The sequence below is a fragment of the Papaver somniferum genome, chromosome 7 (assembly GCF_003573695.1).
Source record: "Papaver somniferum cultivar HN1 chromosome 7, ASM357369v1, whole genome shotgun sequence".
NCBI lineage: Eukaryota > Viridiplantae > Streptophyta > Magnoliopsida > Ranunculales > Papaveraceae > Papaver > Papaver somniferum.
Genome location: NC_039364.1, coordinates 18159149 through 18222154, shown reverse-complemented (window position 1 = coordinate 18222154; position 63006 = coordinate 18159149). Strand labels below are relative to the sequence as shown.

Sequence of the window (63006 nt, the reverse complement as noted above, 5' to 3'; positions counted from 1 at the left end):
TCAATATTGTATTGGGAAATGACAGATTTATGATGAAACCAAAATTGGTTTCATCAAATTCTGACAGTTTTGGTTGGTGAAAACAGTAAACTAATGATGAAACCAAATTTGGTTTCATCATAAACTTGCCTATTTTCTGTCATGAAACCAAAGATTTTAATGATGAAAATTAAGTTTATGATGAAACCAAATTTTGGTTTCACCTGATTTTTGTCTAGTTTATTCGGTCTGACTTGGAAGACGGCATGTTTGGTTTCATCATTGAAGTTATGTTGGTGAAATGACAATATGTGGTTTCGATTGTATGTACAATGGTGGTTTTGATTATATGTGTGTATGAATTGGGAGAATGTGTATAGAAGGGTCTGGTACTGGTACTCCAGGTATTGATGAAGAAGTTTTGTTGGTAGTGGTGACTTAACTGAAGTTATGGAAGTGATAAAGAATGGATAAACTGAGTAAGGGTGGTGCTAATGCAATGAGAGTTGTAATTGAGCTTCAGGTGTTGCATAAAGTACTGGTATGGGTTACAATTAAAGAGGTGTATGTCTGCATTGTTAAAAGTGTAATGAATTGGCTGAAGTTGATGAAACCTAATTAGGTTTCATCGTATTTTTTTCATTTTGTTGAATATTAATATCTGTGAAGCCAATTTTTGATGGTGGGATACAGGTGGATTATTTTTTGTTGAAACTGGTTGTAGTTGAGGGGGGTAATGGTAGTGGTGGTTGCGGTGCTGGTGGTTGTGGCAACGATGGGTGTGGTGCAGTTGACGGTGGTGGTAGGTTTCATCTTATTGTGGATTGTTTTTTGTTGAAAGTAGTCATAGTTAAGGAGGTAATGGTAGTGGTGGTTGTGGTGATTATGGTTGTGGTGGCGATGGGGGCGGTGCAGTTGACGGTGGTGGAAGGTTTCATCTTATTGTGTTTCATTTTTTCTTCTTCTTCTTTCTCCTTTCTTTTATGATGAAACCAAAATTTGGTTTCATCTTATTTTGGTGAAACCAAATTTTGGTTTCATCATTTTTCTGGTGGTGGCGCGGTGGTGGTCGGTGGAGCCGGCGAAGGTGGTCGGTGGCGGCGGCAACGACGAGCGGTGGTGGTGTTGCTGGTGGTCGGTTGTTGTTCGTGGTGATAATATAATAAAATTTAAAGGTTGGGTTGATTTTTATTTTTGTTGGGGTGATTTAAATAATGAAAGGGTAATGTAGACAGTTTATGTTAAATGGGGTTTTTGTGAACATTTTGTTTTGGTGGAGTTTTTGTGCATGTATGTGACACCTTTGGGGTTATAACTCGCGGACCGTTTGTGAAAAACCTATAAAAGAAGTACCTAGTACAATAAAAAGGGAACTCTCTTTCATACTATTTTAGGAAAAGATGTAGTCATCATTGTGACCAGGACATGTATAACCTATATCATCTTTACCTTTCAACAACTTACTTACTGCAACAAACACACTGTGAGACCAAGACTAGTGATGAAGTTAAAAATATTTAGGATATACGTTAATCACGATAGTGCAAAAAACCTAAAGATATATTGTTAGACATGATCCAAGCTAAGCATTCGTTCGACATAAAGAGCTTGTTACACTTTACCATTTACCTCGCAAAGAGTGGCCTATTAGTTTGAACGTAAAAGTAAAACACCATAGGAGATAATAATGGAATCGAAATTGAATGTGCCTTTCGAAATTAAATATTTAGGAGATATCATTAATTACTTTCGTTCAGGAGAAAATAGTAGTTTTATTTTTTTCAATCTTGCCTAAAATATGCCAAAGTAAAAAAAGTAAAACCAAAATAAAATGAAGATATCATTTTTCCTCGAATGGAAGGAGTATATAACTTGTTCACCGGTTTCTTCAGATAGCAAAACTGCATCAACTCAGCATCTAACAAGAACCAAATATGCTTCAAAAAGAAAAAAACTAGAACCAAATATAAAACCTATTTACATATGATAGGACTAGTGATCAATACCAAAATTTTCACTAGTGGAAAAACATCACCCATGACGTTCTCTCGATTACTCAAAATTGCAAAAACCAAAACACACTTGACAAACAGATTAGGGAGGTTTCTAGAGATCGAGCTGTACAAGTAAGTGACCACACGCCATAACAACACACGCTGACAGCCAAAGGAAAGGAAAAAAGAAAACAGTTGGAAGTTCATTAACTACTCTTTCTTTCTTGATTTCCTCCTCATATTCCCAAGAAAGTCAAATGAGAACTCATTTCATACTAATAATTACAACTACAACGTGGATAAGTAGCTGCAGAGAGTTTTTGTATGTAGTAATAATATTTTTTGTGTTTAGGTAGTTGGGAGGTCTTCATCTCCTTCTAGCAACAACCACCTCCCACCTATCTATCAACTAGTACTACTTCCCTCACATAATTTGAATGCTCTCTTCCTTTTAAATACCAACTCACTCACACCTCTTCCAAATAACACACATTTCTTTTTTCATTTCTCAAGCAACTTACACTTTCTCGCTCTCTCCTAAAACAACAAGAAGAAAAAATGTCTCCAGCAGCTGTAATACCTGCTTCAATTCATGAAGAAGAAGAAGAATCGAAAAGGGTATGTGTGATGGATGCATCAGGAAGACTAGGTTCAAGCTTGGTTGAAAGTTTACTTCAAAGGAATTATATTGTTCATGCTGCCGTCTCTACCTATGGTAATTAGCTAACTAACCACCTTAATTTGGTTTTCATCTCAGAAAAATTTCTAAATTTTTGATGTTTCTTTTTTTTTTTTTGTGCACAGGTAATTTGCAGCCATTAAAAGGACTAGCTAGTTGTCTAAACAATAAGAAATTGAAGATATTTGAAACGGATCCTTTTGATTATGAAAGTATTATCAACGCTTTGAAAGATTGTTCTGCTTTGTTCTACACTTTCGAAACTCCTCAAGAACAACCCATCTTCGATGTATGTACTACTTAATTTTCTGTCTGTACCCTTTTCAATTGCTAAATTAATTAGATGTCTGATGATCTTCATTTTGATTTCTTGCTTTTTTTTTCAGGAGTTTATGCCTGAAATTGAGGTTAGAGCTGCTCATAACGTATTAGAAGCTTGTGCCCAGACAGATACGATGGAGAAGGTTATATTCACATCATCTGTAACAGCAGTTATTTGGGGAGAAGACCATAAATCCACCACCGCCGACGAAGAACTCTCTGAAAGGAATTGGAGTGATGTCAATTTCTGTAAGAAATTCAAGGTATAAATTGAATATGAAATCAATCATTTCTTCTATTTAACTCTAGACTTAGTTTGTATATTCAGAAATGAATCATAGTAATGTATGTGCCCCATGGTTAAATTGTTGTTACAGTTATGGCATGGACTGTCAAAGACATTAGCAGAGAAAACAGCCTGGGCATTGGCAGTGGACAGAGGAGTAAACATGGTGAGCATCAATGCAGGACTGTTAGTAGGACCAGAGATTTCAATGAAGACGTCTTATTTAAAAGGTGCAGCTGAGATGTACGAAGATGGTGTTTTAGTAACAGTAGACCTGAAATTCTTAGTGGATGCTCATATCTGTGTATCCGAAGATATTTCGTCTTACGGACGATACTTATGCTTTAATCACGTGGTTAATCGACCTGATGATGCCGTTGAGTTTGCGAAAATGTTAACTCCGTCAACGGAGACGACAACTTTATCAGCAGCTACAAGGTTAGTGGTGGTGTCATTGCATGACCAAATGCAATGAACTTAAATTTGGGTTTTATCTTTAACAGTACAGGATCATTAAAGATTTGATGCCTCCTCCACTACTACACTGTTGCTTACACTCAACCTTAAAATCTTTCTTGTGTTTAACAGCTATGAAGATTTGGGGATCTTTGAGCAAAGGATTGGTAACAAGAAGATGAACAAATTGATGGTGGATTACAAGAATTGATGATATGTTGATAGAATAGTAGCCTCACAGATTTCAAGTATACTTTCTTTTGTCTACAGATAAAACAGAAGAAAAAAAAAGTCATGATGCTAATGGGGGTACCAATTTTGCTTGGGATGTACCAATTTCTTCCATGAATGTTTTGTCTTATATGAAAATTTGGTACACCCCCTAAGCATTTTGGTACCCCTATTAGCAGCTTTGAGAAAGGTACATGTCAATACTGTTTTAAATTCTTAGGAAACGGCAAATGCAAGAGAGAATAGGTAACAATGTCCGATTGTAATTGTACTCATAATCGGTGTAATATAAAGCCAGAGATGTAATTCTTCCCCAGAAGATATGAAATTGGAAATTTCTAATTGTAGAGGTCACAACTCACAAGTTTAAGCTATATATATATCCTGCAACCGAAGTACCAGTGAGGTAAATACCTTAATAATGCGCTTAACGTATAGATGCATCATCTCTGAAAAATAGCCGGCGCTTTATAGTAACCACAGGGTATAACGTCTAGATGCAAAAGTACCAAAGGGACAAATAAATTGCAATGTACACACTTGATGGTGTCATGTCAACCTGCAGAAAGATACAGCTGAGAAGATCACACGAGGAGATTGTGCTTTAAATTCCGAAAGATGATAAGTCAAGAGCTTTTAATTGAGATTGAAAACTGCACTAGTAGTATAATGTTTGGCTGAAATTTAAGACCATTGTTAAAAAAACATAACTAAAACAAAATTTGTAGACCCAATTTGGTTGATATGCAAATTAATGATTTCTAACTAACCCAACAGAGACTAAACAACCAACTAAAATTGGAGATACAAGTGGTTACTAATAGGGTCGATGAAGTCGTTTTCTCAATCAAGACTATTTCCTGTGTTCCCACTCTAGCTAATGGATGCGAAATACAGTCATTTACATAATTAAAGACTAACCGTAACATCGAGTTAAAAAGCTGTGAAGGAAAGATAGCAGTGCATTAGAAGATATTCAGATAAAAATTTCAAGGTGACCTGAGCCTTCAAGTGACTTTGTTCTGATTCTCCATTGGGTTGACGAAATGGACTTGCATTTGAGAACTTCTCCTTTACATGGTCAGTTCCTTGGAATCTGGAAGGTAAATGAAAAGTATGAACCAAGCACAAGAGCAGAAAAATATGATGTTTATAATATTTGTTGCATATTATCAAGTGAATTCACATATATGTTTTCAAGATGGTGCCACTCTTAGGAAGTCGGTATGGCTGCTAGGTTCCACTTTCTGCTCAACCAAACCAACAAATTAATAAATACCAGAACCATTTAACCAGAAACTCATAAAAATATGGATCACAGTGATAAACATAGACGAAAAATATTTACGTAATGAAAACTTAAAAGATGTTATTATTTGAAAAGAAAAGAAAATAAAGGGAGACAAACTTACAATAGATTCCATTGGTCTCTTCAGCAGGGAGGAAATGACAGTAACACTTGTTGTCATTTGATTCACAAACTTCAAAACATAAGATCTCGCACAACCTCCATAAGAATCTTGCAACGACCTCAACCATGGCGTCCATAGAAATAGAGTGTAATAGCAAAGTCAGCAATACATTTGATAATGTATATTAAACCATGTATATTAATAACACCCTGCGCCATTAAAACAAGTTAATCTAACAAGACACAGAATCACAAACACATGGACACTTGAAATGAACAAAGGATTAATGCCCGACACATTACATTTCATTTTGAAATGTCCTTATCTCCTCCAAACTCTCTAGCACAAAATTTCATGTGATGCTCCATATCATATGAAAGTGTTAGAAACCCACAATGTTTTGCATGAGCGATAAGTCTTGCTCAATCTATCTTTGTCAAGATATCTCATTCTGTCTACTGCCCTACAGATAAAGAGAGGCAGATAAAAAACCCGCAGATATGCCTGCATGAGATTCAGTTGGCAACTATCCTCTTTCAGAAACGGAGCTGCCACTGCTGAAACCATCAAATGAATGAATTTGAACATTACATAAGAAATTACAGGCAAAAAATACAAACCAAAGATGCAGAAATATGAAAAAGTGTATACATGTTAAGTTCTAACTGAAATCCAACATAGAACAGTGCACCAGAAGCTCAAGTGAAGAGACTACAGCTGGGCATCTTAGACTCATGATATACTACTTGTAGTGTCAGCTGAAGAACCAAGAACAATGCTGATGGCCATAAAATATCAAACTGTACAAGATAACCCTGTCTATGTACCATATCAAGCTTCTCAAATTTGTCTGAAAGAAATTTCCATCACCGACAACGACATCCCTAATCACAGCAGTAGCCTGGAACCTTACATTGCCAACACTTTTTTTTCAACAAGAATTTCAAAACCTGGATAACAGAATTTCATACTATGTTGCTTTTCAAAAAGTATAATATACCGTGCTACCATTAACGACAGGAGTAACTGGATTAAGGCAAGAAAGATTAATAAGAACTTGAGAGAAATAAATATCCATAATCAAAAATATCAAGCACATACATGCCCCACAAGGTCTTCAGATTTTTACTGTTATCCTCAACGAATAACAAGTTATCAGAAAAACAGCTGAAGATTTTTTAGTTCACCTGCTGGGAGTGTGCTTATTAACAAGGATACAACAGAATCACTTGGTGCAAATTTTCTTTCACGCATCTTGCGAAGAAACAGTAAGGCCTTCTCAGTGTCCTTCCCTTCAAGAAAACCCTTGATGATGGTATCATATGTTCTAGAATCTGGTGAACAACCTTTCTCTTCCATTTGGATGATTAATTTGTTAGCCTCCAAGAACATCCTGTGATGAAAGAGTCCAGCTATCATTGTGGTATATGTTACGAAATCAGGAACTAATCCTTTTTCTGGAATCTCACTAAATAGTTTTCTTGCATCATCCAACCGGCCAGCCTGACACAAACCATGAATAAGGATACTATACATTTCAACATTAGGTAAGATATCAGTACCCTCCATGGATTCGAGCAATTCCATTGCATCCACAATTTTTCCATTCTTGCAGAGACCATCCAAAATTGTATAGTATGTGACTTCATTTGGAGATACACCAAAAGATTGCATCTCATTAAGAAACCTCTGAGCAGTCTTCATTCTTCCATCCCGGTATAGTCCCCTTAATAGTATAGTGTAAGTAACTATTGTGGGTTCCAATCCATTTTTTTTCATTTTCTTGAAAAGCTGCATAGCTTCATCCAACTTACGGTTCTTGCAATACCCATCAATTAATGTACTGCAACTGATAACATCGGGTTTAAGGCCCCTATCTACCATCGAGTCAAACAGTTTCACCGCATCTTGCAAAAGACCTGCCAAACACAGACCATCGAGCATTGAGTTATAAGTAATCCGATCAGGTTTTATATTTACCCTGTCCATTAATTTGAATAGTCCCCAAGCATCTCCCGTTTTCCCATCTTTACAATGTGAATCTATCAATATACTAAAAGTAACCGTAACGGGTGAAATTCCTCGATGCATCATTTCATCAAAATATCTTCTTGCTTCTTCTTGTTGTCCATGTAGGCAATGACCATGAATCATACAAGTATATGCTGTTACGTCTGCTGAGATTCCTCTACTAACCATGTCGTCAAAGAGTCTCTTTGCCTCATTTAACTGGCCTGAATTGCATAGTCCGTCAATCAAAGAATTGTAAACAACTAGATCGGCAACAATATTTATATCTCTGTGCATTTGAGAGAAGACAACCAAAGCTTCATCAACTAAACCTCCTTTACAAAGTGCATCAATTATCACACAATATGAAACAACATCTGGTCTGCAATTCCATTTAGACATGTTATTTTTTAACTGAAGAGCAAGACCCACTTGATCAGTTGAACAAAACCCATGTATAAGAGTATTACATGTAAACTCATTAGGTTGAATACCTGTTTGAGACATTTTAGCAAACACTTTGAGTGCAAAATCAATCTTTCCTTGAAGGCACAACCCTTTAATCAGTGTAGTGAACGTGATAACATCAGGCTGATGACCTCTCTTTAATATCTCTCCAAGCAAACAAAACCCGTAAAATACTTTACCTAGTTGACAACAGCAATTAATCAAAATGCTGAATGTATAGATATCGGGTTTTACTCCAACCAAACTCATCTTCTTATACAACATAATGACATCTGAATAGCACTTGATCTTCGATAATGAACCCAATACATGATTAAATGTATCATTATAAGGTAATGGCCTTTCCTAAATCAATTGATCAAAGTATCTCAAGCCATCATCAAGCTTCTTAATCCTTCCAGACTTGCACTCATCCAGCACATAACTCTCGAGCTGTGATATTCTTCTGCTCTTGTTACCTCCTGAACCATAATAATCTCTCGCAAATGATTGATGATAACTAGATATAACTCTGGTAGCATTAAGCTTTAATCTATGAACCAGACTCATTCTTGAGCGCTTCTTGTTTATCAGATTCAGCTTTTGAATGAAAAAGAGAGCTGAAAACAGACATTATACTTTGCACTACTGAAGTGTAAGCCAAGTGTGAGACTAGATTGTACGTAAAGTGTAAGAATGGATTTGATTGTTGGGAAAATAAATGGGCCTCTCAATTTTTTCAGCAGCATAGCAGCTGCAGCATACCATTGGTGCCAACGAGTAGGGTGTACATGAAGCAACAATTCTCAGCGTCTAATTGGCCGACTGTTAAGGAGGCCTTCTATATGGTCACTTAAAACTGCATTTGTCTGTTGTAAAAAAATAAATAAAATTGGATTTGATTTCATGAAATTCAAATCCACATGATTGAACGAATTGATCATGAAATTCATTCGTATACAATCAAACAAACATATTCCCAGTACAAACTGACTAAGAAAAACCATCACATCGATCAACTAAATCGGACCCTAAACAGATTCCAGTAGCTGGGAATCGGGTGAAAAAGATGGACTTTCGGACCCGGTCTTCCTTGGTTCCGACCCATTAGCCCATATCTGAATATATCAATATCTCTTTGCGTGCTGTAAAATGTAAACAAACCTCTAGGAGGAGATATTTTTAGAACTATGATTTCAGGTATATCAAAAACTTTCAAGGCATACAAAATAGTTTTCCCATCCTAGGTGATCTTATAAGGGGTGTCTATTGGGTAGTTCAATTACCTATATATCCTTGAACCTAAAATCAAAAAATAAACTATCCTAAACATCTCTTCTTCTTCCTCCAGCTAAACCACCTTCCTTTTCTCTCAGATTTTTTTCATCACTGTAATTAATTATCGATTCGTGAAAATTCGATCATTGGTTAAATTGAACTATATAATGGATCGTACAAAGAAAAAAGCAAACTGAGGTGTTCTAAATCCTCTTCCAATCCATGAATTAAAGAAGAAGAACCAATTGAAGATGAAGGCGTAAAAACTATAATTGAACCGGAAATTGAATCGGAAATTCAACCAATTGAAGCTCCAAATACTGAAATGAGGATAAGAAGGTATTCCCTACAAACACAATATTTTATTTGTTGTTTTTCATGGATTGAATGGGTTAAATTGCTAAAAACTTAGGGTTTTTGACGGTTACAGTAGCGGGTTCGGCTGATAATTGAGTTGAGTTTTGAGCCGAACTGTTCTTGAAATTTCACCCTGAAAGTGTCTATGAACAGTTCGGCTAAACGGTAAATGTCAATTTTTAGCCGAACTCCAAAATGTGTATTGAATACGTCCCAGAACAGTGTCAGTCTCGGCTAATACCTTGAAAACCTTCCCGGCCGAACCTGAGAAGTGAAATTTTCCCCAGGTGGTTGTCAGGTTCGGCTGACTCGATTAGATCACTTTCAAGCCGAACCTCTCTCTATAAACACTTCGAAAATATTGATTTTCAGGCTCTAGGTTCGGCTAGCTCGTGTTGTTGAGTTATCAGCCGAACCTTCTCTTTGCACACTCAAGTTTTTCGATCTTGTTTCGGCCATAACTTTTTCTTCCGATGTCGGAATGACCTCATTCTTTTTGCGTTGTGTTTTTATTTTCATTCTCTTGAAGTTGAAGATAAGATCTAATTGATTTTAATGAGTTTAATATGGACCTTGGTATTCTCCATCATTAGACTTCACTTTCTTAACACTTTTAGTAATTTCCACTTTTTTTGTTTGGTTCATCCTATGAAAAGGCTGCACAATAGAAAACATATGAAATAAAAAGCCTAACCCCTAAATGTGTATGAGTTTAAGTGTTTCATGGAAAATCAGTATCATGTTCGGCTGATGTGATTTTTTGAATATGAGCCGAACTTGGAAAAATATATAGTTCGGTTGACACGATATTTAGAGTGAGAACCAAACCTAACTCCCAGGAATAAGTTCGGCTTGCTATTATACATTAATATAATCCGAACTAGGATCTTGTAAATAGGTTGGAAGTTGGAAAATGAAGTTTCGACGTATAACGTTAATAAATTCAGCTAGCCGAACAGTTCATCAATTTAGTGGGTTTGTCTTATATTTTTAAGCCGAACATAGTCCTGATTCGCCGAACCATGATAAAAAATGCAATTTTTTGATGATTTCAAGCTACAAAAGTGAGATTAAACATAAAATAGAAGTGTACATGCGTGTTAGAAGCATTGGGTTCCTCATCTATGTATTTATCATATGGATTTGGCTCATAAAATTCATCATCTTGAGTTTGTGTAAAATCATTCTCACAATCTAAGAAATCAGCCATTTCTGGATCACTGTTATAGTTGATATGTATTTTCCTAGGTTTTTTAGATGAAGAATGACCCTCCTCATCCTCCATTGAATCAAGAAGAAAATTTTTCTCACTTTCTCCTTCTCTCCTTCTCAATAAAAACTTTGATTTTTTTTCCCAAAATTTTTTCATCTAAACAAACCTTTATAATTCTGAAAATTATCTTAATCACTAAACAAAAGTTTTAATCACTAATCCAGATTACTAACACTAATACGTAAAGAGTAGATTTGCCTTTAAAAAAAATTGGTTAAGGGGATTTCTGATTTTGTTATTTCACATCCTTTTTTTGTTTTATTCAGTATGCCTAATAAGATTTCAGTATACCCAAAATCATAGTTCTAATTTTAAGGGGAAATTAGGCACAGGCACAAAAGATAAATATTTTTATTGTCAGGCCCAAGACTATTTTTTATTTCCTGACACCCATAATTATATGAAATTTTGGAAAATGTCTGCATAATGGTTATGCATCCTAATTTTTAAGGTGTATAGTTGGTAACGCAACTTGGATATAAACTATCTAAAAACCCCGTCTTGGAATTTTAAAAATTTTATATCGTCGGAAAGCGTTTTAAGAGAGCTACATAACGAGTACAAATAACAATACCTAATTTAAGTTTTTTGTGTAAAAAATCGGAGACGATTGTTCTTTTAAGCAGAATTTTCGAAAATTTGGTATACAACCATTATGCAGCCACCAAAACCATGCATAACACATTATACAACCATATTTTGGTTCATGCATCTATTAATTTATGCATAACATGTTATGCATCCATTTTCTTAGATGCATAAAAGATTATGCATCAATTTTTTTAATTCAGTGTTTACAAAAATATGGTTGCATAATGCTTTATGCATCCATTTTATCGACTGCATAACATGTTATGCTGATATTATTGTAGGTGCATGAAAACTTATGCAACCTTTTTTTTATTGGTTTCAATACTAACAAAAAAGTTGTTGCATAATGTGTTATGCAACCATTTTCGGGAATGCATAACAAGTTATGCAACAATTTTTGTAGATGCATCACAGATTATGCAACCATTTTTGTAGCTGCATAACAAAATTATTCAACCATTATGACCAACACCGACACTAATATATCCATATCTTTCCAACCAACAATACCAACTTCTCAACTCAGCTTATCCAAGGCGGGGACAATTATCTCCTTATTGGGACAACTTCACAGGTTATATCTCGTGTTTATAGGCATATATGGTCGTGCTGTGGGACAATTATCTCCTTATTGGAGAATTTCATGGAAATCATTAGCTTCCTCTAGGACCACTCCGTAGACTTCATAAAAGTGTAAGTAAATGATGCTCTGCTATTTCCTGCACTGATTAGATGAAAAATAATTAATATATTGACTGGATAAAATGTGTTTCATCATTATATTTTTAGAGGTATGCATCTGGTGACTACTCTCCTTACTAAATTATGGATACGAGACCAAACCAGATGTAATAGAAGCTCCCACAACAATGGTATCATAAGAAAAAAAAAAGACACAGCTACGGAGACTAAGCTCTTTGACAAGGCTACTCATGTTGTCGTCGACATACAAGAAAGCAATCCAGAAACCGAAGCATCAGATTAATGTGAAGTGCCCTTACGGTAACAAAACACGCTGAGGCTGAGACTGGCAATGAAAATAAAAACATTTGGTACACAAGCACAGTTTGTGAATTTCCACAGTACAGATCGACCCTGATAAAAAATACTTTTGATATGATCCATGGCCAGGCTGCGGATTTGTGCTTGACACAAAGAGCTGGTTAGACTTTACCTCGCCGACAGTGGGAACACCATATATAGGAGATAAAAGAATGGATTTGATGGTTGGGAAAATGAATGGGCCTCTCAATTTTGCAGCAGCATCGCTGAGTAGGGAGGAGGCTATCATAGCCGGGTGCACATGATTCTTAAGGTAGCAACATCCGGTGCCGAGTAGGGTGCATATGTAAATGATGCAGCAATTCTCAGCATCTAATTATTAACCTGGACGGATTAGGGTCTACCCAGAATCCCAGATTAACTGGGGTATACTTATTTTGTTCCCACCCAAGATAGTGGGCTAAGGGGTGTCTAATATGTGTAGAGTCACTTAATTACCCTTTTCCTAATAATAAGTAAAACTATCAAACTATCCGTTTTTGGTTTTAGATCAAAACCTTATTCTTTTCCTTCTCCTTCATCACCGATCTAATGATCAATTTCTTTTTCCTTCTCTATGTTTCATCGTTTTCAAATGAAAATTTTTCATCAATTATATTTTTTTTTGTTGTCGATTAATTATTTCTAACTTATATCTAGTGTTTAGTTATTTGAATGACAAATTAGATCAAAAAATTTGAAACTGTTGAATTGTAGTTACACTCGTTATGGTATTTTCTGGTCGAGCATGACGACTTTTCATATTTATTTGCAGTCCTCAAGGTTCTAGGATGAATAACGTAACGACTTTTCAAAGAATTTTATTTCTGAAAGTGACATTCACAGGGTCGTCATGGTCTTCATCCATATACCTTGATGACTATTGATGCAGTATGAATAGTCGTGATTAAGAACTCCCAAAAAGCAACTTTTCCAGTGCACAAGTTTGTTACTGGCCGTCATGGCTTTGTAAAAATAATATGATGACTAATAGATAGTCGTCAGTGTGATGCATTTTCAACCATGACGACTGTAAATGCGAAAAAAATAATGTGTGGTCGGCATGCTTAGTTTTAGTTGAGCGTGTCGATTAATGACTCCCAGAAAACAAGTTTTTCTGTGTCACAATTCTGTTATTAGTCGTCATGGTTTTGTAAAAATAGTATGGTGATTGACAAAATGTCGTCGGTGTGCTACATTTTCGATCGTGACGCCTATAAATTCGAAAAATGATTGTTTAGTCGGCATGCTTTGTTTCGGTGGAGCATGTCGATTGTTCATGGACTGAGTTCTGAAAGTACTCAGTCGACATGTTTTTTCTCAATCGAGTATGCCGACTTTTGATACTGTGATTTCTGAAAATGTTAATTTCTTCTGTAATCTGGAAATGAAACTGTTAAACAGCTGTGCAATCCCCTGATCAGAAGTGTTTGGCTAGTATAATTTCATTTATGTTAAGAAAAAATCAATTTTTTGTTTCTCAAAAATCTTTCAACAAAATCCATAATTTCAATCTAACCAAAACAAGATTTTATAACCTTTAATCCAACTAATCAATCTAATAAAATTAATTAAACTAAACATATTAATTAGTACTAATTAAACAAAAGCAATTTAGTCTTTTTCATAAATATAAGAGGCTTCGGATCTTACTTTTTTCTTTACTCAGAAAAGGACAATATATATTAAAAAAGGAAAAGAACATGTAAGACCACGTAGCAGTGGTTAATCTGAAAAGAAAGTTACAAGGATACTACTAGTAGCCAATAACAAAACAAAACTTGGTATCAGGGGCGGAACTACTAGTGAGGTGGGTGGGTCACTGGACCCACCTAAATTTTGGATAATCCTTAATTAGTATTACAAGTCCTGAAAATGTGAGGGTGAAAAACGTTATAGCAGTCAAACTAAGGAAATAAATGAGTGAAAAAAGGCTGATTTTTAGGATTTTTAGGCTTCCGTTTAACAATCTCTCTTGAAATGAACCTACTTCTACTCTGTTTAATTAACTTGTTCTTCAAAGCTGCAAAGCTCCATGAGAAGCGAAAACGATGTTGCACAATGCGTTGTGCAAGTCCCAATTGATCATGTCTATTTGCATCAACTAATATTTGAATGGATTCATTTAAGGTGGGACTTGATGATTATAGCTTCGTACTTCTATGTTCAAACGAGATGTTTACATCAAAAAATTTGGTGGTTTTCCTTGTGATTAGTTATGATTCCAAAATATTTTTCGCCGTCACTGCTTGGGATACAAAGTGCTTTGGAAAAGAAAGTGGTTACTAGCAGTGGTTAACCTAAAAAGAAAGTGCTTTGGATCTTACTTCCTAATGACCCTATTCTATCTTATTAAGTATATACCCCAATTAATCTGGGTAAACTCCGATCTAGCCGGGATTATTAACTATAATGAATATAGAACTTGTTTACAAGTCTTAGAAGCCCATGAGCCTAACGACCTTCGAAAACCGGCTTGCAAGGGTAGGATTGTCTAAGACTTATAAGCTTTACATTGTGGAGGATCTGGGCGACGTGGGACTATTTCTAACAACATGGAATCACGAATCGTTATAAAAAAACTTTACACCGGAAAAACATACGTTTTCGATTGCTCAAAATTGCAAAAGCCAGACAGATTAGAAGGTTCCAGATGTACAAGTAAATAACCACATGGCATAACAACACGTTGGAAGACTAGGTTCAAGCTTAGTTGAAACTCTACTTCAAAGGAATTATATCGTTCATGCCGCCGTCTCTACCTATGGTAATTATCCCCTAAATTGGGGTTCATCTTAATTGTTCTCCGTTTGGATTAAAATTAATGATGTTTTTGGGTGACAGGTAATTTGCAGCCATTAAAAGGGCTAACTAATTGTCTAAACAATAAGAAATTGAAGATATTTGAAACGGATTCTTTTGATTACGAAAGTATTATCAACGCTTTGAAAGATGTTCTGCTTTGTTTTACAATTCCGAAACTCCTCAAGAACAACCTATCTTTGATGTATAGGGATGGCAACGGATAGATATCCAGTGGATATTGGCAGTTCCGATAAGGTTAAGGTTAAGGATTATCGGATATCCTGTATCCGATAATATCCGGCGGATACCAAAAATTCTAATTCGATAAGGTTAAGGTTAAGTTATCGGATATCGGATTTTTATTCGATAAAATCCGGTAACTAGGAAAAAACCTAAAAACTTGAAAAAAAAACAGAGTCTATCTTTTTAAGTTCAAAATGTTCAGTGAAAAGTATAAACCCACACAAGTACAATGTTTAGAATTTACTCTCAGTCTAGTGAATGCAAAAGAAAGTATACAACAGGCTACAACAAAGCCAAAAAAACAATGTCTCCCAGTCTTAGTGTGGTCTTGCTTGGCTGCCTGGCATATTGCATCAACTTCACCTCAGTCCATGATTTCCATATTTGCATTCACAAATCACAAAGAATCAATTGATAAGAAAATTCTGACATCCAACATTTCAGTACCTCAAAGCTTTCACCATTATAAACAACAGTGCAACACACATACCCACATGTTAACCGAGCAAAAGATATGCAATCTAATAAGTGACTACAAAATATGGAGGTATAATACTAGTACTGCATTATATTGTAAAGACTGGACGATAGGCTTTCACTAACAAAAAAACGACAACATATCAAAAACAAACCTTTTAATCTTATGGTCTGAGTCATACATTTTACTCATCCAACAATGCTTATAAACTGGACTCACAGAGGTAACAAGGCACAAAACCCTATTTACAGAGGTAACCAAGCTTTCACCACTTAGTGTGTCCCTATTTCACAACCTCCCCTCTAACTTTGCAACACATGTGCCCTTAAATTTGTATTTTTCATCAGCACACACATATTTGTCAACACACCACTATATTAAGATAAACTGAGATAGTGAGAAATTGAGAACATAAACTATAAATCTAAAACATAATATGGACAACATGGACAGTTCAGTAAGCAAAACAACATGTCAACAACTATATGATAAGCTACACAAATAGAAAAGGCTGATATAGAATCCACTATATGGTAACAAACTCATACTAAACAATAAATAACACAATGATTTTTCACATGATAGTCATAGACATTGCATTTAAAAGTTACAGCTTTACAAACTCATATTAGTATATTACCCTATTGCTTCCTTGTCTTGAAGACCCAATGACTGACATATGGGGTTGGCTTGGGTTGGAAATTGATTCATGATCCCAAATTTCAGAATAACATATACATATTTACTATAAACTTTACATAAAAATCTGAAAGCTACAAGGCAACATTGCTTGATGATGTAAGTGTTATAAGCTCTTATTCACTTAGCTGTAGTGACATAACAAGATTTGAAATACTGAAATAAAACTATAATCTACACATTCTAACACATATCCTTAATTATTCTTTAAATTACACAAAGCTAAAGGCTAAAGCAAAGAAACTATGGGTACTGTGACTACTGTCACTTTTTTGTACTTAACATCAACAACTCATAGCATAACCAAGACACCTATGGTTCTTATTACATGTTGAAGGTTCAATACAAACAAATTGAACTGCAAATCACACATCCACAACATCCATAAAGCCATCCATGAATTGAGAATATTTAAGAGACATGAGAATACAACATGTGGCTAAACTTCACAACATTTTTTTTAATCAAAATACTAACACTTGAAGATTACAACTTACATTCTTCTTCTTTGCTGCTACTGGAGTTTTAACACCTTTCTTGGGATCCTGCAATAAACAAATGAAGTAATGGATATGATACTGAGGTTACAATCTGAAAAGAGATCAATACAAATCGAAGCGAATCAATCTAAAAGATTAGCTGAACAGAAACAACAATATGACCAAGAAATCATTCAATCACTTCAATGGCTTATATTCAAACATGAATCAGAAGGAAATTTTCTAGAAAATCAATTGAAGTTGTGTAAACCCTAGAAGAGGGAGGGATTTAGATCGAGATGATATAGAAAAATTAAACCCCTAACTATCAATAGTAAGTTATTCTTCGACCTCATATTCCAGTTCAGTTTAAACCCATCTCAAATCTTTCATCCGTAGCCCTAATTTTTTTATTGCAACACATAAACCCTAATTTCATAAGAATTGAACATAGAAATCGAACAAAAATCATTAACAACATAGAGAGGGGAGCGAATCAATACCTGATTAAGAGATTAATTACTGGAGAAGTGAGAACTGAGTGATTAATCGATAGGGGGGAGCGAGACTGAGACTGAGAAGAGAAGAAAAAAAAAGTGAATCAGAAATGTCTTCTCTTCTCTCGACTCCTCGATTAATAGGTATGTGAAAATTACTAGTACGCCCCTACCCTATCGGATATCGGATATTAACCAATCGGATAGAGCCCAATCCGATTCCGATAGGTTAAGAGGACATATCCGACAATTTATCGGATTCGGATATCCGGTATCCGATATAATGGATAAAATCCTATAGGATTTCGAATAATCGGAAACGGATCCCGAATATCGGTTATCCATTGACAGCCCTATTGATGTATGTGTACTACTTAATTTTCTTTCTGTACCCTTTTCAATTAGTTCAAATTGATGTTAATTTCTCAATAATCAAAATTTGCTGATGATCTTCATTTTCATTTCTTGCTTCTTTCTCAGGAGTTCATGGCTGATATTGAGGTCCGGGCAGCTCACAACGTATTAGAAGCTTGCGCTCAAACAGACACAATGGAGAAAGTTATATTCACATCATCTGTGACAGCAGTTATTTGGAGAGAAGACCATAAATCCACCACCGCCGACGAACTCTCCGAAAGGAATTGGAGTTATGTTAATTTCTGTAAAAAATTCAAGGTATTTGAAAATTAAATCAATTATTTCTTCTTTTTTACCTCTAGACACTTATCAGGAATGATTGTAAGTGCCCAAATTGGTTACTACAGTTATGGCATGGACTGTCAAAGACACTAGCAGAGAAAACAGCCTGGGCATTGGCAATGGACAGAGGAGTAAACATGGTGAGCATCAATGCAGGATTACTAGTAGGACCAGAAATTTCAATGAAGACATCATATCTAAAAGGTGCAGCTGAGATGTACGAAGATGGTGTATTAGTAACAGTAGACCTAAAATTCTTAGTGGACGCTCATATCTGTGTATTCGAAGATATTTCGTCTTACGGACGATACTTATGCTTTAATCATGTCATTAATCGTCCTGGTGATGCCGTTGAGTTTGCAAAACTGTTAACTCCGTCAACGGCGACAACAACTTTATCAGCTGCTACAAGGTTAGTAGTGCAATGAACTTAAATTTGGGTTTTATCTTTAACAGTGCAGGATCATTAGGATTCGATGCCTCCTTCCAATATTACACTGTTGCTTACACTCGACTTTAAATCTTTCTCGTGTTTAACAGCTATGAAGATTTGGGGATCTTTGAACAAAGAATCGGTAATAAGAAGTTGAATAAATTGATGGTGGATTACAAGAATTGATGATACGTGGATAGAACAGTGGCCTCACAGATTTCAAGTATACTTTTATCTACAAATAAAAAAGTCAAGAAAATAGTCATGGCTACTAATGGGGGTACCAGTTTGCTTTTGAGGGTGTACCAATTTCTTACAAATAACGTTTTGTATTATATGAGATTTGATACACCCACTAAGCATTTTGGTACCCCTATTAGCAGCATTGAAAAAAAAGTACATGCATTACTGTTTTAAATTCTTAGAGGAAGGCAAATGCAAGAGAGAATAGTTATTAGTTAACAATGTCCGATTGTAATTGTACTCATAATCGGTGTAATATAAACCCAGAGATGTAATTCTTCCCCACAAGATATACAATTGAAATAATATTCCAAGTCTAATTTCTTGAGGTCACAAGATTAAGCAAATACTAAAATTATCCATAAATACCTCACACTCTACCGAAGCAGAAAAGATACCGACCAGCATGCATACCCCTAAATGCTGGCGCATTGCAGTGACCAAACAGCATACATACCCCTAAATGCAAATTGCAAAAAGTACCAAAAGGACAAGTAATGTGCAATGTACACACTAGGTGTGGTGTCAGGTCAACGTGCAACTGAGGAAGAAACACATAAATACTTTTTGTACAGAGAGTGACTAAACAGCAAGAAGATACAGCTGAGAGGATCACACGAGGAGATTGTGCTTTTAACTCTAGAAAGATGAAAGTCGAGAGCTTTTAATTGAGATTGAAAACTGCATAAAACCAAGTATTAATATGATGTTCGGCAGAAATTTGAGACAAATGTTAAGAAGATGACAACACAAAATCTGCAGACCCAATTTGGTTGATATGCAAATTAATGATTTCTAACTAACCCAACAGAGACTAAACAACTGACTGAAGTCGTCCTCAGATTGGATATACAAGTGGACGGCCAAGGTTCCAATCACTCGTAATTAAATCAAGATTATTTCCTGTGTTCCCACTCTAACTAGTGAATGCCAAATGATACACTAATACAATAATATTGTATAATTGAAGAATAATCGTAACACCCAGTTAAAAATGCTGTCAAGGAAGATAGTAGTGCAGTCAAGAAGACATTCAGATAAAAAGCTTCATAGATTTGGGTAGTTTATATTTGGTTTGTTTCCTAATGAGTCAAAATGGACTTGTAAGCTAGCAGACAAGCAACGATGTTAGTAGTAGTACCAAGCTTCCTCGCAGAATGTATACCTTGCCCAGAATCTATTGTTGAGGATCATTCATATGAAGTGTATATAGTGCCAAGCATTCAAGTGAAATTACCATTTCTTCGTTGGTACATATAAGATGTCAACAATGGTGCAATGGGAATGAATGACTACTATTGAGATACTAAACATTGAAATAACACCTCGATGATGCATTACTAGATATAGCAGATTACTGTAGATCCCTAGTACAGAAGTAACCAAAATAATCAAATACGGAACTGTATACATGTAACATATGAACTGCACCTGGAAAGAGATTTTATCGAGCGGATGCCGAAGATCGATATCAGAAATTTTTTTCGTTCCTGTCATCACCAAAATAATACTACCTCTGTCTCTAAAGAAAAACTACTATCACTTTTTCATTTTAACCTAAAAATAGGCCAAATTGAAAAGGCAATAATAACTCTTTTTTAGAAACGGAGGGAGTAGTTGTAAGCACAAGATTGTGGAGAAGGAGATGATTCAACTTCCAACCTAGTAAGAACCAAAGGGTCCATCTGGTGCGTGAAATCCAAAAAAATATAATGTCAATGAGATGTTGTCAGCAAAGGTCCTCATCTATGTCATAAAAAGGAGATCAGCTCTTGGTGTGGTCATAAAACTCGAAAAAACAGGAGGGGAAGATGTAAGCAGGTCAAACCAAGATTCAATTTAATGGAACTATTACAATCTTCAACGATCCTTATCTAAATTGATAGTCCTACAGTCTACTCAAAAGAACGGAGATGAAATCATTCTTAACATCCATAAGAGACCATTACATCATAATGTATGCAATATGGGATCGAAAATAAAACCTCTTGAGTAGCAAATCTTCCTAGAGAAGATACTATGAACCCATTCCACATATAAGATTTTAAGATGGTGCCGCTTTAAATCAGATATGATTCATGCGGCTGAATGAAATCAAGTCCACGATTGCACCAACTCATAGATCCTACTGTGGAACCTTCTGGTTCAGACTTTACAGTTTGAATGTCTAAAATGCATCATTCGCCTTAGCTTCAGTTTAGATGAAGGTTGAAAGATATGAACAAAGATGGAATTTATCTCACTTTTCAGATACGCAGCAAGAAAGTTGGATTAAGTTATACCTTTTTTTACTTAGTGAACTGAACTTCTTGTGCCTTTTCGATAGATTTTGGGCAGAGTAACAAAATCAGTGATGGCTGCTAGATTTTTACTTTCTGCTAAACAAAAACATTGATTTTAATCTAAACACCAGAAACTTATAGAAAAATGGATCATTGACCAACATAGAGGCAGAAACTTAAGTACTGAGAAATTGAAAGATGTTATAAAATAGAAAAGAAACGAAAAGGATAAAAACTTACAAAATTCAAGTCAGAAAACGGAGTTTGTTGCAAATTTCAATTGATTTTGTTGGTCGCTGCAGCATGGACGGAAAGACAGCAACACTTCTTGCTGTAAGAAAATCAGTCATTCTCTCACAAATTTAAAAACAAAAAGATAAAATAATGAAACAGAAAGTTGCCCTCAACCATGCGTCCGTAAAAATGAATGTTGTCATAGCAAAGTTTGATAAAAGCATGTTATATCATACAGTAATAACACCCTGCACCATTAAAACAAAGCTACTCTAAGAAGACACAGAATCACAAACTCAGCGATTCTTGCAATGAACAAAGGATTAATGCCTGACACATTCCATTTGATTTCTCCATATCATTTTTTCCTCTACAATCTCTAAAATTTTCTGTGGTGCTCCTAATGTAAGTGTTACAAACCCACAATGTGTTGCACAAGTGACAACTCTTACTTAATCTACTTTTTGTCAAGATATCTCATCATGTCTACTAACCTACAGACAGAGAGAGGCAGACATAAAACTAAGCTGCCACTGCGGAAACCAACAAATGAATTTTTACATTACATAACAAATTGCAAGCAGAAAAAAACAAACCAAAGGCAGAAATACAAAAAGGTGCATACCTGTTAAGTTCTACGTGAAATCCAACAGATACAGCAGTGCATCAGAAGCCCAAGCAAAGAGACTATAGCTTGGCATGTTACGGGCTCATGATATATTATTAATAGCATCTGCTGAACAGCTTAGAACAATGGTGATGGCCATAAGAATAACAAATTTTACAAGAATAAACATGTAGATGTACCATATCAAGCTTCTCTATTTGCTATCCGAAAATATAATAGCGACAGCGATATCCCTAATCACTGCAGTAGCCTGGAACTTTACATTGTTAAACAGAGACTTTCCAACAAGAATTTCAAAACCCAGAAAACAGAAATTCATATTATGATGCTTGTCATAAAATCATATCTACGCCACAACCATTACAAGTGAAAGAACTAGATTACGGCAAAAAAGGATTCATAAGAACTTGAGAGAAACAAAAATCCATATTAAAAATAAATCAAGCCGCACAAATGCCCCTCAAGTTTTTCAGATTTTCAGTGTTACCTTCAACAATTACAAGGTCTGACAAAAATAACTCAAGATTTTTCAGTTCATCTGTTGAGAGTGTGTTTACTAGCAAGGATACAACAGAATCACTTGGTACAAATTTTCTTTCACGCATCCTGCGAAGAAACAGTAATGCCTTTTCAATCTCCTTCCCTTCAAGAAAACCTTTGATGACGGTGTCATATGTTCTAGAGTTTGGTAAACAACCATTCTCTTCCATTTGGATAATTAATTTGTTAGCCTCCAAGGACATCCTGTGATGAAAGAGCCCAGCGATCCTTGTGGTATATGTTACTACATTAGGAACCAGTCCTTTTTCTGGAATCTCATTAAACAGCTTTATCGCATCTTCCAATCGCCCACCACGGTACAAACCATGAAGAAGGATAGTGTACATTTCAACATTAGGTAAGACACCAGTACCTTCCACGGATTCGAGCAATTCCATTGCCTCCACAATTTTTCCATTCTTGCACAGACCATCCAAAATCGTACTGTATAAAACTTCATCTGGAGATGGACCAGAATTTTGCATCTCATTCAGAAACCTCTGAGCAGTCTTCATTCTTCCATCCCGGTATAGTCCCCTTAATAGTATACTATAAGTAACTACTGTGGGTTTCAGTCCATTTTGATTCATTTTTTCGAATAACAGCAAAGCTTCATCCAACTTACGATTCTTGCAGTACCCATCAATTAGTATATTGCAACTGATAACATTCGGTTCAAAGCCCATATCTACCATTCAGGCGAACAGTTTCACCGCATCTTGCAACCGGCTTGCCAAACACAGGCCATCGATCATTGAGTTGCAAGTAATCTGATCAGGTTTTATATTTATCTTGTCCATCAACTTGAATAACCCCCAAGCATCTTCCGTGTTCCCATCTTTACAATGTGAATCTATCAATATACTAAAAGTAACCGTATTTGGTGAAATTCCCCGATGCATCATTTAATCCAAATATCTTCTTGCTTCTTCCTGCTCGCCATGTAGGCAATGACCATGAATCATACAGTTATATGTCTTCACATCTGCTGAGATTCTTCTACTAACCATGTCATCAAAGAGTCTCTTTACCTCAATTAACCGGCCAGAATTGCAAAGTCCATTAATCAAAGAAGTGTACACAACAACATTGGGTACAACACTCAAATCTCTATGCATTTCAGAGAAGACAACCAAAGCTTCATCAACTAGACCTCCTTTGCAAAGTGAGTCTATAATCGCAGAATATGAAACGACATTCGGTTTGCAGTTCCATTTTGACATGTTGTCTTTTAGTTGAAGAGCAAGACCCACTTCACCAGTTGTACAAAAGCCATGTATAAGAGTATTACATGTGAAGGCATTAGGTGGTCTGAGTCATTTTAGCAAACACTTTAAATGCAACTTCATTCTTTCCTTGGAGGCACAACCCTTTAACCAGTGTTGTGAATGTGATAACATTAGGCTGATGACCTCTCTTTATAAGTTCTCCAAGCAAACAAAACCCATAATTCAGTTTTCCAAGATTACAACAGAAATTAATCAAAATGTTGAATGTGTACAAATCAGGATTTACTCCAGCCAAACTCATCTTCTTATACAACAAAATGACATCTGAATAGCATTTAATCTTTGATAATGATCCGAATACATGATTGAACCTACCATTAGGTGCTGTGTAAGGTTCTTATGAGACACCAAATAGCAGGCTAAACAGTCGTTACAATCAGACTACGAAAGCTTGATATTCATATGATTATAAAAAAATAAAAAATCCTAAGCTAGACATTATTAGTACGAGCAAGTTAAGTAGGGAACCGTCATCATTCTAGTATGCAAAGGTTGTACATAGTTTGCTTGGTTTGATGTTAAGTGATCAAAATGACTAACCACCTTCATTTTGGTGTGGAAACATTTTAGTAGGAAACGTGACGAAACTGTTATTTGTACATACCACAAATGTATTTAGACTGAGATAATAATTTTTTATTTAGAGTGGAACTGTTTGTACCCAAGATGACTTAGGAGTTGTTGGTTGGAGGTAGTTATACCGAGAATTAATATGTACAAAGCTTGACGCTTAAGTCCTGATTATCACAAGAATGGCAGTCGAAGTCGATATGAGGAAGAGCGTCAGAGGAGAAGAAGCAAGTTGGCCGGAAGGTAGTACAATTCACATAGTGTGTACCTGCTCGTCCTCTGATGCGACAGATATCTTAATAATCCATTCAAGAAAAATTAATTTCATGTAAGGCATTAATCTGAAGAAGATAGCAGAGAAGAGTAGTGCCTCTGATGCAGAACTTAAGGTGTGATCCCTTCATTTTCTGGGGTTCTCTGTTTCTGCAGCATTATGAGAAGTATAGTCCCGCTGATGCATCACTCTCAACTCCATGTCGTCATTATATGAAAATGAGGTACTATTAAATTACTAATTATCGTATTTAATGATATCTCTTGTCACCATGACCATGTAGATTAAGTGGCCCGTAGCCAACGTTTTGAGTGTACATGGGATTTTATGGGGTTCACTTCACAGTCTAACGATTATGCTTAATACCCAAAGTACGTGAGAATCAACCGGTATATTTTCTTGTACACCAATTTATATGGGTGCACATAAAAGTGCACTTTTGTTTTTTGTTCTTGTTAATGGAGGAAGAAAAGGCAAGACAGGAGGCTGTTGCAAGGGATGTAGAAGAAAAGGAGGTGGACAGGAGTCAAGTTCACATGATACAACTATGACTGAAAATACTGGCATTATGTGTCATGGAGCTAATACATGCAATTTGATGGTAGGTCTCATGCTTTTAATATCTGTATCATCTGATTTTCTTACTATGAATGTGAATTACATGATATTGAGGATATTATATCCTTAAAGTGGAGAAATGCTAAACGCCCCTGTCATTGTTGTTGTTCCGTATCTAGATATTTTTTTTTATAAAATATAATACTCGACAGTAATAGCGAGCCTCCTTCCCTCTACATGTACGTTGTTCCATAGTAATGATAGAGTATTAATAATATGTAGTACTATCCTCTAAAGAGGAAGTCTTCCCATTGTGTTACATCATCACACTTGTTCTTTACAAGAAAACAGTCTAGTAGTCAAATTTGGAGAGAACTCTAACCAAATTCAAATTATAAGGGATAATGGTGATGTGATGTATAAGCTCAACCTTAGTGAAATGGAAGAGCATTTATACAGAAAACCAGTCATTTGAAGATTGTCTTTTTGTATTTGCTAGTTTTTCTTACTCTTGCATTTTTATTGTGTACATATTTGTACACGTTGATCGTTAATGTACATATAATTGTACACCGGTTAATCTTAACAAACACACCTTTTACTTCTTTTTCAGTTGCTCTGTTGGGATTCAATTGCCTGTATACGATACATTCAAGGCTATTGAGATGAGGGATCCCACTCAACGAAAAAAGTGGCTTTACTGGGCAGGTTTGTGCTTTATTATCTTTACTGATCACAACATTCTCTTGCATTGTCAATAGAAGAAACTCAGTAAACGGCCCACTATGACTGTGGATTTCCTACAATAAAGGCCTTCGGAGTCCTTTCTATCACTTACCAAGTGCTTAGTTTTAAAAGTATAAAATTCTCCTAATACTTAATTGAGAAGCAACAAAATTTTCTGTAAATAATTACACCCGTTCGCAGCTTCGCACACCTTATGAACCGTTTTTTTGTGCACATAGTCGAACGCACTTTGATTTTCAATGTGTACATAATTGTACACCTGTTGATTTTCAGTGTCCACATGGTTGTACACCTGTTTATCATTAATATGCACATAGTTCTCTACGCCCGCTGATCGTTGATGTATACATAATTGTACACATGTTGATTTTCAATGTACACCTGTTGATCGTTAATGTGCACATAGTTATACATCTGTTGATCGTTTGTATACATAATTGTACACATGTTTATTTTTAATGTGCACATAGTTGTGCACTTGTTGATTCTTAATGTGTACATAATTGTACACAGGTGGATTCTTAAAATGTGCAAATATTTCTTCATTTATTATCGTGCATTGCGTCTGGATCATTGAAAATTGATTTTATGTATTTATTTTGGGTATCTTAGGTGTAATCATTGAAAATTTTCTGTAAATAATTACACCCGTTCGCAGCTTCGCACACTTTATGAACCGTTTTTTTGTGCACATAGTCGAACGCACTTTGATTTTCAATGTGTACATAATTGTACACCCGTTGATTTTCAGTGTCCACATGGTTGTACACTTGTTTATCATTAATATGCACATAGTTCTCTACGCCCTCTGATCGTTGATGTATACATAATTGTACACCTGTTGATTTTCAATGTACACCTGTTGATCGTTAATGTGCACATAGTTATACACCTGTTGATCGTTTATGTGTACATAATTGTACACATGTTTATTCTTAATGTGCACATAGTTGTGCACTTGTTGATTCTTAATGTGTACATAATTATACACAGATGGATTCTTAAAATGTGCAAATATTTCTTCATTTATTATCGTGCATTGCATCTGGATCATTGAAAATTGATTTTATGTATTTATTTTGGGTATCTTAGGTAGATTATGCATCCTTATATCGATATAAATGGACCATCCAAAGGGTTCGTTTATACGGAATGAAGGTAATGATGGCTCTATTCTGTCATTCTTTTCCGCCATGGGATGGAAGCTTGAGAAAACTGCTGATTATTTTGGATTTCACAAGATCAGTTGTTTCTGTTTAGCTCTTTGGACACTCAAGCATGACACCCCTAATATATTGAAATATATTCAGATTTTATATGAAAGTATGTACGTATGAGAGCCATTACGACTCAGCCTGTGCATACGGTATTCTCGTTTAGACTCCTTTGACCTGTAGGTATTCTCGGTATCCGATCTCATTTTAGTCATCGAGTCATTCCACCTCCATATTGTTTTTGTTGGTATCCAAACGAATGAATATTGGGGTTTATGATTTTGTCTTGCTTCATTTTTAGTTTGATATATGCATGTTTCGGGTGTAGATGAAGTTCTATAAGTGTGTACATAGTTGTATTTTATGGTATTTTTTTGGTATGTGCGTTGGATTTGTTGGTTTTTTGTAGGTGTGTACATAGTTGTACACCACTGCGCTATTTCAATAATATATGCATGTTTTGTGGGTATAGATGCTGGATTTTTATAAGCGTGTACACTGTTACATGGCATATGCCCTCTCATGATTTTATGGTCGTTTATCTGGGTATGTATGTTGGATTTTTCCATGAAAAAGTAAATTTTCAACCAATTTATCAACCAATTGTCATGTTTTTGTATGTAGGAAATGCAAGCATATGTAAGTTAATGAATGCCCAGTTCCAAATTTTTAAGGGTTTACATAGTTGTTCAGATTCTTAATGTGTACATAATTGTACACCTGTTGATTGTTAATGTGTACATCGTTGTACACGTTTTGATTATGACATAGAACTGTATGATACCCAGATGCACCTTTGACATCAGTTGGTCTTGGTTTTATGCATCTAATTTAGGGACTCACAAGCTCAAAATGGTAGAGTGCCCAAGCCTATCACAAGGTTTGCGGAGGTTGATGGTTCAAATCCATCTGTGTTTCTATGCTATGTTTATACAATATTCATAGGTGCGTACATACTAGTGCACTTGTGTAAATCCCATGAAATAGATTTCTTTGTAGGCGAATATGGTTGATTTTTTCCATGATGAATCAGTATATTTTACATGAATAGGGGATTACTGAATGGTCGATTTTATGTATGTTTTGTAGTGGTGTACATATTAGTGCACATTTGTAATTCCCATGAAAATAGAGGTTTGTGTTTGGTTATGAATGATCGATTTTATGCATGTTTAGAAGGGTGTACATATTGGTGCCCCCTTGTAATCCCCTTGAAAAAGAAGGTTAGGATGTGTTTATGAATGATTGATGTTATGCATGTTTTGCAGTGGTGAACATATTAATACACAAGTGTATTTTTCCATGAAAAGTAAATTTGTGTGTGGTAGTGAATAAACTGTCTCATGCATGTTTTGCAGGGGTGTACATATTGGTGCAAAGTCTAATTTTCATGAAAAAGTAGGTCTCGTGGTGGATATGGACGACCATTTTCATGCATATTTTGTAGGCGTGGACAAAGTGATGCACAAGTGAAAAACTGACAGCATAACTTTTAAAAGTTTCGTGCAGGTGCACTTTTTGGTACACATCAAAAAATGAATTGAAAATTAAATATATTAAAATGTGAAAATTATATAGTCATATGGGTACTCTTTTTGTAGCTATCAAAAAGAGCTTTCCGAATATATAAAGTTTGTGAATTTTCGATGAGCGGTTTGAAAGATAAATCGTTTTAAAATTATTTTTATATTATTTAAAATTGGTGCAGTCACCATAAATCACTATGGACTAAACAGATAATATTTGGACTAAATTGTAATATTAAGGGTTATTAGTGTACTTTCCATATTTCAAATAAATAAATGACTGATTTGTACCTAGTTAAATGGGTGTGAACTAATTAATATATTTGGATGGGATTTTGGACTGAACCGTATTTTTCCCTTCTTTATCAAAGTATCTTGTTATAGGGGCGGCATGGTTTATTAGAGGGGCGCCAGTGTGATAATAGTGTCCCTCTAGTTGGTTAGGAGATGTCCAAATAGTTTTGTAAATTGTTTAGATTACCCTCCCCATATTTTAACCTAAATCAAAGCTGAATTGAAAATCTGTTTTCTTTCTTCTTCTCTTCTCCTCCCATCAACCGTAACCTCCATTAAAACTCAAAATTTCATCGTCTTCGATTAATCAGTGAGTCGAAAATTAATCAAGTATAATGACTTATAAAAGGTATGATATGAAAAACCCAGTTAGGGTTTAGTTTATTTTCTTCGATTTAAGTTTAATTTCTATCAGAAATTAGGGTTTTAGGTGAAAATTGAAATTCAAAGTTCGGGGTTTATGTGAGTTACGGTTGATTTTAACTCTACTACGAACCGTAACTGGAGAATTTGATGTTGTTACGGTTGGTAATAGTTCAATTACCAACCGTATGTTCTTATATCCGAGAATTTTCTTCAGTTACGGTTGGTAACCATTTTTATTTACCAACCGTAACTCAATTACGGTTGGTATCGAGCATTTGGTTACCAACCGTAACTCAGTTACGGTTGGTATCGAGCATTTAGTTACCAACCGTAACTGGTTTTACAATTGGGTTTTCCCCAAATTTAACCAGTTACGGTAGGTAGTTCATAGTTACGAACTGTAACTATGAATTACGGTTGGTTACGAGCAAAATGCCAACCGTAATTATCTCTGAAAATGTAAGAAATTGAATTTTTTTACGTATTTGAGCAACCAAAAGATAGTTGGGACTAATTTAGAAGTATACCTGGTCATTTTCAGGTATTGGGTTTCCGCTTTGTTGGTTAATTTCTTCAATTGATTGAGACTGACCTTCACTTTGGGTTAAAACTTCTCTACCATCTCCAATTTTTTCTTTTTAAAACTATAAAATCTGATTTTATTTTGAGTTAATATAAGTGAAATTAATCATTAACATTAAACTTGATTATCATCACTAAACTAGGTTATCAATTATGAGGGTTAATTTGCCATTTCCAGTTTTTTTTTTTATAAAGGACACCTTAAATGATCATGTAATGATCCTTTTTGTCCTATTAAAATGCCGTCCCTATAACGAGTTACTTATCAAAACCTCAATGAGTGGAATCGAATTAAAGTCAGAGTGATACGTAATCACTTGCCAAACAGAAATGCACAAGTTTTTATTTAAAATGAGCCTGGGTTGTAGGAAAATCGAGTAAGGTCCGAACCTCACCATTTTGGGGTGAGCATGGGCCGATATGGATCGGTTTTCACCTCATCCGTTCCAATTCTCTACATATTTCAAATTTGGCATCTGCATCCAATCCACATCCAACGGATTTGCATCCAATGGATGCACGGATGAACAGATTGGGTGCGTGCAATCCAATGGACTTGTGTTGGTTAAAATTTATAATGAAAAACTAAAGCCAATATAAATGATTTCTCATAGAACCTACACATTTTATATATGTATATAAATATAGAAGTGTCACGTACAACACTCCAAGCAAACACTTTAAAAATTCCAAAACTATCCATATATTTTCTAAAATTATATAAATATCCTTAATCCAACGGGTATGGATGTCCAACGGATTTTCAAGGTTGCATCCAGGTCCAATCCGTAATTCGTTGGATTTCAAAAATCTCATCCGCGTCCAACCCATTAACGAACGGTCCGAACATCCATCCGCACAAATACGGTTGGTCTCGGTTAAATACGCGGATGACGGATAAAATGCTCACCCCTGCTCACCAATGACATGTCAAGCAGCTGATTTTGCTACTCTAGCACCCATTATGAGTACACCAAAGTGCCAAAATATATGCCTATGTGCCAGGAATAGTAGTTAGACATACACGACGAGGTCTCTAACAAGCGATAGAGAGTCCATTGTTATATGGTCAGACTATCGCTCGTTGGTCATTCCAGCGCCTGCGATGGTCACTTTGACGCTCGATGTGTTGATCATCGCTCACTACTTCCTCATCCATTAGCTACAATTCCCCCATTTATAAATACATAATTTGAAACTCATTTCAACTCACACCAGAATTTCTAAATCTCTCTAGAATTTCTTATTCCCCAATTCTTTTCATCACTCTTTCAATTCTTCAAAGAGCATGGCTGATAATATGAACATGTCCGAGTTCATAGCAAACCAACATGTTGCCGACAATCAAAGAGTTTCTAATGGATCCAATGCGCAGAGTCGGATTAGGAGGCGATTAGTAAAATTTACTACTGAGGAAGATAAATGTATTTGCAGGAATTATGTTTCTTTAACTGAGAATATATTCGCAGATGCATTTCATCCCTAAATATTTTGGGATAGGATATTTGGAAAACTTCAAGAACAAACAATGAACCCCAACAATCGTGATGTTTCAGGGTTGTCTCATCGCTTCACTTTAATGAATAAGGAAATTAGTAATTATTTTTTCATTCTTCGACAAGAAGGTCCAAACATGAGGATGGTGAAACCATGATGGAACTTGAACAAAGGTGTCGTGCGGAAAATCATCGCATCAACGGAAAAGACTTCAAATTTGGAAGTTTCTTCGAGATTTTAAGAAGATTTCCCATATGTAATCCATTATTTATGTTTTAATTTCTTAATTGTCAACTTAAGTCTAAGTTTAAACTAAAATGTATTAATAATTAAGTTTAAGTCTAAATTTAACTCAAGTCTAAGTTTAATGATATGTTCCAACTTAAGCATTAATATTTGTCTTACTTTATGTTAGACTAAAATGTAAGTCTAATTAAAATGTAAGATTGAATTAAGAATAAAATTAAGCTTAATTTTCGACAATACGAGTCAAGTTTTCATATTCAAAATTTTTATTCATAGTCATTTTACAAGACATAAAACTAAACAATAATAATTTGAAACATAGATTTTAAAAATAAAATTTGGGAGAATGTTCTTCATCTTGTTTATCTTCTTCACAAAACTTCCAATCGATGCGCTCATGAACGGAAGTTTATTTTTTTATCTTCTTTGTCTTCAAATTTGTTTTGCCTTGAACTTTTCTTTGCCTTTTCTTAGTTGCAGTTTTGATTTGGTTAATATCTGAAACTGGAAGGCTTCTTTGCTTTTTACCCTTTATAACTACCACATATCTTCTTAATGGCACCTTTAAGCACTACTCCATAAAAATCAAGTTGGGTTTGAAATTGTGTCATTTGGGAAGAACTGAAAAAATAAATTAGACTGAGAAAGATAGAAATAGAGAAATTAGATTGAGAAAGAGAGAGAAAGATAAAAAATTTGTGTAAAAAAAATTTGGTGTAACTTTTTAGTTTGAAAATTATCTATTTATAGGCGACAAAGAACTAGCCGTTGGCGCTAGACTTTATATCAAGCGATCTTCATGGTAACGCTGGTGACACAGAATTTATCGTTGCGATATAATCTATCTCGTTCACTTGAAACTCTATCGCTATGTAATTTTGCCATAATGACACAACTCGTTTTCCATACCACCTGCTATGTCAAACAGGTTTTTTCTAACCATTTGCAAAGAAATAGACCTAATGGTTCCAAAACAGGGTCACTAGGTAAAAGAACTCATCAGAAATGCATAACAACTCGAGTAATTAGCAACCAATTCAGAAATGCATAACAAGTATAACATACTCCACCAATAAATATGACAGGATCTAATCATCCTTCCACTAAAATGATGTTCAGATGGGTCTTTCTTTTCATGTTCCCCACGAAAAAGATGGATTATTATTGTTAATTCTTTTGTTCATTAGGTTGTTAGATGTTGTATTCTGAATTTCTGATACTTGCACGTGATAGTGTTCACAATTATGACAGGACATAATGAGACAATTCTGATATATTCGCACTTGCCCGTAATAACTTCAGATTTTGTTCGTGTGTCTCCTGGGTTCTGTATTCTAGTATTTCTGTCGAGGCTTACCTTTAATCTACTATTCTCATTAATTAGATGGATGTGCTGGATGCATGTCACGTCTTTTTATGGATTGGATCTGTTTTACTCCAGGCATATGAATATCATAATAGACAGAATCACAAAAAAAGATCATTGTTGGATGAACTTCAGTGGGTGTTAACAGCCACTCAATGAAGTTTCTTCTTTTATCAAAATCTCAGTCGGTGGAATCGAATTTAAGTCAGAGTTATACAATAAGTTTTTACTCTAATAAAAAAAATTCACAATTTCTTAAAAACTGGCCGGATTGGGGTAGCCTTGGGTGGATTAGTTACGGGGTATAGAAATTTAAGAGGATCCACAAGGTATAACATGGGAGGTAGGTAGCACTATGTAAGGTTTCCTTAATTCCTTTTCAAATCCTAATTAAACAATAACCCTCTTATAATCATTCCATTTCATTCTCCCCCTTTTGCCCTAACAACCACTCATTCTCTTCATTACTTTCAAAGTTAAAATAGTCGAAAATTCTCGTCGATTGTAACAGTCATTTTGAAAATTCACATTGTCGACTCATCTTAGCAAACATGAAAAAAGAATTGGTAGAAAACTTAATCATAATGACCTGAAATTGGAAAAAAGTTTTTGCAACAGTACATACGGAAACAAAAATTAGTTGGTGAAGAAAAAATTGTTGGAAATGAAGAAACCAAAGAAATAGAGAGAGTAAGAAATTAAGTGATGGCATAACCAAATCTGGTACTTTTCTTTGTTGTTTAGAAATTTTGATTAGAAAAATAAAAATGTTTAGTTGCAGTTATATGGTCGCCATGGTATCTCTTCAACTACCATGACGAATTTTTATGTTTATCTACGTCATCATGTTCGTAGAATGATAACTTACACGCATCTATTAGTCAAATTATTGAGTTACCACCATGTTTGTTTGAGTCTGAATTTCCATATGAATTTGACTTTGCATATGACTTGAACATCAGATTGTTTTTTATTCCTGATGTCGGACTCGGTTTATACATCTGACTCGGATGAATTTGAGTCGGGTATCATTTTGTACTGACTCGTGGATCACATGTTTGACTAGAATATTTTTTTCCTCTATAACTCTATTATTTTATTAGTTTTGCGGTGGACGCAATAAGTCGAATTCAGATGTAATAAATTAAATTATTCAGATGGGTCAAATATCCATACGAGTCAATGAGTCAGAAGAAGAAAAAAACTGTTAATTGGATACTCAGTGGTGTTACTAAAAATCCAAATTCCGGTTATAGTGGAATTAGCCTTCCGGAATGTGGCAAATTCATAAGTCCAAAGCTGATTTTATAACCGATGCAGTAAAATCTGCTCACGTAATATATGGAAGTAAATAAATTAAAACATCTCTATTACAACTTAGAAACACTTTTTCATTTGCTGGATGACTTCCGTGAAAGGATAATATTTTCTATATTACGACGCACTCGAAAATATTGAATCTAGAACCAATAACTGATGTTCCACAATTATTAGAATCAGTATGACTTAAGTATTTAAAAGTTTATAAATTAGTCAAGGTGACATCGCTGGATTAAATTAAAAGTGAGTAGCTCGAAGATTTACCCATAATAAAGCATTAAAACAAAAATAGCGTCACTCAAATTTTGGCCATAAAAAAAAACGAAGATTTGGCCATAATAAAATCCGTCGTAAAGATATTCTAGCTTTATTAGAGCAGGGTGTATATCTATTGTTGGTATGGTCAATAGAACGTCATGATGGCGTAACACTGCGTAGACATGTATATATAACGAAGTGGAATGATGACACTACACTGCAAAGTCGGCGGCGCAGGAATGAAGCATATTGGTCGACACAATGAAGCTTCATTAAGAAAGGTAACACAAGGCCAAATTACAAATGCGACATGCGATGTTGCACTGATGCATATCTACGGAATTGGTCCAACTCAAGGATGATGCAAGAACATGAAATAGGATGAGATTTGACATATGCATTAGTGGTGCAAAAATATGCATCACTATTGTCTAGCAATTAGATATGTAAATAAAATGACCTATATGATGCATGGTGCACTATTCGAATGAGTTTCGCTTATCTTAGGCATCCAAGCAAGTTTAGCTCAAGGCCATGGCATACTGATCGATGCGCAATGGTGGCGAAACATGGCTCAATTTTTACAAGTTGGTGCGAATAATACGAGATAAGGAAGAACAGTTACAAAAGTATTTTATATACTAGTGGGAGTGTTCATAAAAATTTTGGAACAGGTGTTGAAGGCTAGATGGAGTTAGCAAAGAAGATGGCCAGTATGCTTAGTTATAGACGGTCATGGAACTGCCATACTGGAAAGATGGTTGCCCAATAAGTGTGCATCAGTTTTACACGCTTTTGACCATTATGACGATTGTATAAATAATTTAAAGGCATTAGAAAATATTAGTCATACATAGGAGATTGTAAGAGTTTTGGTAAGGTAAAGGCTTGATTTAAGGATAATCCTATGTAAGTCCCTAAGTGGGCAAGTTTTGTTTATCTTTCCCTTTGATAAAATTAATGGGTTAATTGTGTCATGTATATATATGTGTTCTTGGTATACTGATTGCATTGGTGAATGTACGACAATGTGTGAATGCTTTGTTATAAGCATTCGAGAAGAAAAGAAAAGAAGAAGAAAGGTTGAAGTATTCTGTTGTACATATTAACAGGACTGTCGGGTTTTCACATTTGAATTGCTAAGTGTGTGAGGATAGAGTAATCGTAGGTGAAGCTTGATTCACTAGCCAACGTTACTTTCGGATTACGTTCGTTCTAGAAATTTGCAAAGTGCATTTGCAGGTGTGAAAATTCGGGTATCAAAGCTGTGTTCAGTACACAATTCAATTGTATTTGTCGGATAATGCATAGGTATTTATTTTTCTTTTAAGCAATTTTTATTTGAGCATGTAATTGTTTCATTATACTCAGATTAATTTCATTAGAAATGAGTTCTAATGGAACAATGATCGACAAAGAACTACCGGGTATGTTTGATCAGTTAGAGGGGTATTGCGATCTTGGTTATATAACAATGGAAATGGGTTGTGATGGCCATTATATACCTCTAATTCATGAAGAAAATGGAAAGATAAGATTATTAGAATAAAGAATATCAGATTGGTTTCAAGAATTTGATGATATAGGGTAGGTGCAGCGGAATACAAAGTTTTTGATGCAACCTTGTTGAATTGTGAAACTAATGCTTAAGTTACCTAATTAAAGGCAGTGACGAAGTCCATACTAATAGGCCATGCGAAGCTCATGTCCGAGGAAATGCAAAGACTTTGCAGGCTAACCGGTGATAACTCATCTGTATGGGAGATTGTGAATGAGGAATTCGAATCCCCGACCCAAGAAATTACGCGGGTTTCACAAATTCTAGAGAAATTGAAAATTTACTGTATGGCACATTGAGGCATACTTTGAAGTGTATCTCTTCAACTACCATGACGACTTTTTATATTTAGTTACGGCCGTCATGTTCGTAGAATGATAACCTACAAGTGTCTATTAGTCAAACTATTAAGTTACCACCATGTTTGTTTGGATCCGACTTACCATATGATTTTGACTTAGCATCTGAATCGAACACCAGAACGTTTTTTTTTTGTTTGTTTTTCTGATGTATGACTTAGTTCATACATATGACTCGGATCAATTTGATTCAGGTATCATTTCGTACTGACTCGTGGATCACGTATTTGATTAGAATAATTTTTTTCTCTATATATAATTCTATTATTTTATTTGTTTTGAGTTTGATGCACTGCGTTGGATACTGATTTAATAAATTAAATTTAGACGGGTTAAATATCCAGACGAGTCAGTAAAGTCAGAAGAAGAAAAAAAACCTTTCGTGGTTGTACTGGAAATCCAGATTCCAGTTATTGTGGAATTAGCCTCGCAGAGTGTTACAAATTTACAGGTCTAAAGATGATTTTATAACCGACACAGTAAAATCGGTTCAAGTAATATATGGAAGTAAATAAATTAATACATCTCCACTATAACTTAGAAACACTTTGTCATTTTAGTTGATGACTTCATTGAAAGGTTAATATTTTCTATATTACGATATATGTACTCGAAATCTTGAATCTAGAACCAATAACTGATGTTCCATAACTATTGGAAACGGTATAACTTAAGTATTTAAAAGTTTATAAATTAGTCAAGTTAACATTGTTGGATTAAATTAAAATTGAGTATCTTGAAGATTTATCTATAATAAAGCATTAAAACGAAAACAATGTAACTCAAATTCATTTGATTTGGCCATAATAAAAATATGGTATTGTGAAATCTGACGCAACAATATTCTAGCTGAAAGGGTTGAAACCCTTTAGGGGAGGGTGTATATCTATTTCTAGTATGGTCAATGGCGTGTCATGATGGCGCAACACTGCATAGACAGGTATACATAATAAAGTGCAATGATGGCGCTACACTGCAAAGTCGGTAACCGAGGAATAAAACATATTGTCGACCCAATGAAGCTTCATTGAGAAAGGTAAGGCAAGTCCAAATGACAAGTGCAACATGCGATGTTGCATTGATGGATATCCGCGAAATTGTTTTTTTTTTAACTCAAGGATGATGCAAGAACATGAAATAGGCCGAGAGTTGGCATATACATTAGTGATGCAAGCGTATGCATCACTATTATCTAGCAATTGGCTATGTAAAGAAAATTATGCATATGATGCATGGTGCATCATTCACATGAGTTTCTCTTAGCTTAGGCGTCCAAGCAAGTTTATCTCTAGGCTATGGCATGATGATGCGCAATGGTGGCGAAACATGGCTCAAATTTTACCGGTTGGTTATTGGCTTTACAAGCATGCCAATAATGCGAGGTAAGGGTGAAGAATTATAAAAGGAGTTTACATCCTAGTGAGAGTGTTCATAACTGTTTTGAAACAATTGTTGAAGGCTGGCTTGAGTTAGCAAAGAAGCTGTCCAGTATACTTAGTTATTGATGGTTATGGAACTGCCATACTAGAGAAATGGTTGCCCAATGAGTGTACATCAGTTGTACACGCTTTTGGCCATTGTAACGACTGAATATAATTCAGATGCATTAAAGAAACATTAGGCTTACATAGGATATTGTGAAACTCATATTGTGAGAGTTTCGGTAAGGTAAAGGATTAATTTAAGAGGAATAAACCTGTGTAAATTCCTAAGTGGGAAAATTTTGTATATCTTCCCCTTTGAGGAAATTAATGGGTTAATCGTATAATGTTATATACGTTCTTGGTATACTTGCATTGATGAATTTACGACAATGTATGAATGCTTTGTGGTAAGCATTCGAGAAGAGGAAGAAAGGTTAAAGTATTCTGTTGTAATGATTGATCAGAGCTGTTAGGTTTTCACATTTGAATTGCGAAATGTGTGAGGCTGAAGTAATCGTATGTGAATATGAATTCACCGGCCACGTTACGGCCATGTTATATTTGTGCTATAAATTTTCAAAGTGCATGTGCGGGTGTGAAAATTCCGTATCTGAGCTGTATTCAGTACACAATTCGATTGTATTATTTGTTGGATCATACATAGGTATTTATTTCTCTTTTAAGCTATCTTTCTTTGAGCATGTAGTTGTTTCATTATATTCAGATCAATTGCATAAGAAATGAGTTATAATGTTACAATGATCGACGAAGAACTACCGGGTACTTTGATCAGTTAGATGAGTGTTGCGATCTTGGTTATATAACAATGAAAACGGGTTGTTATGGCCTTGATATTCCTCTAATTCTTGAAGACAAAATACAAGCTAAAATTATTTGAAGAAATAATATCATATTGGTTAAAAGAATTTGATGATAGGGTAGGTGCAGTGGAAGTCAAAGTGTCGGATGCATCACTGTTGATTTGTGAAACCAATGCTGAAGTTACTGACTTAAAGGAAACATATTTGCAGAGGCGAAAGTAAATAGAGAAGTCGAGTCCCTGACACAAGAAATTACGTGGGTTTCAGAAATTCTAAAGAAATTGAGAATTTCTTGTTTTACGTTGAGGCATACTTTGAAGTGAAAATGTTTAGTTGCAGTCATATGGTCGTCATGGTATCTCTTGAACTACCATGACGACTTTTTATGTTTAGCTACGGTCGTCATGTTCGTAGAATGATAACCTACAAGTGTATACTAGTTAAATATTGAGTTAACACCATGTTTGCTTGGATCTTACTTGCCATATGAATTTGACTTGGCATCTGACTCGAACATCAGATTGGTTTTTTTTGTTTTTTGTTTTTCTGACTCGGTTCATCCATATGACTCGGATCAATTTGAGTCAGGTACCATTTGGTACTGACTCGTGGATCACATATTTGACTAGAATAATAAATATTTTTCTCTATAACTCTACTATGTTATTAGTTTTGAGTTTGATGCAATACTCAGATTCTGATTTAATAAATTAAATTCAGATGAGTCAAATATCCAGACGAGTCACTTGAGTCAGAAGAAAAAAAAACATGTTAATCAAATACTCTTTGGTTGTACTGGAAATCCAGATTCCAGTTATTATGGAATTAACCTTGCAGAATGTTACAAATTTTCAGGTCCAAAGATGATTATATAACCGATGCAGTAAAATCGGTTCAAGTAATATATGGAAGTAAATAAATTAATACATATCCACTATAATTTATAAACACTTTGTCATTTTAGTTGATGACTTCAGTGAAAGGATAATATTTTCTATATTACGATGCACTCAAAATCTTGAATCTAGAACAAATAACTGATGTTCCATAACTATTGGAAACGGTATGACTTAAGTATTTAAAAGTTTATAAATTAGTCAAGCAGACATTGTTGGATTAAATTAAAATTGAGTATCTCGAAGATTTATCTCTAATAAAGCATTAAAACGAAAATAACGTAACTCAAATTCATTTGATGATTTGGCCATAACAAAAATATGGTATAGTGAAATCCGACACAACGATGTTCTAGCTGAAAGGGTCGAAACCCTTTAGGGAGGGTGAATATGTATTGATAGTATGGTCAATGGCGCGTCATGATAGCGCAACAATGCATAGACAGGTATACATAATAAAGTGCAATGATGGCGCTACACTGCAAAGTCGGTAACCAAGGAATAAAACATATTGTCGACCCAATGAAGATTCATTGAGAAAGTTAAGGAAAGTCCAAATGACAAATGCGACATGCGATGTTTCATTGATGCATATTCTCTGAATTATTTTTGTTCCAACTCAAGGATGATGCAAGAACATGGAATAGGCCGAGAGTTGGCCTATGCATTAGTGGTGCTAGCGTATGCATCACTATTGTCTAGCAATTGGCTATGTAAAGAAAATGACGCATATGATGCATGGTGCATTATTGACATGAGTTTCGCTTAGCTTAGAAGTCCAAGAAAGTTTATCTCTAGGTCATGGCATATTGATGCGCAATGTTGGCGAAACATGGCTCAAATTTTAGAAGTTGGTTATTGGATTTACAAGCATGCCAATAATGCGAGGTAAGGGAGAACAATTATAAAAGGAGTTTACATCCTAGTGAGAGTGTTCATAACTGTTTTGGAACAGGTGTTGGAGGTTGGCTCGAGTTAGAAAATAAGCTGTCCAGTATGCTTAGTTATTGATGGTTATGGAACTGCTATATTGGAAAGATGGTTTTCCAATGTGTGTGCATCTGTTGTACACACTTTTGGCCATTATAAAGACTGTAAAAATAATTTAAATGAATTAGAATATTATTATGCTTACATTGGAGATTATAAGATTATTGGTAAGGTAAAAGCTTAATAAGAGGATAAGCCTGTGTAAGTCCTTAAGTCGGCAAGTTTTATTTATCTTCCCCTTTGATGAAATTAATGGGTTAATTTATAATGTTATATGTTTTCTTGGTATACTTTTTGGGTTGGTGAATGTACGGAAACCTATGAATGCTTTATGGTAAACATTCGAGAAGAAGAGAGAATAAGAAGAAAGGTTAAAGTATCTCATTGTAAAGATTGAGAAGAACCGTTAGGTTTTCACATTTGAATTGCTAAGTGTGTGAGGCTGAAGTAATCGTAGGTGAAGCTTAATTCACTGGCCAAAGTTACTGACATTCGTGTGAGAAATTTGCAAAGTGCATTCGTGTGTGAAAATTCGGGTATCATAGATGTGTTGAGTACACAATTCAATTGTATTTGTTGGATAATACATAGATATTTATTTTTCTTTTAAGCTATCTTTCTTGAAGCATGTAATTTTTTCATTACATTCAGGATAATTGCATTAGAAATGAGTTCTAATAGCACAATGTTCGACGAAGAGCTACAAGATAGGTTTGATCAATTATAAGAGTATTGTGATATTGGGTATATAAGAATGGAAATGGGTTGTGATGGCCTTGATATCCTTTAATTCATGAAAAAATTCAAAAACTAAAATTATTCGAAGAAAGAATATCAGATTGGTTCATTTTTTTTATGATGGGGTAGGTGCAGTGGAAGACAAAGTGTCTGATGCATCCTTGTTGAATTGTGAAACCAATGCTGAAGTTGCTGATTTAAAGGCAGTAACGTGAATCCACACTAACAGGACATGCGAAGCTAATGTCCGAGGAAATGGCAAGCCTTCGTAGGCTAACCAAGGATATCACATTTGCAGGATCGTTCCATCAGCAAGCATGAGTTGGCTTAAAGGCGCACTCTTTCCAGGAAATTGTACCAATGCATTTGAAGGAAATTGTTGGAAACATATTGGATTTGAAGGAAAAACGTAATTAATGACAGTTAAAAGGATCATCTATATTACGTCCACAACATAGTTAGTCATAGTTGCATAGATAGGATATACAAACAAATAGTTTTGATTTTGATATATCTGCAAAGGAAACTCGTAAGTATTTGGTTTGTATAATTAAGTATAAAAAGTCTCTACTTATATTCCATATTCAACGAAACAAGTTTGTGAGTGGTTTTTACGTAAACAGACATACGAGGCATCAAGTGCATGCTTAGTTACCTCATTCTAAGAGAAAACCAACATACACTTTATGACATGCTTAATGGAGGGAACGGAGGACAACAATCCAAGGTATGTGCCAACAAAATTGATTAGAAATGAAGGCCAAGTCGTATATAATCCCTTGTCATGTTGAGTAAGATGCAAAAGGAAAAGTCGGAAGGAAAAAAAATATGGAAATGATTGCAGCGATCAATTTAAAAACAATCATTCCTTGGCAGTAATGATTCAAATGAAATTCAGACCTAAATCAAGAGAAGATTGACTAATAAGAATTCCAAATTTGAATTTGGGTATTGATGCACAATTTGAGAAGAAGTTGAAGCGTAGTCCGCAATGCCGAAACGAGGCTCAGTGTGAGATCAATAGAAATGAAGTAAATCTAGGTGGTGCTGATGCTAAGGAATCAAAGTCTGCTAAGGATGCTGCAATAATCATCAAGTTTGCTGAATTTCTGAAAAGTGTGATTTTGAGAATGCATGCAGCGAAGATTAAAACAAGTATTAAGTTTACACTTGGATGTGTTCAACGAGGATGTTGAAAAAAATGGTAAGGGGGAGGTCTATTACCGATATGGTCAATGGCGCACCATAATGGCACAACACTACATATCTAGGTATAGTCAGTGAAGCGCAATGATGTCGTTACCCCGCATAATCAGTGATGGATCTACAATGTAGGGAAAATGACATGAAATGATGGTGCTACACTGCAAAGTCAGTGGACGAGGAATGAAGCACATCAGACGACACAAAGAAGCGTCGTTAAGAAAGACAATGCAAGGAAAAATGACAAATGCGGCATACGATGTTGCATTGATGTATATCCTTGGAATCCAGTTGGCCAAACTCAAAGATGATGCAAGAACATGGAATAAGACGAGAATTGGCCTATGCATTAGTCCAAGGCTGGCCAAAACTTGGATAGTGCATGCAATTTAGTGGTGAAAACGAATGCATTACTATTATCTAGCAATTGACTAAGTAAATAAAATGACACGTATGAGAATATAATGCATGTTGCATTCTTCAATTGGAAGAGATTTTGTCATGAGTTCGGCTTATCTTAGGCGTCCAAGCAAGTTCATCTCAAGGAAATGGCGTAGTGACGCGCAATGGTAGTGCATCATGGATCAAGTGATGATTACAAATTGGTTATTGACTTTACAAGCATGCCCATGATGCGAGAAAAGAAAGAACAATTGTAAAAGGAGTTATATCATAGTAAGAGAGTTTATAACTATTTTGGAACATGTGCTGAAGGTTGGCTCGATCGAGTTAGCAAAGAAACTGGCCAGTATGCTCAGTTATTGACGGTTATGGAATTTCCATATTGGACAGATGGTTGTCCAATGTGTGTGCATCAGTTGTGCGTAATTTTTGACCATTGTAACCGCTGAATAAATAATATAAAGGAATTACAATATCAGTAAGCTAGATTCTAAGACTCAGATTTTGAAAGTTTTGGTCAGGTATATGCTTGGGTTAAGAGGATTAAGCATGTGTAAGTTCCTAAGTGGGCAATTTTTTTTTATCTTCCCTTATTGTGAAATAAAATGGATTAATTGCATTTTGTTCGTTGTGCTATTGGTATAACGATTGGGTTGGTGAATCTATGGAGATGTATGAATGTTTTATGTTAAGCATTCGAGAAGAAAATAGAAGAACAAGAAAGGTTAAAATATTTTGTTGGAAAGCTTGAACAGAGTTGTTGGGTTTTCTCATTGGAATTTCTAAGTGTGTACGGTTGATGTAATCGTAGGTGAAGCTTAATTCACTGAACCACGTTATTACTATCTTACATCCGTGCCAAAAACTTGCAAGGTGTATTTGCAGGTGTTTCAATATTAGTATGATATCATAGAAGTATAAAGCAAAAATCCCTACAACAAATACATGATAAGTACCAAATAATAAAAAAGATTGTTGATTATATTGCTGCACAACACAACAGAGGTCTCCAAGACAAAATATGTTCATGAAATGTCAATCTTTATTTAGTAGATATTTAGGCTTGTCGATCCAATTATTTGTAAGTATTGTTAAGTTTCTTTTACATGAATTAAGTTTTTGATCTTCCAATAAAATGACACTAACAAAGTAAGTTTGATTATGTTTTTTTTTTTTCTTTTTTTTTTGGTGTATGAGGGAATTTCAAAAAGGAAATACTTTGAGGATAACGATGAAGAATTCAAGTTTGAAGAAAGCTATCAATTTATAAAGTTAAAAATTCCGGAGTATCCTTCAGACTGTAAGTCATTTAAGACTTATAGTGAGTAGATTTTATGGATACATCTTTATGTAAATCTTCACGAAATTATAACTCATCAGTGCATTAGATTTTTAAAATTTCAATAAATCAACTAAACTATATTACATAAATATTTTCTATATTACGATGCACTCAAAATCTTGAATCTAGAACAAATAACTGATGTTCCATAACTATTGGAAACGGTATGACTTAAGTATTTAAAAGTTTATAAATTAGTCAAGCAGACATTGTTGGATTAAATTAAAATTGAGTATCTCGAAGATTTATCTGTAATAATGCATTAAAACGAAAATAACGTAACTCAAATTCATTTGATGATTTTGCCATAATAAAAATATAGTATAGTGAAATCCGACACAACGATGTTCTAGTTGAAAGGGTTGAAACCCTTTAGGGGAGGGTGAATATCTATTGATAGTATGGTCAATGGCGCGTCATGATAGCGCAGCAATGCATAGACAGATATACATAATAAAGTGCAATGATGGCGCTACACTGCAAAGTCGGTAACCAAGGAATAAAACATATTGTCGACCCAATGAAGCTTCATTGAGAAAGTTAAGGAAAGTCCAAATGACAAATGCGACATGCGATGTTTCATTGATGCATATTCTCTGAATTATTTTTTTTCCAACTCAAGGATGATGCAAGAACATGGAATAGGCCGAGAGTTGGCCTATGCATTAGTGGTGCTAGCGTATGCATCACTATTGTCTAGCAATTGGCTATGTAAAGAAAATGACGCATATGATGCATGGTGCATTATTGACATGAGTTTCGCTTAGCTTAGAAGTCCAAGAAAGTTTATCTCTAGGTCATGGCATATTGATGCGCAATGTTGGCGAAACATGGATCAAATTTTAGAAGTTGGTTATTGGATTTACAAGCATGCCAATAATGCGAGGTAAGGGAGAACAATTATAAAAGGAGTTTACATCCTAGTGAGAGTGTTCATAACTGTTTTGGAACAGGTGTTGGAGGTTGGCTCGAGTTAGAAAATAAGCTGTCCAGTATGCTTAGTTATTGATGGTTATGGAACTGCTATATTGGAAAGATGGTTTTCCAATGTGTGTGCATCTGTTGTACACACTTTTGGCCATTATAAAGACTGTAAAAATAATTTAAATGAATTAGAATATTATTATGTTTACATTGGAGATTATAAGATTATTGGTAAGGTAAATACTTAATAAGAGGATAAGCCTGTGTAAGTCCTTAATTCGGCAAGTTTTATTTATCTTCCCCTTTGATGAAATTAATGGGTTAATTTATAATGTTATATGTTTTCTTGGTATACTTTTTGGGTTGGTGAATGTACGGAGACCTATGAATGCTTTATGGTAAGCATTCGAGAAGAAAAGAGAATAAGAAGAAAGGTTAAAGTATCTCATTGTAAAGATTGAGCAGAACCGTTAGGTTTTCACATTTGAATTGCTAAGTGTGTGAGGCTGAAGTAATCGTAGGTGAAGCTTAATTCACTGGCCAACGTTACTGACATTCGTGTTAGAAATTTGCAAAGTGCATTCGTGTGTGAAAATTCGGGTATCATAGATGTGTTGAGTACACAATTCAATTGTATTTGTTGGATAATACATAGACATTTATTTTTCTTTTAAGCTATCTTTCTTGAAGCATGTAATTTTTTCATTACATTCAGGATAATTGCGTTAGAAATGAGTTCTAATAGCACAATGTTCGACGAAGAACTACAAGATACGTTTGATCAATTATAAGAGTATTGTGATATCGGGTATATAAGAATGGAAATGGGTTGTGATGTCCTTGATATCCTTTAATTCATGAAAAAATTCAAAAACTAAAATTATTCGAAGAAAGAATATCAGATTGGTTCATTTTTTTATGATGGGGTAGGTGCAGTGGAAGACAAAGTGTCCGATGCATCCTTGTTGAATTGTGAAACCAATGCTGAAGTTGCTGATTTAAAGGCAGTAATGTGAATCCACACTAACAGGACATGCGAAGCTAATGTCCGAGGAAATGGCAAGCCTTCGTAGGCTAACCAGGGATATCACATTTGCAGGATCGTTCCATCAGCAAGCATGAGTTGGCTTAAAGGCGCACTCTTTCCAGGAAATTGTACCAATGCATTTGAAGGAAATTGTTGGAAACATATTGGATTTGAAGGAAAAACGTAATTAATGACAGTTAAAAGGATCATCTATATTACGTCCACAACATAGTTAGTCATAGTTGCATAGATAGGATATACAAACAAATAGTTTTGATTTTGATATATCTGCAAAGGAAACTCGTAAGTATTTGGTTTGTATAATTAAGTATAAAAAGTCTCTACTTATATTCCATATTCAACGAAACAAGTTTGTGAGTGGTTTTTACGTAAACAGACATACGAGGCATCAAGTGCATGCTTAGTTACCTCATTCTAAGAGAAAACCAACATACACTTTATGACATGCTTAATGGAGGGAACGGAGGACAACAATCCAAGGTATGTGCCAACAAAATTGATTAGAAATGAAGGCCAAGTCGTATATAATCCCTTGTCATGTTGAGTAAGATGCAAAAGGAAAAGTCGGAAGGAAAAAAAATATGGAAATGATTGCAGCGATCAATTTAAAAACAATCATTCCTTGGCAGTAATGATTCAAATGAAATTCAGACCTAAATCAAGAGAAGATTGACTAATAAGAATTCCAAGTTTGAATTTGGGTATTGATGCACAATTTGAGAAGAAGTTGAAGCGTAGTCCGCAATGCCGAAACGAGGCTCAGTGTGAGATCAATAGAAATGAAGTAAATCTAGGTGGTGCTGATGCTAAGGAATCAAAGTCTGCTAAGGATGCTGCAATAATCATCAAGTTTGCTGAATTTCTGAAAAGTGTGATTTTGAGAATGCATGCAGCGAAGATTAAAACAAGTATTAAGTTTACACTTGGATGTGTTCAACGAGGATGTTGAAAAAAATGGTAAGGGGGAGGTCTATTACCGATATGGTCAATGGCGCACCATAATGGCACAACACTACATATCTAGGTATAGTCAGTGAAGCGCAATGATGTCGTTACCCCGCATAATCAGTGATGGATCTACAATGTAGGGAAAATGACATGAAATGATGGTGCTACACTGCAAAGTCAGTGGACGAGGAATGAAGCACATCAGACGACACAAAGAAGCGTCGTTAAGAAAGACAATGCAAGGAAAAATGACAAATGCGGCATACGATGTTGCATTGATGTATATCCTTGGAATCCAGTTGGCCAAACTCAAAGATGATGCAAGAACATGGAATAAGACGAGAATTGGCCTATGCATTAGTCCAAGGCTGGCCAGAACTTGGATAGTGCATGCAATTTAGTGGTGAAAACGAATGCATTACTATTATCTAGCAATTGACTAAGTAAATAAAATGATACGTATGAGAATATAATGCATGTTGCATTCTTCAATTGGAAGAGATTTTGTCATGAGTTCGGCTTATCTTAGGCGTCCAAGCAAGTTCATCTCAAGGAAATGGCGTAGTGACTCGCAATGGTAGTGCATCATGGATCAAGTGATGATTACAAATTGGTTATTGACTTTACAAGCATGCCCATGATGCGAGAAAAGAAAGAACAATTGTAAAAGGAGTTATATCATAGTAAGAGAGTTTATAACTATTTTGGAACATGTGCTGAAGGTTGGCTCGATCGAGTTAGCAAAGAAACTGGCCAGTATGCTCAGTTATTGACGGTTACGGAATTTCCATATTGGACAGATGGTTGTCCAATGTGTGTGCATCAGTTGTGCGTAATTTTTGACCATTGTAACCGCTGAATAAATAATATAAAGGAATTACAATATCAGTAAGCTTGCATAAGAGATTCTAAGACTCAGATTTTGAAAGTTTTGGTCAGGTATATGCTTGGGTTAAGAGGATTAAGCATGTGTAAGTTCCTAAGTGCAAATTTTTTTTATCTTCCCTTATTGTGAAATAAAATGGATTAATTGCATTTTGTTCGTTGTGCTATTGGTATACCGATTGGGTTGGTGAATCTATGGAGATGTATGAATGCTTTATGTTAAGCATTCGAGAAGAAAATAGAAGAACAAGAAAGGTTAAAATATTTCGTTGGAAAGCTTGAACAGAGCTGTTGGGTTTTCTCATTGGAATTTCTAAGTGTGTAAGGTTGATGTAATCGTAGGTGAAGTTTAATTCATTGAACTACGTTATTACCATCTTACATCCGTGCCAAAAACTTGCAAGGTGTATTTGCAGGTGTTTCAATATTACTATGATATCATAGAAGTATAAAGCAAAAATCCCTACAACAAATACATGATAAGTACCAAATAATAAAAAAGATTGTTGATTATATTGCTGCACAACACAACAGAGGTCTCCAAGACAAAATATGTTCATGAAATGTCAATCTTTATTTAGTAGATATTTAGGCTTGTCGATCCAATTATTTGTAAGTATTGTTAAGTTTCTTTTACATGAATTAACTTTTTGATCTTCCAATAAAATGACACTAACAAAGTAAGTTTGATTATGTTTTTTTTTTTTTTCTTTTTTTTTTGGTGTATGAGAGAATTGCAAAAAGGAAATACTTTGAGGATAACGATGAAGAATTCAAGTTTGAAGAAAGCTATCAATTTATAAAGTTAAAAATTCCGGAGTATCCTTCAGACTGTAAGTCATTTAAGACTTATAGTGAGTAGATTTTATGGATACATCTTTATGTAAATCTTCACGAAATTATAACTCATCAGTGCATTTAAAATTTCAATAAATCAACTAAACTATATTACATAAATAAAGTAGATTGCATTTTTTAAGTTTCACTTTTATTAGGTACTGTCAGCATGCTTCAATACTACATAACATGTAGACTGTTTCATAACTGTCGTCGCTTCTTTGTGTGTAGGATAAAGACTCTCGAAAAAGAAACATTACAAATACCAAAGTCGTCATTCTACAAAATTATGACCGAAGTTGTCGACATGTTATGAATTTGATGTCGTGACGGCGCTTGAGGCATTTATGGTAGAGAAATGATAGCTTGACCGAGAAAGAGTCCCGAGCAAAAATCCCGCGTCTAATACAGAGCTGGGCCCCACTTTACCCCATTTACCATCCCGATGATAAGAATGCTGCCAGAACCGCCGATTGCACTATCGGGATGAAATATCGGGACACATGCTTGGTAAGTGTATCACTCCTCCCTCTTTATCACACCATTCTTTAATGAAATCTCAATTAGTCGTCATGTGTAGCGGCCTACCTCTTCAAAGATTGCATTTAGGTGTTTCACGCGATAGAATAGAGAAGAATAAAGATAAAAGAGAAGAACCGAAGAACTCAATGGAAAAAAGAGAAGAAAGAAGAGAGGAAAAAAAGGGATAAAAGTTATTAATTAAGGGAAGAAGATCGAAAGAAGGATAATATATTACTCCCTTTGTTTTTTAATTTCTGTAATCTATTCTTTTTTCATCGGTTCCAAAATAACGCCCAGTTCTGTTTATAACCTTATTTTCTCAACAAACTCTCAAGTCTCAAATATAAATTTGAATCTTTTATATTCACTAGGGTATGACCCGTGCCGTAATGGCACGGGTTGCTATGACCGCAAATCTAGACCTTAAATCAAAATGTGTTATTTTATCACAAAACATGGTGACCCAAATTTACATTGTGGCATAAATTTTCGGGCTTGTACTCTAAATTTTCTTAATGAACTAACATGTACCCGGGTTCTTTTTGGTGATAAGTAAAAAGTATCACCGAAATTTGTCAACTGTTTAGCCATAATTAAGAGTCGAGGGTTGTATCACAAATTTAAAATTGTTATTACAAAGAAATAAGATGTAGCATAGATATCAAATCCAGACCCGATATTTGTTAAATATGATGATTGATATCGACCCGTTTTCTCCAAGTTAATGCATCAAGTTTCTAAATTTTAGATTGCCTTTTTAGTTCATTTTAAGTTTCTTCATTAAACTTTTATCTAGGTATCATGTTACGCTAATGTCATGAATTTAAAATGCGATATTAGTTCTGGATACATATTAATTTTTATTCTATTTTAGTTTGTAAAGTTCTAAGTAACATGTAGAGTGAAGCCCTCCCGCAGTATAACTTTCCCATGGTATTTTCATCTTAGTGGCTTCACACCGGTATTGGCATAGCTACATGCAATGGTTTTATCAAGGAAATTGATACCTGATTCGAAAGGACTGGAATACACTACAGTAGAACCTCCATATAAGAATACTGTATAAAAGAATAAACTTCATGTAAGGATAAAAAATTTTTGTCCCAACTTGGCTTAATCAGTTTAAAAATTACCTCTATATAAAAATAGTTTTATACGGTCCCAAGGATATTTTTATATAGAGGTTCTACTGTATTATGAAATCCCGATACTTGTGCTACAATGATGGCATGCTGGAATATGGTTCAATATTCCAATACTTGAACCATAATTTTGAGAACAACATTTACTAAATCCTTTTAGGCCAAACACTACGTGAGTATTATCCCTTAGCTATAGCTTATTTAAATTTAAAGGAAAAAAGTTTCAAGGAAACCTCACCATGGTGTTGTGCCATCCTTTAGCTATATTACATGGAAGTCCGTGTAAATGGTGCCCAAAGGAAACTCCGTTATTGATTTTTTTCAAATTTTATTTCCACGGATTTAGATAAATATTATTTATAAGTAAAAAATATTTGAAGAGAAAAAATGGAGATAAATAGGAAATAAAGAGTCTTAATAAAATAAAAGAGCTAAAAGTATCAATTGAAAATTAAAAATTCTTAAACGAAAACTAAGTATCCGTAAAGTAGTTTTTTCGACGTTTTTGTGTGATTTTCCTTTTTACTATCCGGATCACATGTGATCCACTTTTAAATGTAGCTAAAGGATATTTCCACACTTAAACTACAACGAAAACTATAGTGGTTGGATTTCGGTAAAAATAAGGTATAACTAAAGGACATCTCACGCCATTGGGCGGTGGTGGGAAAATCAGCTCTTAGCTATCTCTTTAGAGGATGAGTTGAGAACAGACATTATGCCACTGCCTCCGACAAGACACACACTTGCCAATGTTGCCATTTCCAAAATTTAAAGTAATGTATGATAGGCATAGTAAAAATATAGTTGGGTTCTATAAAGTGTAGAAAAAGAAATGCACCCATATCTACTATGATCATTCACCGGAAATTTATGTGTTATCGATCGTAGTCAGAAAATTTAGGGTTGCTTGAAGCGGATACCTTGATCCACGCAGTCCTATACTTTAACGCAATTGGCACATGTAAATGTCCTTCATTATCACCCTGAAAGACCACCATTAATCTATATCATGTTCCGCTTCTCAAATTTACTCGTTGTTTTAAGTTGTATGCCTTCAATATCATCATAATTTCATGAGAAGTCAAAATTAATCTGCTAAAAATTAGGCTGTAGAAGCATAAAAATGGTTAAAGATAGCAAACAATTGGTAAAGTAAGCAAATGGGAGAAAAACATTTGCAGTGACGAAAGAGCATAAAAACATCTTGTTTGAAGACATAATGGATTTGAATATGAAAGATTAATTAAAATGTTATGAGCTGTATAAAATTATTTTGAAAATCAGACTCCACCACAACAAATTTTGCTAAATAAATTCCTTCCCAAAGTAAAGAGTAGTAACAACTCTAGTAAGCAAAATCATTAACTTAGAAGGACAAATTTAAAATGTAAAATTTGATTGAAAAGTTTTTGGAATATGGGGCATTAGCCATGAAGGAACTTGCAATAATAGCCAGCTATATAGAAAAGTCATGACATGTTCCAAAATACTCGAGGTTAATCTAAATTCAACATGATATGAAAACCCGATAGAATTTTCAAAATTATGTTAACCAACCGAATTTCAGTATGAAGCATATATTATGTCCAGTACTCGTACGAATCTGTTTAGTTCAGACAAAATATCATGCAACTTTTTTGAAAGCACTGATACAAAAATCAAAAACATAAAAATTGGAAAGTTAAAATTGGTATTCGGAAAGGTAAAACATCAATCATTATGGATATGTTCACACCCGCAGTCTCCATAGAAAATTGGAAAGTTAAAATTCAAGATTTCAAATAATCTAGCAAGATCGACTACGTGATCCTAACTTCCAACGATGTTGTAAATAAACCGAATCGGTAGAAACCTTACTTTCCGTTGCATGCACATAGCTGAATTCACACCAGAGAACTGTAACTCCTACCAAATGATGAAAATCTACACCAACAATAACCGGGATTGCTGAGCGAAAATTAAAATTTAGAAAACGAATAGGATACGGCTGGGGAAAAAAACGATGGCGATGGAAAATAATTCTATCCGAACTTTATATACCATATGCTGCGAAAACTGAGTATGACCGATCTATTAACTCCATTAATCACGAAACGGACGCGCTTTGATTTTTTGGATGCGTTTTTTCATCTTTATTAAGGGGTTAATGGCCAACATTGAGAAAATTAGGGCGAGACAATGAAAGAGGGTAATAACTTCGACTAAATCACGGTCGTCCTTTATCTGCCTAAACGGTAGATCTCCGTCCAACTTAAAAGTTCAAGGGTGAGTAGAAACACATATTAGTGGCTTAATCTAGACCATTTTTTATGTGTCAAAACTGTAGAGAGCCGTCGATGTAGGAAAACACCATTGCCCCTTATAATATAGATTAGGATATCACCCGTGCCGTAACGGCACGGGGCTTTGAGTTGTTTTTGGTGTTAGGTTATATATTATTTAAATTGATTGTCATTTTGTACTAAAAAAATTTAGTGAAATTTATTTTCGAAATTTTGAAAAGTTGAATCAGAATTGAGAACTCTTCTTTCGTATCCCTAAAAAGTGTTATATTTGCATTAATTCTTGGAACCGTTGACTGTTTTCATGAACAAATATTGTTTGTGTTCTTGTATCAATGTATAATTGGCCTGGTTACACATTTGTAATACTCGAACCTGTGGTAAAAAAACTAATCCGTTGGTTAATATAATTTACGCCAGTCATTTTACGGCCATTAAACATGTCATTTGCATTAAACATGTTTGGGAGATGTTACACTATACTATGAAGCCTCTTTATAAAGACTATACATTTATGGTTTAAACTAACATCTGAAAAACACCCAACAAAAAATACAAAAAAAAAATAAATATAAAAATGTAAAACATTGAATCCTACGTCATTCCTTTGGATATTAGTAATGTGAAGCGAATTGAATCTTTCTTAGCGGTGAGAAGTGATGCGCGTGATGAAATTGCATACATCATTTGTCCAGTATGCTTTTCCTTGCAAATTAATAACACAAATTTATTGTCTTACTAAATAGTGAAAGACTCGCATTAAATAAAGTGGCAGATCCATACATAAGAAATATCCCCTTTTAATACATGAATCAATAAATGATACATGTGTAGGAGAGTCATTCTTTGTCAGCATATGCGTCTGAGACCTAAAAGTGAATAAGAGACTCAGTCTAAGTACCAATGGTATGAAAAGTTGCAAATGGAACTGATATTACACCAAGATATAAGACCCAAGAGTACATAACAAACCTAAAAAAATTATAATTTTATAATTGCTAGCACAAAATGAACATGACATTACAACTGAATATCAAAATATTCCTGAATCGACTTCTACTAAGTGTAAGATATTTATAAGAGTTTGGCTAGCTATGTACTAAATGATATGCTTAAAATAAAATATAGGTACGTGACTGATCAAGTATTAGTCATGGTATCTTTAGATGCAAGATCTAGATGGGTTCCTATGTTCTAAGCTCTCTTAAACCAAGATAGTCTTTAGAAAACTCGACAATTTTTTCATGGCAATCACATATGTGCATATGAACCACATCTTCTAGCAAAAATTAGCTTGTACCTATCTGGAATACCAAAAAAAATTCATCTGCATCAATGATAAAATACATGGAATGGAAATTTGTGTAGCCCAAACATATATGTATAATGACGTATCCCACAAAAAGACATTTTGCATCACTGCATTGCTCCCTAAGCCGCTTTCTTCATTAATTAAAAACAATCACCCAAAATTAGAAGATGGTCTGCTAACCATTTTTTGATGTCAACTGCATACAACCATTATTTGACTATGTATGAAGAATTTAAGATACACAAATACTCACTTTGTAAACCATCAAAAGGTTTATAAATATGAAGTGATGTAATTTCAAGGTGATCACATGATACAAAGAATCAGAAGAATAATAAATATAATCAAGAAACTTTATTCCATTTGATACCAAAATTTACACGAATCTAAATTAACTAAGAGTTTGAACTCTCCAATAACATTAGCAATAAAAATGAAACCATCATTTTCTTCGTCATTCATTTTTACTCCATGTAAATCCTCTGTTTTTGGCCTGAAAAAGTCAAAGTCTAATTGGACAATTTCTTGTCTATAGAAAATAAAAAATAGAAACAAAGAGAAATTAATGAAAAGAAACAAAGAGAAATCAAATTTCATGAATCCATTGATGTTAAACAAAAAATTAAAGGGAAAAACTAACATCAATTATCTCAATCAACCAAAACAATAGTGAATCATACCTTGAGAATAGAGTTATGCAAAGGATAAACATGTGACAAAGAAATCTGATTTTAAAAGGGATTAAGTTAAGGGCATTTAAATTAGAATAAAAGAAAAGGTTTGACATTAAATGGGAGGAATAACTCCCAATAAATGAGTGACCAATGCACATTAAAAGTCTATATTCATTATCTTAGGTAAAATTAATATGTGAGTTAATCTAGACCCTTCTTTATGATAATTAATAGGGGGAAAGCCACTTTTACTAAAGGAAAAGCTGATTCGGTCTAACATGTTTGACTTCTAGTCAATATTGGGTGGATTTGATAATAAGCTTTCCCATATAACAAAAACTATATTTGGAATTTAGAATTATCTGTGATAATGAAATTAGGACGCAAGATGATAACAATTGGCCACTTGGGAGACAAGATATTTGGTTTACTACATCCAAGATACGGTCTCTTGTTGATGTTCACAGTAGTCAGGATCCTAAAGAGGTTCCGACGCTCTGTATCTTCTGCTATCTTCTTCAGGACTTGAAGCCCATACGAATTTGGATTTGGGTATCGGTGATTGTCATCATGTTCGTTGAATCACAGAGATCTTGTTTTGAGGTGGATGTTGGATAACTTGCGCCAATATTTTACAGTATTAAACTTATCTCACTTCAACCTAAGAGCGCCGGGTACACTCATCTACTGCATCGACTGTATGCTATTAATTTGAATACAATATATAGCCATTGTGTAGGATTCATCAACTATAAGCAATCTTCAAAATTTCTTCCAACAGTAGCCACGCTATGAATGTGGTGTTTTATTAAACAATAAAGTAGTTGTTCTAAATAATTCATTGTTCGAATCAAAATAATTTATTTATTCTCTGCATTTCGATGTAACCTAAGGTTTGTAAACAGGTAATTAATTATAAAAATAATTAGGGTAATGTGATGTGGATGCTGTTTGGTTCGGGAAGATTAAAGATTTTTTTTTTTAAAAAAGAAAAAAAAAAACTCTGATGGTATTTTTGATTGGGAAAGCTTATTTTAAATCCGTCCAATGATGACCTGAAGTCAAATATCTTAGACTCTGGTCAGCTTTTCCTTTAGTAAAAATGGTTTTCCCCTTATTAATTATCTTTTTTATAAGCCTAAAATATGGATTAAAAATCTTAAATATGTAGCTAAATCTGGACCTTTATTTATATGTCAGAAATGTAATTGAATTACTTGAATCTGGGCCGTCTTTTATGTGTCCAAACTGTAGATCTCCGTCCAAATAGAAAAACAAACATCATGAATCCATTAATATTAAACAAAAAAGGAAAAAGCTAACAACAATTATCTCAATCAACCAAAACAATAGTAAATCATACCTTGAGAATAGAGTTATGCAAAGGATAAACATCTGACAAAAGAATCTGATTTTAAAAGGGATTAAGTTAAGAGCTAAGTTAAAGGGCATTTAAGTTAGAATAAAAAAAACAGATTAATCTGATAATCGGCCGGGTCAGGGGATCCTGATTTTGTCTCTTACGGGACACACAGCGGGATCCGGCCCACACAAGTAACACACGTGTTATTTCAAAATTTGACCTTATCTAACTAACATAGCAGGTGAGTCGGCCATTTAAATTTAAATGATTTGTAAGTCGGCCATTTAGCTTGATTTGTATAAGAAAGCAAATTTGAAACAAAGCGTTTATATCTTTGAACGGCTGAGATCATATTATTAAGGATCCATCTACGAGGACCGGATTTCAATCTCTTTGCATGAATTAGAGTGTCAGAAACATGAAAAACCGTTTCCAATTATAAATGCTCAAGTTTTATATCTTGGTAACCGGCTAACTCAAATCTATACCTGGGCTAATTTTCAAGAACACTAAGATTTACATGGACAAAGCCACCCACCACCTCCGTCACTGTGTACACTCCCATCTAGTGGAAGTATCTTCAAAACAAACTCCATTTCTTGTTTTTCAAATCTCCACCATTGTATTGAGAGCTGCTCAGTGACGGAGGTAAGCCACCCCCACCTCCGTCAAATATTGTATGTTTTCTAAATGTTATTCACATGGTCGTACAAATCTTTGCCATGATGCCAGTATGTGCTCTTGGTTTGTATTGGCGATTGATAAGAGATTTTTACATCTGAAGAAGTGTTGGTTAATTGTTACTACTGTTTACTCTTTCTTTTCTGCAGGTCATGCCTGACGAGTGGGAGAAGAAGTATTTGCTGGATAAAACAGGGTTGTATGGTCTCATATTAATAATCAAAAAGAACCCAATTCATCAAACAAAAACAAAAACACAAACCTAAACCTTCATTTGGATAAAATTCAAACCCCTTGCCTCAATCGATCGAAATCAGGGTAAACTAACCTCCATTTTGACAAAAATTTCCAAAAGCATCTGAACTTTTAAGCATCAAATCAACGTACAACTGTGGAGGCTTATGTGGTGGTGCCGGGTTTAACGGTGGTGGTGTTACTAATCATAGGTGATGGCCGGTGGGGAAGACACGTATGTTTGTACTCTAGAAACCGTTTTATCCATATGTATCAACTCTTAGAGGCCGTTTTTTATACCCGAAAGAAACGTGTCTGATAAAACGGGTTCTTGGGAACAGAAAAGTGAAAGCTTCAAAACCCCGTTTTTCGTTTTTTATTTTATATATATTTTTCTCTCGAATCTGAAGTGGTTTTCTCTACAGCAAAAAGGTATGTTCTCTTCCTACCTCCTCCTCTCTCTGTCAATTTTGATTAAAATTCCTGATCAGAGTGATTATTATCTATGAATGATTAGAGATTATCATGTTAAAGTTATTGATTATGAATTTAGGTCCAATTTTTTCCAAGCCCTTATTCTGTTTGGCAAAATCTCTGTTAGAAATTTACTGAGAATTTTAAGAAAAACTAAACAATGATCATGAGTCTATTCTATGGTTTGAATTCGATCTACTTATTATTGGAGAACCTCTGCCTCACTGCAGGGTTTGTTTAGGTATTTATCCCCCTTTTTGCTCAAAGGGGGTGTTGATTAGCACGGTGAAATGCACCAATTGGTTGCAATTTGTTTGTTATGTCTGTGAAATTGATTGCATATGTGAAGTTTCTGGATGGTGAACTTGACTGATTTAGGGAGACATGAATCATATGTTGCCAATGCATTATGAAGTCAGATTTGGTTGATCAGTAAGATTAGAAGAACATAAGACATGAATCATATGTTGCCAATGCATTATGAAGTCAGATTTGGTTGATAAGTAAGATTAGAAGAACATAAGACACCTTCGAAATTGTAATGTAGAGTACTTTACAGCGGTGTTTGCTACTGGTTTGTGTAGTTTAACATATGGGTTTTGTCTTTTGGGATTGGGTATAAAATTACACAGTATTTCTTAGATTTCTTGGTATTTCGGCTTCTTGGTTACTAGTATGAGTGGAAATGTTATTGCTAATCTTTGATACGTCGATAGAAACTCTTTTGGAGTTCACAAAGCATGCTATCATATTATCTTTTGCTATTACCAGTTTTTTGTTTTCCCAAGCAAATAAATTCATTCATCACAAATTACAAACAAAACTGTCCAAAGGACAAATGAACCAGAAGAAAACAAAAAAATAGGAAAGACCTAAAGCTCAAGTGAACCTGTAGTATGACTGATCAGGACATTCAATACTATTCGCGAAACTAGGCTTGTTTACATAATGACATGTTTGTGCACTTCCTGGCCCAGCTCCCTTTTTTGCAAGCTGATCAGCAGCAGAATTGATTTCCCTGAACCTAATGGTACTTCTGCAGATAGCATTCCACCGGACCTTAATATCCAAGGCAGGTTTCCACTAGTAAATACCTGAATAGTAGAAAGAGAGTCAGATTGAATAATAGGATTCAACCAATTATTCTGCACATCCCACTCCAAAGTCTGATAACAGCAACCATCTCAGCTATGAAATCAGAAGCTTTTCCAGTGCCACCACACTCAGCACTAACAAAGTCACCAGTGTGGTTTCTGCCAATGAATTCATAACCTGCAGAGCCTGGATTTCCCGTTGGAGCACTGTGACAGGATGGCAGTATAGTGTGTATTTGAGGTAGAACAGAAAAACATTCAGTTGTTTCAAAACTTCTAACTTTCCTGCAAGGCAAAGTAGCCAAGTCATAAGCACAATTCCACATATCACCTTGAAGTCTAATCCCACATTCATGAGTGGAAATATCTTCAAAACATGCTCTATTTCTTGTTTTTCATATCTCCACCGTTGTATTACCACATTTACTGAACAACTGGACCTTTGTGCTGTGTGCAAATATCATCAAAAGATACTGGAATTTTTGAATTACCAGGTAAAGCAAGCTTGGTTTTACTTCTGGATGGATTAATATTTCTGTTTGCCAATTTCTTATACAGACCGACCTGTCTATGCTTGATGTGTTTGCATTGAATGTTTCACACACAATAATTTGTTATATTGATTTTTGTAATATCTTGTGGGTTCAGGCATGTAAGTTAGCGTCTTGGCAGGCCTTTCAAGTTATAGTGTTCTCCTTCATTGACTTGCCCATTTCATCCCCTAGAAATCTCACTGTACACTCTGGGTGACTAAAATTACAGATCTCTAGTTTGAAGTCTTTCTCCCATTCATCTTCGTTGCCCTCTTTCATAATGCCTTGATTTGGTGGAAGTTTTAAAGATTTGTTTTATCAATATTTTGGGTTTCCAGATGCCGTCTTAAGTTTCTGCTGATCAAACAGGTCTAGGAGGAAAGCTGAGAGATGGAGGAGCAACATCAACAAAAGGAAACTAATAAATATAGTATAATCATCCCCACTTACAACGAACGCCTCAATGTTGCTCTGATCATCTATCTCGTCTTCAAGCATCTTAAGTACAAACCTTCACTACTCTTAAGCATAACTATTTTTGTTAGTATGTTTTCAGTCGTTCGACCATTTGATCCAAACTCGTGTAACTTCCCATCTGAAAAGATTGGTTTTTGCAAAACTTGGTTGATTTTTTATTTGAATAAATAGTATCAAGAGACTGGAAGTTCGAACGAATTGTTGAATGATTTTTCCTCAAAGGATGCCCTATTTAATTTTTCACATATATGTGAAACAGATGTTGGAATGCTGACGTCTGCTTTTGATGTCTTTAGGGATATTGATTTTGAGATAATTGTTGTGGATGATGGAAGTCCTGATGGAACTCAAGATATTGTCAAACAGTTGCAGAAAGTGTATGGAGAAGACCGCATTGTATGTATACTGAAACATGATCTAGAATCATATTCTAGCTCTTTTGAATCTACAGTCTTTTTAGGCTTTGTTATGCTTCAGATGGCTTACTCATACTTGTCTTTTCGTAGTTCAGCTATTAAGAGCTAGACCTAAGAAGCTTGGTTTAGGTGCGTATATCTTCTTTTCTCCGTGATGTACAAATTCCGGCATAGATTGTGATCCAAGTATAATTTCAGGCACTGCTTACATTCATGGGTTGAAACATGCATCTGGTAATTTTGTTGTGATCATGGATGCTGATCTATCTCATCACGTAAGTCTTTATTGTGATTTGGACTAATTGTTCATTGCTTGCATCCACGTGTATTCTAATTTACTTTGACTCTTACTTTGCAGCCGAAGTATTTGCCAAATTTCATCAGGTAAAAACTCCCATTGATCTGCTTTCTGCCTTTCTCCCTGCATTAGTAATGAATTTTGGTATTGGCTAAACAATGTAAAGAATGTTCGTAAAATAGAGAGAGCACCAACCCAAACTACCGAGGAAGTGAAGAAAAAGTCACTTTTTTTTAGCGATTCTCTTGGAATTTAAATGCATTCTAATGTATCACATGCTTTAGGAGACAAGCGGAGACTGGTGCGAGCATTGTTACTGGGACTCGATATGTTAATGGTGGTGGTGTACATGGATGGAACCTCATGCGTAAACTGACAAGTAGGGGAGCCAATGTACTTGCTCAAACATTTCTATGGCCTGGAGTATCAGATTTAACCGGGTCTTTCAGGTACACATCTTGTTGCTGACATAACCTTTTTCCAATCTTACTTTAGGGTTCAAAGTTTAACATTTCTTTTGTGTCTTTAAGGCTTTACAAGAGATCTGTCCTTGAGGATGTTATTAATTCCTGCGTCAGCAAGGGATATGTCTTTCAGATGGAAATGATTGTTCGAGCTTCCAGAAAAGGCTACCATATTGAAGAGGTATATCTCTAGTAACGAATTCTAGAATCTAGCTTGGGCACATTAGACTCGGGAAATTAACTTAACATTAGAAACCATGATTGCATATAAACCGTTGACCGTTAACTTGAGAAGTTTTAGGAAGAACTGTACATTGTGGGACACTGTTAGTTTTTTGGCTCAGAAGGCTTAATAGATTGTGCAGAATTCTGTAGACATGTACTAGTCGTGGCAATTATTCTGCTTGGACTAATTTTTATCCTGTGACTTGGTATTTGTGTAAATAACCAGTCATCATAACCGAAAACAGCTGGAATTTGCACAGGTATTTCCAAGATTCAACAAAGAGAGAAATAGGACTTGTTCTGGTGTTTTAAATCATGTCTAAAACTAGTCCTCTTCTTGTCTGTGTGTATTATTCTCCATGCTTCATTTGTGTCGTTTAGCTACTCAAGTTTTTTATTTTAACAGTTTACGGTCGCTTTTTGTATCTGTCTACAGGTACCCATAACCTTTGTTGATAGAGTATATGGGAGTTCAAAGCTCGGAGGATCAGAAATAGTTGAATACCTGAAAGGTCTTGTTTATTTATTAGTCACAACATAAATCTTGAAAGCAGAGACTATCCAACCCCTCCCGTTTATGTTCTTTACTCATAGTTACTTCTTTTCTAGAGAAACTTTACTCAGTTTGCGAGTTGCACCCGGCTTTTTCTTACTTTTTCCAGTGATCATTCCATAGTAAAAATGTGTTTATTGTACTGACAATTTTGTAGAGCACATAATATCAAACTCTGTAATTAAGTCTTCATACGAGTTTCATTGTTTTGGAAAACCCTTGCTCATATGCGGACATGGCAAATCATACTATTACTGACAAAGGAGCTGAATCGGAGGGAATATGATGTGTACAAATTCTGTAGGATTTTTTTTTTTGTGTAAATTGCTGGGATACTTTTACTGTTAGTTGTGGCGGTGTTTTATTTTACAAGAAACTTCAATTTTTGTTGGTTCTAGTCGGTCTCGTTGTACTAAAACTACACCATATATCCTGAATGGCAAACCAAAAAAATGAAATTTGGTGTTTCCACCAACCGACAGGAGAATAAGATAACCTATAAAGAAAGCACGAACAAGAAAGAATGATAAAGCCATCACTAATTATTATCATTACATGATGATGAATCATGATAAACAAAGATATGAGCACCACTGCCGAAAGCAACACCTTGTTTGGTGTTTAGCGTGACTAAGTTGAATCATTGATCTTTGAATTTCTAGGGTATAAACACTACCAACCACCGCACTTAGTCCAATCTCTCACTCACTTGCACAATCCCCATACACCACAGAGACACATCATCCTGGGGCCGTAGGCTATATATTGAGACAAAAATGAGCTTGTGGAAACATACTACCTCAACTAGAAATCCTCTCAAACATGTCTTCTAATTACTCAGGCAGCTTCTTTGCTTCCATAGCCATCTTTCTCCTATTGTCAACTCATATCTATGTTAAAGAAGTACATGCTGCGGGCGAATGTGGGAAGACGCCCATAAGCAATGCAGCGTTGAGCTTAAGCGCATGTCTAGGAGCAGTTCAAAATGTCAGAGCTAAGGTTTCTCCAGCTTGTTGCTCTCGAGTTTCGGTTCTGCTAAGGAATTCCCCCAAGTGTTTATGTGCTGTTTTCTTGTCACCATTAGTGAAGCAAGCTGGGATTAATCCAGCCATAGCAATTACTATTCCGAAACGTTGCAACATCAGAAACAGACCAGCTGGGA

General features: G+C 35.0%; 6 protein-coding genes and 1 pseudogene across 6 annotated transcripts in view; 4 read left to right on the top strand and 3 right to left on the bottom strand.

Moving 5' to 3' along the window:
* Nucleotides 1–2322: 2322 nt before the first annotated feature.
* Nucleotides 2323–4288, top strand: LOC113296538 (cinnamoyl-CoA reductase-like SNL6). Its single transcript, XM_026544843.1, has 5 exons — nt 2323–2688; nt 2778–2941; nt 3039–3236; nt 3351–3697; nt 3848–4288. The coding sequence occupies exons 1-5, from the start codon at nt 2532–2534 to the stop codon at nt 3924–3926; spliced, it is 945 nt and encodes a 314-aa protein (XP_026400628.1). The 5' UTR covers nt 2323–2531; the 3' UTR covers nt 3927–4288.
* On the bottom strand, nt 3059–8392 carry LOC113296536 (pentatricopeptide repeat-containing protein At3g22470, mitochondrial-like). The gene is made up of 5 exons (XM_026544840.1): nt 5661–8392; nt 5359–5567; nt 4946–5042; nt 4361–4505; nt 3059–3192 (listed from the first exon to the last, which is right to left on the bottom strand). Exon 1 carries the CDS (start codon nt 8098–8100, stop codon nt 6514–6516), a length of 1587 nt encoding a protein of 528 aa, XP_026400625.1. The 5' UTR covers nt 8101–8392; the 3' UTR covers nt 3059–3192; nt 4361–4505; nt 4946–5042; nt 5359–5567; nt 5661–6513.
* A 4136-nt stretch (nt 8393–12528) lies between these two features.
* LOC113294254 lies at nt 12529–18901 on the top strand (annotated as a pseudogene).
* A 3614-nt stretch (nt 18902–22515) lies between these two features.
* Nucleotides 22516–23310, bottom strand: LOC113294253 (pentatricopeptide repeat-containing protein At1g62590-like). The gene has a single exon (XM_026542655.1). The coding sequence runs from the start codon at nt 23308–23310 to the stop codon at nt 22516–22518; it is 795 nt and encodes a 264-aa protein (XP_026398440.1).
* Nucleotides 22525–24469, bottom strand: LOC113294251 (pentatricopeptide repeat-containing protein At1g62680, mitochondrial-like). The gene is made up of 4 exons (XM_026542654.1): nt 24445–24469; nt 23920–24240; nt 23623–23867; nt 22525–23514 (listed from the first exon to the last, which is right to left on the bottom strand). Exons 1-4 carry the CDS (start codon nt 24467–24469, stop codon nt 23311–23313), a joined length of 795 nt encoding a protein of 264 aa, XP_026398439.1. The 3' UTR covers nt 22525–23310.
* A 33199-nt stretch (nt 24470–57668) lies between these two features.
* LOC113296525 (dolichol-phosphate mannosyltransferase subunit 1) lies at nt 57669–62150 on the top strand. The gene is made up of 9 exons (XM_026544831.1): nt 57669–57742; nt 59781–59914; nt 60185–60284; nt 60400–60433; nt 60503–60579; nt 60663–60688; nt 60887–61051; nt 61133–61247; nt 61728–62150. Exons 2-9 carry the CDS (start codon nt 59802–59804, stop codon nt 61830–61832), a joined length of 735 nt encoding a protein of 244 aa, XP_026400616.1. The 5' UTR covers nt 57669–57742; nt 59781–59801; the 3' UTR covers nt 61833–62150.
* Nucleotides 62151–62623: 473 nt separating this feature from the next.
* LOC113296523 (non-specific lipid-transfer protein-like protein At5g64080) overlaps nt 62624–63006 on the top strand; it is a 758-nt gene continuing 375 nt past the window's right edge. The window contains exon 1 of the mRNA XM_026544829.1: nt 62624–63006. This exon is cut by the window's right edge and continues 12 nt beyond it. Within this exon, the coding sequence (XP_026400614.1) occupies nt 62667–63006 (340 nt within the window). The 5' untranslated portion in view covers nt 62624–62666.

What these genes read in the sequence shown, in the direction of transcription:
- LOC113296525 (XM_026544831.1), top strand. Translation starts at nt 59,802, where the DNA reads ATGGAGGAGCAACATCAACAAAAGGAAACTAATAAATATAGTATAATC. An exon ending in TATTTGCCAAATTTCATCAG is followed by an intron (nt 60,689 to 60,886) that starts GTAAAAACTCCC and finishes CACATGCTTTAG; the next exon opens with GAGACAAGCGGAGACTGGTG. An exon ending in AAGGCTACCATATTGAAGAG is followed by an intron (nt 61,248 to 61,727) that starts GTATATCTCTAG and finishes ATCTGTCTACAG; the next exon opens with GTACCCATAACCTTTGTTGA.
- LOC113294251 (XM_026542654.1), bottom strand. Translation starts at nt 24,469, where the DNA reads ATGTTTCCACACCAAAATGAAGGTG. An exon ending in TCCACACCAAAATGAAGGTG is followed by an intron (nt 24,241 to 24,444) that starts GTTAGTCATTTT and finishes GTGTCTCATAAG; the next exon opens with AACCTTACACAGCACCTAAT. An exon ending in AGAGACTCTTTGATGACATG is followed by an intron (nt 23,515 to 23,622) that starts GTTAGTAGAAGA and finishes GATTAAATGATG; the next exon opens with CATCGGGGAATTTCACCAAA.
- LOC113296536 (XM_026544840.1), bottom strand. Translation starts at nt 8,100, where the DNA reads ATGTTGTATAAGAAGATGAGTTTGGTTGGAGTAAAACCCGATATCTAT.
- LOC113296538 (XM_026544843.1), top strand. Translation starts at nt 2,532, where the DNA reads ATGTCTCCAGCAGCTGTAATACCTGCTTCAATTCATGAAGAAGAAGAA. An exon ending in AAGAACAACCCATCTTCGAT is followed by an intron (nt 2,942 to 3,038) that starts GTATGTACTACT and finishes TTTTTTTTTCAG; the next exon opens with GAGTTTATGCCTGAAATTGA. An exon ending in ATTTCTGTAAGAAATTCAAG is followed by an intron (nt 3,237 to 3,350) that starts GTATAAATTGAA and finishes TTGTTGTTACAG; the next exon opens with TTATGGCATGGACTGTCAAA.
- LOC113294253 (XM_026542655.1), bottom strand. Translation starts at nt 23,310, where the DNA reads ATGGTAGATATGGGCTTTGAACCGAATGTTATCAGTTGCAATATACTA.